We start from the raw sequence: 72,089 nt of genomic DNA on the forward strand, positions 1-72,089 counted from the left end.
TTTTTCCTAAATATTATCACTAAATAATTCTAAATACTATCACTAAATAATTCAAAATTTAAAAATCAAATTTAAACTAGAATTTAAATTAATTATATAGTTGTAACAATATTAAAAATCCTTCAATCTTTATCCAACCACTTTTAAAAAAAAATCTTCAACTCTTCAATCTTTATCCAATCATCTTTAAATCTTCAATCTTTCAATCAAGCCCTCATCTTTGCTTTTTGTTCCAATTTAGCCCATTTTTATAAGAGTTTGAATTCAACACACCAACTTCATTCCTGAGAAGAAAAATCCAAATTTAATAGCATTTTATTCGATAATTAGCCAAAAATAAATATATTAAAAATACAAATTTATCTTGCTATCAAATTCTCCCCTACTTAGCCGATTCTTGTCCTCAAGCATGATATCTACTAAAAATAATTCGTCAATCCTTTTCAAGATCAAAACCCCCTTTCCTAGTCAAGCATACTGCAAACAATTAGGTGAATAAAAAATAAACAACTACTAAACTCAATCAATAAGCATTTTATAGAATCTCAAACAGTATGCCAAATTCAATTATTTCACTAAATTTAGGCTTAATCAAACATGCGAAACAATTATACCCAATATATATTTTTATTTATATCTATATTTTTTTATGTTTTTTTGTTTTATTTTTTTTCAAACGTAGTCAACTCTTTTGACGCGAAGTGAGATGACAACCAAGCACCTCACCCCGATTACTCAACCGAACATGTTCTCTTTATTTATTTTTAACGAATTCGAGACATAATCATACCTTTTGACACGAAATGAGATGACAACCCAAGCACCTCATCCCGGTTACTCAATTTCACATGTCCCTAATCGATTTATTTATCCTTTCTTAAGGCAGCTCGGTTAGAGAAGTGTTACAAGCTTCGGCTCGTCATCAAACCTTTTGACGCGAAATGAGATGACAACCCAAGCACTTCATCTCGGTTACTCAACTTGGTCACATTTCCGAATCTTCACTCTTAATCAAGCTAAATTTATTTATTTATTTAAACGAGTACTTTCATTAAGCAAGTCCAACAAAACCAACAATTTCATGAAATATTGACTAAGGCATAACATTTTCAATTCTACAAAATATTCATTGATCAAGCAAGCAATAGTTATTCATGATTCACCCACTTATTTAAGTAAACTAAACATAAGAATTAGAGGTTTATTTCCAAAACGAATTAAGAATTTATTCTTAGCAAAACACATACAAAGAAGAAAGTATAGCATGATCACGATCCTTCCTACTTAGCCCACATTGCCCCCAATGTGCAAAAAAGAATAACAAGAGTGGAGAAAAGTGTACTCCCCGTTTATATTTAATGGGCCAGAGGACGGTGGAAGTGACCACTTTGCAAAATCACGAGGATCCTTGAGATGTTGGCTTCCATTGTATCGAGACAAGCTTCAATGTGATGAAGTCGTTCATCTATAACTGAAGGTGGTTGCTCTTGGAAAACAACATGATCAAACGGATTAAAATAATATTTTATTTAATTCTCAAACTAAACTAGAATTCAAAATTAAATTAATTAATTAAAAATAAATATGGGTTGCCTCCCATAAAGCGCTTTTGTTTAACGTTGTTAGCTTAACGACCTAAAAATTTTAATCGTCCGGCTCCTCGAAAAATAACTCCTCCACCACATATACTTAAAAATTCTCGTAAAAGAGTTTTAACCTTTGACTATTGACTTTAAAACATTTCCCGAATTTCTCACTTTTAATTTTAACTGCACCATGAGTAAATATTTTAGTAAGAACAAAAGAACCAAGCCATTTGGTTCGAAACTTACCCAAAAAAATTCTCAGTGTAGGATTGTAAAGTAACACTTTCTGGTCAATTGAAAATTGTTTGCGAGATATTTTCTGATCATGAAATGCCTTGGTTTTATCTTTATAAATTTGGGTGTTTTTATATGCATCTCGCCGGATCTCTTCGAGCTCTTGAATGTCAAATTTTCAATAATTACCTGTGGTGTCCAATTCCATGTTGCATCTTTTCACCGCCCAAAATGCCTCATGTTCTAACTCTACTTGAAGGTGACATGATTTACTAAATATGAGTCAGTAAAGGGGCATTCCTATGGGTCCATTGTAAGCAGTACGGTGCGCCCATAATGCATCGTTTAAACGTAAGCTCCAATCTTTACTATTTGGTTTCACGGTCTTTTCCAGAATCAATTTTATTTCACAGTTTGAAACTTCCGCTAGACCATTTGTTTGTGGGTGATAAGTCGTGGCCACACGTTGTGTCACCCCATACTTTTTCAATAAAGTACCAATTACCTTGTTGTAGAAATGAGTTCCTCGATCGCTGATTAATGCTCTCGGTATGCCAAACCTGGAAAAAATAGAGTTCGTTAGAAAATCCACTACAATTTTAGCATTGGCATGTCGGGTAACTTTAGCTTCTACCCATTTAGATACGTAATCTACAGTGATAATAATGTAAATATTATTAAATAATGAAACAAACGGTCCCATAAAATTAATGGCCCACACATAAAAAATTTCACATACATGTATAGGTGTTAGGGGCATCTCATTCTTTCGGCTTAAATTCCCCACTTTTTGACAACTCTCGCAAGTTTTGCAAAATAAATAAACGTCACGAAATATGTGTGGCCAAAACAATCCACACTCAAGTACCTTATGTGCGGTGCGTTTAGGACCAGAATGCCCTCCACAACCATAAGAATGACAAAAAAAAAAGATAGATTGTACCTCTGTTTCTGCGACACATCGTCGAATTACCTGATCGGAACAGTGTTTCCATAGGTATGGATCGTCCCAAATATAATATCGCGAGTCTCTTTTGAGCTTGTCCTTTTCAAAACATAATAAGTTAGAAGAAACAATACCTGTAGCGAGGTAATTTACCATATCTGCAAATCATGGGTAAACTGTCTGAGCTGACAGAAGACTTTCATTCGGGAAGTCATCTTTAAGAGGTGTGTTATCTTTTGAAAAGGGAATTCAACTCAAATGATCAACTACTAAGTTCTCACTTCCTTTCTTGTCCTTGATCTCGAGATTAAATTCTTGTAAGAGAAGAATCCATCGAATCAACCTAGGTTTTGCCTTTTTTTTCTTGATCTCGAGATTAAATTCTTGTAAGAGAAGGATCCATTGAATCAACCTAATAAGTACGATCTAAATTTTTCCAAAGCAAAAACAATAGCTAATAATTCTTTTTTAGTAGTTGAGTAATTGCTCTAGGCAGCATCTAGTGTTTTAGAGGCATAGGATATGGCGTGAGGTTCCTTCCTAATTCTTTGCCCAATGACAGCTCCTATCTTTGGTCTCTTGCATCGCACATGAGCTTGAAAGGGTAGTCTCAATTTGTTGGTTGTATAATAAGAGCTGAAACAAGCTTTTGTTTGAGAGTTTTGAACGCGTCTTTGCACGTTTGATCAAATTTGAACTATTTATCATTTTACAAGAGATTGCGGAGTGGTCGCGAAATCTTAAAAAAATCCCTAATAAAGCGCTTATAAAAACTTGCATGACCAAGAAAGGAATAAATTTCCCTCGCAGTTATGGGGTATGAAAGTGAGTTGATAATATCAGTTTTGGCCTTATCGACCGTGATCCCTTCAGCGCAAACAATATTCCCTAAAGTGATCTCTTTAGTGCAAACAATATTCCCTAAAATCAATCCATTATCTACCATAAAATGACATTTTTCATAATTAATAATTAGATTAAATTCTAAGCATCTCTCTAAAATTTTAACGAGGTTTGACAAACATTCATTGAAAAAATTACCATAAACTGTAAAATCATCCATAAATACCTCAATTATTTTCTCAACATAGTCAGAAAATATACTCACCATACGCCTCTAGAATGTGGCTGGTGCATTGCAAAGTCTAAACGGTGTCCATCTGTAGGCTAACGTGTCAAAAGGGCATGTAAACGTTGTTTTCTCTTGGTCCTCCGGTGCCATTGGAATTTAGAAAAAAAATCTGAATAACCATGGGGCAACGAAATGGTTTAAATAAGAAAGAGCACACAATCTATTATCTGACCAAGTATTCCCATCTGGAAAAGATGTGTTGTGCTTTAGCATGGACTGCAAGTCAACTAAGGCAATACATGTTGTATCACGCCACCTTTCTTAGTGCAAAGTTGGACCCTTTAAAGTACATTTTCGAGAAGACATCATTTTCAGGGAGAGTTGCTCATTGGCAAGTGGTTTTGTCTGAGTATGACATCGTCTACATGGCCCAAAAGGTTATAAAATGAAGCATTATCACGAAATTTCTAGTGGATTGTGTGAAAAAAGAATACGAGCCCATGAGTTTTGATTTCCCAGATGAAGAGATCATGTCAATTTCGAAGTGCAAAGAAGAAATTTGGAGGGTGTATCTCGATGGATCATCCAACATAATCAGGCATGGGATTAGGGTAATACTAATCTCCCCAACTGGCTAATACTTTCCTGCTACAGCTAAACTGATGTTCACTTGTACGAACAATGTAGTTGAATACGAGGCATGCATTTTGGCACTTCAGATCTCTATTGAGAAAAATATTAGGGTTTTATAAGTTTTTGGTGACTCAACATTAATTGTTTACCAATTAATAAGAGAATAGGAAATAAGGGATTCCAAGTTGATTCACTATCAAACATATGTGCATGGATTGATCAAAGAGTTTGATGAAGTTCAATTTTGTCATTTTTCAAGAGAAGAAAACCAGTTAGCAGATGCATTAGATACTCTAGCCACCATGTTCAAAGTAAGATTCAAAACAGAAGTGCAACATTTACAACTAAGGGTCAATGACTCGTTGGCCCACTGCACAGGAGTAAAATCAGGAACAGATGGGAAATCATGGTATGTTGACATTAAGCAATATTTGTAATACCAGCAATACCTGAATTGCGCCTCAGAAAATGATAAACAAATAATTAGAAGGCTAGCTATGGGTTTCTTCTTGGGCGGTGAGTTTTTGTACAAAAAAACGTGACCAACCCTTGTTGAGATGTGTCTACACAAAAGACGTGAATCAGATAATGAAGGAAATCTATGATGGAGTATGTGGAGCACATAGTAACAGACATATGCTGGCAAGGAAAATTATGAGGGTCAGATATTTTTGGTTGATGTTGGGACGAGATTGTTCAAATTATGCTTGGAAATGTCATAAATGTCAGATTTATGCAGACAGTATTAATGCAGCTTCTACTAATCTTTATGTCTTGGCCCCTCCTTGACCGTTCTCAATGTAAGGTATGGATGTCATTGGCCCCATCTCACCGAAAGCATCAAACGGGCATCACTTCATCTTTGTGGTGATTGATTATTTCACCAAGTGGGTCGAAGTCACTTCATATGTCAATGTAACTCGATCAATGATCTATAAATTTTTGAAAAAATATGTCATTTTTCGATACAGTTTACCAAAAAGAATCATCTCAGATAATGCCCAGAACTTGAACAATGCATTGATAGAAGAGGTTTTACACAATTTAAGATCAGTTATCACAGTTTTGTGCCATATCGTCCAAAAATGAATGGGGCAGTTGAGGCTGCAAATAAGAATATTAAGAAGATCATTTCCAAGACAACAGAATCGTATAGGGATTGGCATGAGAAACTCTTTTTTGCTCTTCACGCATACCACACATTAGTGAGGACTTCGACTAAAGCTACTTCATTTTCATTAGTGTATGGCATAGAGGTCATTTTACTATCGAGGTTCAAATCCCATCTCCACTAGTGTTGAGGGAGGTGCGACTAGAGGAGGTTGAATGGATGCAAGAGAGATATGAGCAGTTGAATTTAATTAAAGAAAAGGGATTAATAGCTTTATGTCATGGCCAGTTGTATCAACAAAGAATGATGAAGGCATATAACAAGAATGTGGGACCAAGGCAGTTTAGAGAAGGGGATCTAGTATTGAAGAAGATTCTGCCATATGTTCATGATCATCAGGTGTATGTTCATGATCATCGGGGAAAATGGACACCAAAATGGAAGGGACCGTATATGGTGAAGAAAGCTTTCTCTGGTGGAGCATTGATTCTCGCTAAAATGGACGGAGACGAGATGTCGAACCCTGTAAATTCTGATGTAGTAAAAAAATACTTTGCTTAAAAACTAAGTTTGATTGTTCTTAAAGAGTTATTTGCATTGAGTAATATTGGCTTTTTTCTATTTTGCTTTTCTTTGTTTGTCACGTTTGAGGCTACCTTTTACCTTGTAATCATGCATTCTCCTTAAGGTTAATTACTTAATAAGTTAGCCATGTTCAAAGTGACGAATGACATTTTTTAAATATCCTTCACTTGAAGAAAATTTCATCCTATGTTAACCACTTTGGACCATATTGTTTGTTCAAAATTGACCATTGCCAAAGGATCGCCCTCCACGTTGGAGGACATTTTGTGAAGTTTTGGGTATGGATCGATGATTTTACAACATTGTGAGACAAACATAAGATTATATGCAATTCAAATTGAAAAGATGGACAAGTTCCCAAGAATGACCTTGTGATGAGATTAACCATATTTTGAAATGATAAATGGCATTCTTTTGTTCTCTCTGTCCTTAGAGAAAATTATATCCCTTGCTACCCCATTTTGAGCCTGATGCATCTTCTTTCTAAACTCTAATTAAAGTCATCCATTGAACATCATAGATTGTCAAGAAAGATCATGAAAAATGAAAGTAAAATTCTAAATTCTTGATCTCATTTCGAAAAAAAAAGAAAAAAAGGAAAGTGAATAAGAAACAAAAAAAGAAAGGAAATAGGAAGGAGTAAGAGCGAAGAAAAGTGATTGACTGATGGAAGGAGCAATCAAAAATTCAAAACAACTCATCATGGTTTTTATACTCTTTCACATAATATATATTTTAGCCTGAAAAACCTTTCTCTGATTGACCCTTAATCCTCAGACCACGTTATAACGCTTAAAAAACCATTTTGATCAAATATGTTTGTTCAAATCAAGAAGTTAATCCTTGGGAAATTATGAACGTCTTCAAGAACATAAAAGAAGAAGATGAACTCTAGGGTGAAAACTCAGAAATGAGCAGTCTAGAGGGATTTCTAAAAAGGGGAAAAAGACAAAAAAGAAAGAGATATGACGCCTTAGAGGATAATAAAGATTTCCAGAAGAAATCTTGGCACCCTAAAGTCATCTATTTTAGCCTATTTTAGCCCTTTCTTTGGCACCCAAACTCGAGCCAACACTATAACCTTGGAACAAGTCCATCTCTGATTGTTTATGGTCGGTTTAAATTAGGGAATTAATCTACTTGGAGAATGTAAGAGTCTATAGAAAGAAGATTTTGCTTAAATCAAGAAAAAAACAAAAAAAGACAAAAAGATAGAAAAAAAAACAAAAAAGGAAAAAAAGAAACCAAAAAATAAAGAAAGAGTAAAAGAAAGGAACTATATTAAAGAATATGTACTTTAAGAAGCAATTTTGCAAAAGAGCATGGTAGAGGGTTCATAGTTAGAATAGTCTAAAGTCATGAAAAGGAAATTTGGCTTCATAAGTTAACTCTCGATGTAAGAAATTTATGTTTCAAGGGTGGATTTATGAAATCCACATTACGAAGTTTGTTAAGTGAATTATCATTTTAGAATTTAATTTACGAGTCATAAAATTATTTTGAAATTTGTTTAGGTGATATCCCATGAAATTTGATTTTCATGATCTGTTGTGTGTGGATAGGGATTTGATCTTTTTCAACCTAAAAACATAATTCTCAAAATGATTATCTTTTATTAAAATTCAAGAAAGAAAGAAAGGAAAACATTCATTACAATTAGAGACCCAGGTGTGGAGGTCCATTTACTTTTCATTGCATTCAAAGACCCAGGTGTGGAGGTCCATTCACTTTTCGTTGCATTTAGAAACCCAGTTCTGGAAGTCCATTCACTTTTCATTGCATCTAGAGACCCAGGTGTAGAGGTCTATTCACTTTTCATTACGTTTAGAGACCCAGGTGTGGAGGTCCATTCACTTTTCATTGCATCTAGAAACCCAGGTGTGGAGGTCATTCACTTTTCATTGCATTTAGAGACCCAGGTGCGGAGGTTCTTTGACTTTTCATTGCATTTAGAAACCCAAGTGTAGAGGTCCGTTTACTTTTCTAGTTTACTTTTCATTGCACTGACTTTTCATTGCATTTAGAGGCCTAGGTTTGGTATCTACATTTCTAGTTTTGGATAACATAATCTGTTTTGATCTGTTTCAACTTTGGTAATTGCAAAAACTTGTTATTCTTTTTATTGCAATGTTGAGTGGGATTTGATAGTGGTTAGATATCTACGTCTTTGTACATTCCTTACTATGCAATCCACCAAAAAAGAAAAGCAGCTGTAGACACCAGTTTTTGTCCGAGCCTGATTCGGGGCCCATTTAAATTTTTACTCTCTCTTGGGCCGTTTGAAGCCCACCCGGTTTTGGATTTGAGACTCTTATTTTTCTTTTCTTTTTTCTTCTTCTTTCCTTTTTGGGCTTGTCAAAGGCCCAAATTATTATTATTATCATCACCACTACTACTACTACTATTAGTAGCAGTAAATATTATTATTATTATCATTTTTCACAAATAAGTAAGATTAAAAAAAACAATATATAAACATGAAATGAAATGAAATGAAAAAAGGAGAAGATGTTTTTCATTATTTTTGTTCTTAAAAAAAAGTAAAAAAAAAAAACACAACAACTACAAGCATTCTATTTCTATTTTTTTTCTTTTCTTCTTTCTTTTTTAATTTGGCCATAGGCATGTCATGAAGGATCGGATTTTGGGTTCCGATGAAGGAGATGTCACCGGACCGTTGGTCCTCTACCCCTAGGAGCCTCCAAAAATCTCGTTTTTCCCTCCCCTTCCTAAAATAAAAGTTTTTTTTTTAAAAAAATGGTTTTACTTTGGGAAAAGTTTTAATTTTTTTTTTAAAAGAGAGTTTAGATTTTGAAAAAAAATCTATTTTTTAGTCATTTTAAAGGATAGTTTAAAATTTTAAAATAAAGTTTTGAATTTTTCAACTATTTCAAAATAAAATGTTTAATCTTTAAGGAAAATAGTGTTTTTTTTAAAAGGGAGAAAGTTTAGATTTTGAAAAATAAAATTTTTTTTAGTCATTTAAAAGAAATTCTAAATTTTTAAAATAAAATTTTGATTTTTTTAACTATTTCGAAATAAGGTTTTAATTTTTAAGAAAATTAATGATTTTTAAAAAAAACTTTGATTTTTCAAAAAAGAAAAAACTTTTCGGCCACATACGCGGCGGCTCTAACACCGGAGGCCGCAGAGCCGTTGGGTTCTCCGGTGGTGGAGTCATGGCCAACATAGAAGTTCGAAGAGAAAGAGGAAGAGGTTTTTTTTTTTTGGTTGTAAAACAATGAGGTTAAAATGAAAGAATAAATAGTTTTTTTTTTTCATTTATAGGTGCCACAAATGGGTAATTTATTCCCACCCCCTTACTTTTTAAATTTATAAAAAATACCTCATTTTTTGCAGCACCGCCCTCGTTCTCTGACCTATTTACACCCGTAACCCTTTTATTTATTTAAACATTTGATTTAATCCGAAATTTAAAAATTAAAAGCAAATTAATTGCTACATCAGTCATCTATCTTCTACATTTTTTATCTTTTAGTCCTAAAATCAAGCTATGTCATTTTGTTTCCATCTTTAATAAATAATTTACGATTACATCTTCTATTTCACTTGCATTTATACATTATATATTTAACGTTAATTATGCACTTTATTTTAATGTTTTATATTTATTCACACTTGTATAATTTTTATGTATTCTTATTTCGTTTTTATTTATTTTCATGTCTATTTATATTTATTTATTTTACACATTCCCCTTACATACGTTTCAATATTATTTATTAATGTTACTTTGATTCATTTATTGTATTATAAATAAGGTGTATTGTTATTATTATTATCATGTTAAGGTCTTATTTATTTCATTTTTCTTTTTATTATTGCCATTTTGAAAGAGTTTTAATTTTTATTAACTTTAGTCGATTTAATTAATTTTCCTATTTTATTACTATTCGTTTTAAAAAGGAACTTTAGGTCATTTTTCCATCCTATAATTGTTGACATGAAGTTAGTTAAGTTGGTGTTATATTTTAATGAAACCATAAGGTTTTTACATTTGGATTTAGGTTAGTCCTTAAGATCTTACCTACCATTTACCTTAGAAAAATTATAAATAATATGTAAGATATTTTTTAGGGTTTTAAATTAGTTTTAAATATCGTATAGCATTAGAATCTTAAGTTAATATGTAAATATTTTTAGGACTTTATTCAAGATTAAAACTAAATATTTTTGTAGGTGAATTGTAAATTATGAGTAGGTCTTTCTAAGTATTTTATTTTAATTTTTTTAAGAAATCTAATAAACGTTATTTAAGATTTATTATTTTAGGATTTTATGAATTTAAATCTTAGATCAAGAATTTTAAAGTAAGATAAATCATAAACCCGACATAGGATACTTTCGTAAGATCTTGATAGGTTCAACGTTATTAATTAAATCTTTTAAAATAATAATAATAATAATAATAATAATAATAATAATAATAATAATAATAATAAAATCGAATAAGTTGTAGATGTATTTTAATATTTCTCTTAATTCATTGGTAATTTCTAGGTTTTTTTTAGAATTCTAAAATAGAATTAGTTTTAGGAATTGAAGGTATTTTACTAGAATTATTTAGGTATCTTTTAGGGTTCCGTTAAAAGTAAAAATCTCTAATTTAAGTTTCAAATTAGATAAGTTTGGTAAACACATCTTAATTGAGTTACAAGTAAACCGGATGTATTTTCTTTAGATTTTTTTATTTAAGATTTCCATAAGATTTTAACCTAGATTAAGAAATTAATATGCTTAAATAAAAAAAAATCTAGCTCTTAAGACCCCGTAAAACTATCCCCGAATAGGCGTTGTGGGGGTGTTATAACCTTCCCCACACGTAACCGTACTCCCGAACCCAAAATTTGGTGATGAGATCGAGTCTAGACTTTTAAGATTTTTCCCTAGTATTAATTCTAGATTTTTAGACGATAGGTGGCTAACCAACCTAACTCTAATTGGTTAGTGGTGACTTTATGTTAATTTAGACCCTCCGTGTCTAGCTTTGCTTACTAGGCCCTCGTACTCTTATGTAGGCAATGACAAATACTTATTGTTTTGATGTTCCTAAGTCAATTAAAATTGATCTAACGTATTTATGTTATATTGATTAAAATTGTTTTTAGAAATTGTGCATTCGGAATTTTATTTTCTTAGTTAATCACTGAGTTAATTTTTAGTTTTTATATCACCTCTTCCAAATCAACATATTTTTCTTCACCAAATTGTTTAACTTTACATTTAAAAAATATTCGCTTGTACATCCCCTGTGGGTATGATAACTTGACATATTTGTCACTTTATTACTTGTTGTGATTGTGTACACTTGCACGTTTCCATCATTCCATAAGGTTGTTGATTGGATTCCTTTATGCGATGTCAATCCTAGCCGCAACAAAATGTCTCGGCCTTTACATAGTCCACCGAGTTAAGCATGAACAACAAAACTCTTTGAACTTTTTCAGAGAGAATACAAACTTTTTGGCTTCTAGACCTAGTTTGATTTTCTAAACCCTTCTGTACATAATCCGAGATTGTATTCCTTTTATTAATATCATGTATATTAAAAAACATAATAGTTCCCCTTTTACTTTTCAGAGAAAATCATGGAAGATAGTGAAATTATATTGTTTCCAAAAGAATATTAATTTCCATAAATATTAACTCTAGAAAGATGTTGCAAATTGTATTCGTCAGGTAATTCTATCCTCCAGGCTATTTTGTTCGCCAGGTAATACTGTCTGCCAAGCGATTCTAATCAACAAGGATAAGAACCCGCCATAATCGTATGTAGGAGGGTATAAGTCTATTCTATTGGCGTGAAGTCTATTCGCTTTAACCATAGGGTGTGACCTTGTAGGTTCTTGTAACGTTGGTAGTAATACTAAACCATTTCTAATGTTACAAGTAATAAGTGACGTCAGCAATGTATCATTCCTACCCAAGTTATAAGAAGTCGTGATTCGACATAACCTTTCTGTGATAAACTTTTCATATATCATATCCTTTTATTCTTTATAACTAGATTGGACACAAGTTATGGTATAGTCACACTTGTATAGTCCAATATCATATTTCTTGATAATCAGAGTAGACTATATTAAACAAAAAAGTGTAATATCTCATATCAACTTATTTGAGCAGGATCATGCATTTCTAGTCTTACTTCATCAAGTGACCCAAGATATTACTCCCATTATGTAAGAGGGATAAATCCTATATTGATCAATCATATCCCACTATATGGATTATGGTATATCCAACATTAGTCTTTATAGTTCAACCTGTTACGGTAGACGTTTGACTATATCAAAATATACAACTCACGATGTTGGGACAATGATGATCTCAAGTCTGAGGATCATATACATAGTTATCACTATGACTAATGTTTATGACTATTACATAATAATCCAAGAAACATACTCATAGTGGGTTAGTCCAGTATGTTGTTCTCTAACACATACTCATGTATTGATTTTGACATCCCCATGTCAATGACAACACTTTGTCATTAATCAACTACACATTAGTCTCAATGCATCATTATTATCCAAACCTACAATAATACTTGACTAAGGACATTTTAAGAGTACTAATATTATTCTTAGGACTTTATTATTAATCAATTTATTTATATACACATAAAAAGAAATTGAAATAATAATGGCAAAGCCTTATATTAATAACGAGGTAAAATAAGTATATAATTTACAACCATCTCATGATTGGTCTTTGGACATACGCTAACAGGCGACACTGTGAAAATGGTATACAAGTCCTTCAAGGTGACACAGTGTAAATGCTTTATACGTCCTTCGGGATGGCACCACAGAAGAGGTTTATTTAATTCCTCAAAATTGGAAGTCAATGGGTAAACATGGAACCAAATTGTATAAGACCATAGCTAGGCTATGGCAACATATGAAGTTCACCAGGATGGTGAACCAGGAAGCCGTCAGGGCAAAAAAAAGGAAATCACTGTATAACTTGAGTGTGAGTAGCAGAACTAGATGGTCGCAGAACGTCTGGGAACGCAGGCAAGCGAGATAATAAGAGAATTTGCCAAATTGAGACAGTAAAAGGAATTGGTACATGCGGTTTTAACGCGGGAAATGTAAAGGAAGGCATATTTCCTTCGAGGTATTTTAAGTATCCGTTGGTATGAGTCTACTGATGTTTGACGAGTAAACCAATATTACGGTGATAGTGAGATGATCAAGCAGAATCTAACTCTAAGGGTCTACGGGTATAGAGGTAGCCAAAGACGGGTAAGTCTATCAAGGGTTATTTTAAGGCGATGATCGCCCAAATGGTCTGACCGGTAAAGTTTGCCAGGGATCTACAAAGATAGTCCGTAAGGGCTATCAAACGAGGAAGTCCGTCGAGAAATAACGAAAGAGATAGTTCACTGTGAACTATCTATTAATTGGAGTGTCTTAGAATATATGACTAAGGTGAATAAGTACATTGAGGCTACAGTGTGAGTAAAAGTTCGCTAGGAAAAATAGGGTGATTAATCAGTCAGTCGTGTAGCATATATTAGTCCGCAAATGAGGTTAATATAAAGAGGCTTTATTCAGAAACAGGATCAAGCTTAGGCTAAGTTGATAATAAACTAATTGCTGAGATAGTACGGTAAATATTCATGGGGTTCAGCCTGGATTAAAGGGATCTAGTTAAGGATCCGCAGTTAGGGAGAAATCTTGGTTAAACCACCAACAGTAGTTGCAAAACCATAGTTGAGATTACGAGTATGAATAATGAGTCATGTTATGAAAAGTATAAGAAAAGTCTGGAATGATGATAAACAGGATTTGGACCCATAAGAAATTATTATTTGATAGAATACAATTATGGTTAGATCAGTGGTTATGACCACGATAGTCAGCTCAGAGGAAATAAGGCATTGGCTACGCCAACGAAAATTTCAAAGTTTTCAACGAAATACAGAGAGTTTTAACTCTTTACACAAAATCTCATTTTCCCTAATTTTCAGAAGTCTTCTATGAATACTGATACAGGATTTCACTAAGTTCACCTTGACCTGATCTTGGTCACATCATGTGTTGGGCCCAAAGTTAAAATGAAATCCATCATTCGAGTTTTTTACTTGATATTTACATGTTTGTTATTTTAACGTGTCATGTGTCATGTTTATTATGTTTTAATTCTACAGCTTGCATATATTTTATTTTTGCATTGTGTTTGATTTTATATTATTTGTGAGTTGATTTGCAAGTGAACTCATGGTCTATTTATAGTGGTTGTAGGTACATGGTCGGCCACCAAAGGACATGATGTGATCATGGGCTCGAGCAATGAGTTGAATTTTGAAGGACCTTTGAAAACTGTGATTGGGCCAAACATTGATGATTCATTTGCACAAGGAATGCCTAAGGCTTTACAAGGTCCATTACAAGTGCCTATTGGGCCAATCATAGGGGCTTGAGCTAAATAGTTTAAAGAAGCTCTTAATGGCCTGAATCGTGGGTTTTGGACTAATGGTCAAGTTAGTCATATTTAAGATAGGCCGAATCTTATTCCAAGATGGTTCATATGGTCCAAGTGTTGAATGAACATTCAAGTAGACTTGGGTTGCCCATTCGGCCACCATGAATTATTTAAAATCTTCATTTATCTTTTATTAAGATTTAATTAAGTATTGCAGTTATGTTTTGACTACCACTTAGTCTAGTCTTTATTCGTGTGTCTAAGTATGCTTATTCTTATGCTTATGTCGTATGTCTTGTTTTAATATATAGTTGTCCTTTTATTTTTATTAAGTCTTATTTTGCATGTTTACTTATGCAAGGATATCATGTGCATATCAATTAACTTATGTGTCACTTGTGTTTTGGATAAGAGTTGTTTTGATGTCTTGAAATGAAATAATGGTACTCCTATTTATACCATTTTTAGGTACATTCGATTGTCCCTTCAAGCACCATATGGCCCTTCACATTTCACCTGAATTCATGTACAATGCACATCCATTGGACCTACAAATTCAAGCATTCATCAAGCTTCAAAATACCTTTCATATTCCATGATTGAATTCAATGATACATGCACTTAAGGTCTTGGCCAAACTCAATGTATCATCTACCATGCATGTATGGTTCAAGGGGGAAGAATGAGCCTTTTTGAAGATTCAATGAATTCTCACATGCATGTATGGCAAGGAGGCAAGCATTGCATTAAAGTTGCATTGAATGTGAGCATGCATGTACCTACACAAGGGGGATGAAGATACACATACATGCACTTTCAAAAAGGGGATGAATTGCCTCTTCATGCACCCAAACAGTTCATAAACCACTAAGGAAGATGAATGTGACCATTTGGTCATACATTGCACCTATATGTTCATGTATTTTACTATACATTGTACGAAACACATACATGTATGCACTTAATAGTTGAATGTGTCCATTAGTATGCCTAGGTCTATAAATAGTTTGGTCATCTCATTGTAAAGACTAATTGAATTTTTAATACAAAATATATTGTGAAAGTTTATCTCTTGGTTCTTCATTGAACTTATTCGAACTTATCAAAACTCAGGTTTTGTGGCGTTCACTTGTCTTATCACTCCCCTTATCATCCCTTTTCGGTGTGTGGTGACACCAACTTTTCTTATACCAAGGTTCGGGTAATTGTTCAAGTTTAAGCGGGTCGGGTTCATTTATAACTTTGGTTCTTTAAACTTCCAATCACCTCGGGTTAAGGTATTTTATTCGTTTTGTAACACCCCTTACCCGTGTTCAACACTGGAATAAGGTACGAGGCATTACCAGAACACATGCACTTATAAACATGTTAAACCGAGTTATAAAATTTCATTCAAATTTAAACTCTTCAAATTTTTAATATGCTTTTATAAATATTCACGTTATAACTTTAAAACACTATATTTGTAACAAATAGGGCTTCTGAGACCTAATACATACTCATGCAATTCAATACTTCATTTCCATTTCATTTAATTCACGATTCTCATGTTTACAATTCAATTCAATTTCTCAATCCAATATACATTTCAATACCACAATAATTCATTTAATTCAAATCATATCATTTGCAATTTCCATTTAATTCACGTACAATTCAATTTCATTAAGTTCAATACTAGTTCATATTTATCGTTTAACTTAATGTCCCCTTTTTGCGTCATTTTACACTTCAAGCATGAACTTAGTATTTCATTTCCTTTCCACTCCCGTTTCCTATGCATATCACACAAGATATAAACATTACACTCAACCATAGTCGCAAGCTAGTCCTTTTTTGAAGACTAACCACATGATAAACCATTTTAATAAAGATTACAAACTTTAAACCTTACCACCCTTTTATGATCACAAGCATGTTTCCATCTAGGCATTTACCATCTCAATGCATAATTTTATCAATTTAATGTGGCGTAATCCAGCCACAACTTGGTCAAAGCCTAAGCATACACACCAAATACGCTAGTCAAATAAACAAATAGTATAAGCATTATAAGCATGGATAAGCACAACATTTATTTATGTATCAAACTTACCAACATGAGTTAATTCATAAACCATTTCTGACATTGCTACATACCAAATCATATACCAAATATACCACATACACATACTATGAAACTTTATTTTCTCACATGAACTTTAACCATAACTAATAATGCACAATTATAAACATCATTTCTTTTCAATCGTTTATCGATTATAATCGAGCATATGGCCAATTATACAAAAAATCATTCATATGTTCTTCCAATTTTCCTCCTCCTCCTCTCCATCCCACATCCTTAATGTGCATAACACACTTAAATAACATTAACTACAATTTCACTATTCACTCACATGTATATTCAAAGCTGTCTATTCGAGTCTGAGTCACTAAATTATTTTTCCCTGGAGCTACAGAACTCCAAATTAAGATTTGTGAATTTTCCCTGAAACTAGATTCACATATCTTCTTACCATAAAATTTTCATAATTTTTGGTTTATCAAAATAATACCGTTTATTCTTTAAAGTTTCTCCTATTTCACTGCTCGACAGTTCTGAACTCTCTTCATTAAAAATTAATTATTTCATTTTACAGAATTCAAATATTGTTTCCATTTGTTTCTCTTAAAATAGATTCACTAAGGATTCTAAAAATATAAAATTTATCCCATAATTACTTTTTTACAATTTTTGACAATTTTCCAAAGTTAGAACATGGGATTCCTAACTCATTCTGACTCTGTCTAACTAAACTTCAAATATCTCAAAATATATAACTCTTTTGCTTTCTATGTTTCTTTTATGTGAAAATAGACTCATTCGGCTTCAATTTAATATATTATTCAGCCTCTAATTCAATTTCCACCATTTTTGGTGATTTTTCAAAGTCACACAACTGTTGCTGTCTAAACTGTTTTATTGCTAAATGTACTCTTTCATAATTTCACTTTTTCACTTTCAATCACAATTCAATTCAAAATTCACTTTTCCATTTCTAAGTCGATATTCAATTCAATTCTACACCTATATTCATTATTCAATTACACTTAGTCAATTTCCCAATGAACACTTTGGAATAATAACAGATACTCGGTGGATTCAGCACATAGCAACCACCTTATTAATCAATGATGTCCGGTGGAATCAACACATAACAACCACCTTACTAATCAATGATGTTCGGTTCACATAGTAGCCTGCACATAGTACTACACACGTGATCAAAACTATCCGGTACGAATAGTAGCCATCACTTTCACTTTTACATAGTGGCCTACACACATGTGATCATTTCTGTCACTTCATTTGTATCCCTTTTTATTCCAAAGGTTCATTCGGGAATTTTTCACTTTTTCTCACTTTTCTTTTTATCGATCAATTTCAATTTCTCGTCTTTCTTGATTTATAGCAATACATTTAACTTATACAACATTCACACAATTCATTCCAGTCCAAAAATCATACTTTGGAAAAACTACATTTTTGCCCTTAAAGTTTCACAAAATTACAATTTTTCTCCTAGGCTCGTAAAATAATTTTTATTCAATTTCCTTGCATTTTAGGCCTAGCTGAACCATTTTCATAACTATAGCAGTTCACAGTACTCACTTATTCACACACTTGTGACATATTTTATAACTTTTACAAATTAATCCTTTTAGACATTTTTATCGAAAATCACTTAGTAAAAGACGTTCATCACACCCCAAACATTCATATTCTTCCATAAAACATCAAAATAATGGTAGAAATAGCTAGATCTTGTTACGAGGATTTCAAAAACGTAAAAATCATTAAAAACGGGGCTAGAACGGACTTACAATTGAGCTTGGAAGCTTGAAAACCCTAACCATGGCTTCCCCCTTACTAAGTTCGGCCTTATGGAGAAGATGGACAAAAATTGGCATTTAATTTTGTTTTTAATTCATTTTAATAACTAAATGGCCAAAATGCCCTTAATGAAAAACTTTGGAAACATGCCTAACCATGCCCATTTTTGTCCACTAAATTAACCAATGGTCTAATTACCATATAAGGACCTCCAATTTAAAATTTCATAACAATTGGACACCTCTAACATATAGAACTCAACTTTTGCACTTTTAAAATTTAGTCATTTTGACTACATTGAGTGCCCAAACGTCAAAATTTTCGAACGAAATTTTCACGAAATCATTTTATGAAATCGTAGACCATAAAAATATAATGAAAATAATTTTTTTTCTCGTCAAATTTGTGGTCCCGAAACCACTATTCTGACTAACCCCAATTTCGGGATGTTACACGTTTGTTCCTATTTAAGATGATCCTTCACAAACGTGAATTTCTAACTTCGAGTACGTGTCTTATTAATATATTATCGAGGTTCTATTCGGGTTCAAGAAATCACATCACACCTGAACTTATAAAAAATTAATGCTTGTATGTAGGTAGATGATGACTGAGGGATAAAGTGGAAGGACCAAGTCAGACACCGCTAGCATAGCACGAAGGGCATGGTAGCCGTATATGTGTATAGTGGGGCACCTTTAGAGGCCACGTTTCGGGGGTTGAGTTGGATATACTTGTATTAAAGTTTTAATTTAAAATTGTAAATAACTGTTAGGTTTAATAAGGTCTCAAATTTGTAAGAACTTATTATTCATATGATATAAGTTATAAAAGTAGTTAAATTTTGAAATTTGATATTGTCTAAGTATGTAATAAATCAGCTTAAAAATTTTGTTAAGTAATTCAGGTTGATTGTGACATTCGGTACCTGGACCCGATGATCGGATCAAGTATAAGATGTTACAATTTAGTGGTATTAGAGCCTCGATTTTGCCGATCCTGTAGACATAGAAAGTTAAGGAATAATTCCTATATGCATGCTATAATTAGATCGAGTCGGATATAGGGTGTTACATCATCATTGTTGTAGCTCCCTAGGCATAGTCGTATTCAAGAAGTTTTATGATGACCCTCCAGCTTTAGACAATATGCTATCTATGTTTGTTGCATTATCTGATGATGCACCTATCAGTTATCCCACCTTTTATATAACTTCCTAGTAAAAGTGTCTCAAGACAGACCACTTTGTAACCTACCTTTCGACTAAATGAGGGTCAATCATTATACCTACCACTTGGGCTAGATAGGTGGTGTTCTGGAAGACTTCACATGGATAACATAAAGTGACTCCCTCCCAGCGTTTGTTTGTATTGACTTCAACCGATCCACCTTCCAGTCTACTACAAACCATCTACTAATATGCGATGCGCTTCCCTCTTTTTTTTCAGATACTTGTTCACCATGGCTTAGCAACTCATTTTTTAATGTGAGCACTCCCCAAGCAACGCGTTCTTCAACAACCAATGAGAACCACTCGTGCAAAATAACCTCGTACTGCCTAAATGAATAATAGAATGGGCCCACTGTACATGCCCTTCACATACTCCATGGTGCCAACTTCCTCTATAACAACCTGCCACGTCACACTAGTAAACAAAATGACATTTCCTATAAATACCCTCTCAAATCATGAGAAAAGAATCTTTTAGCTCCTCAAGCAATCCTTAAGCACTTACCCTTTGCAACGTTGTTGCCTCAACCTTCTTCCAGCCATCTTACCTTTTCTTGTTTTGCATTTATTAAGGTGAATCGGTCTTCTTAACCCCACCACAATCTCCTCATTGTTCTTTTCCTTGTTGTACCTTATATAAACAAATATATATATAAGAAATAGAAAATTTCATATAATTGAAATCTATTTTAGTATTAGTACACAAAGTTGAATGGTAGATAATAAAGATGAACCCTAAAATATGCCATTGATTTTTGAAAACTTTTGGATGGGAATTATGGTTGAACCGATTTATACGTGGGTTCAATCAAATAAAAAAATTAAGTGTATTTTCATTTAAATTTGATTTTTAAAAATATGTATAGCTTTTTACAGGTTGTTTGTTAGTTTTTATAATAATTTCTTTTTATAATTTTTCATTTTTGAATTTAGCTATATTTTTAAATATATATTTAATCTGTTATATAGATATATTATAAAAAATTAAATTATGTGGAAATTCATGTTTAGCAATTAATTTGGAAAAAGTTTAAGGATGAAGTTGAATTTTTTAAAATTTTTCGATTAAATCTTCATTTATTTATTATAATTTCTTAATTGAGTTGGTATGTCGTAAGTTAAGTGACGAGTTAATTAAGCACAAATTTAATTAAAAATAAAATACTTCCATTTTATAAAATAAATTATAATATCTATATAATAAGATTTAAACTCATATCTCTTTAAATTTTTTAATTTATACTTAAAACTTAAATTAATTATTTATATCAATTATTTATGAATATATTTGATATACGAAAAAAATAAAAAAAATTTTTTGGGTGTTGGCCAGTACATTTAATTTCTTTTCTTTTTTTTAATCGATATATAATAGATATCTTGATTCGATTACGAAAAAAACAATTTTTTAAATTGTACTAGGTGCCAGCCATTGACAGACCAACACCTAAACATTTTTATTTTTATTTTTTTCATATACTGATATCTGACTCTGACACAAAAAAAAGAATTTTTTAAAATTGTCTTGAGTCTTACCATTGACAATTCAAGACCCAAATTTTTTTTTTTGTTTTTCTTTTTTCCCTTTTTCGTATATCAATATTATACAATTTAAAAAAAATACATGGGTTCCGGCCATTGACAGACCAAAACTTAAAAAATTAATTTTTTTAAGTCTAACACAATTATTAGATAATTATGGGTGTAAAATACGACTCAATTTTACTGTTTTTAGGTTATTTTGGTGATTATTTTTAAATCTATGTTATTTTTGTAAATATAATATTTTTTAAACTAGTTTAGTAAAATAGCCGTAGATATTTAATGTTTTTAAGGGTGATATGGGTAAAAAAACCGAATAAAAGTGGCGGAGAATTAAAAAGAAGAAGAAGAAAAAAAAGATAAAGAAATTTGAACAGTGATGGTTTGATTGAGTTCTCATGTGTTGCTCTCTCCTACCCACACCTTTCATCCCACTCTCTCTTCCTCTGTTTTGGTTTCCAGTTCTTTACTTTCCAGTAAACATGAAGATGGTGAGGATAGCATAATTATCTCTAGTATTAGATTATCCTATCTTTTTCTTAAAGATCGAAGCAATGAGAAGTGGTGGAATTCAGAGCTCAACTTGGTATTCAGCATCATCTTCCTCCACATTTCCTCATCCTCCATATCTCACCTCTGCCTCTCGCCATTGCAGGTTCCCCCTTCTATCCCTCTATTGGGTTTTCTTTGTTTTTCTAGCTTTCCCCCTAATCAATTTTTCATTTCATAGGCTGTCTATCTCTCAGAGGGTGTTTAGAATTTCTCTACTTTCAAGCTGTTCCTCCGGATTGTCTAAGACACAATTGTCAGTTTCTACACAACGGAACGAACAGAATTTGTTGTCCGTGGGCGTCGGTGCGGAAGCTTTGGTGACTTCAAACGCTCCAGGTGTCTCCAATGAGCCTCTTGTTGCCGAGGAAAAGATTGAGTGCTGTTATTGAACCTTGAGGTCCTGAAAATCTCGAAGATGTGCAGCCCTTCTTGTTTAACCTTTTGCCGACCCGGTTGGTAACCTTTTTTTGCTTTATGTATGACCCTTTTGAATATGTCAACACAAGTTCCTTGGTTTCTGATGTGGAATAATCTTTTGTTTAAGGTGCACTTACGTTGTTAGCTGTGCTACTAAGATCGTCATGATCCAACCAATATAAGTTATTTTGTCATTAGAGCTGTGGTTTGGTGAATCAAGCACAACCTCACTTCTTGAAAGGACTTGAAGAGCACTAAATTCTTATTGATAATAAGTAGAAAAGAATCTAATACAGTTATCGAATGAGCTCATTTTGCATGAAGATAAAGCCCTAAGACCCATATAGTATCTAATTATAACACTTAGCCAAGCTTGCACTCATTCTGAATCTGTTCTTTAGCCGATGCCATTAGCTCCCTCATTTCACTAATCTTGGTTGTGTATTGGACATCGAAGGCATCGATTTCAGGATGTAACTCTTCAAAATAAGCAGTATAATACTGGTTTTTGCCAATCGATACTGTGCATCCATTGTGGTTAATGCCTTTCTGCCATTAGCTATCTTGATGTCTAGTAGTATGTGTTTGCATTAATAAAGGAATCTAAAACCCCAAAACAATTAATCTGATAATATTTTGTCCCTGCTTCAAGTTAGTCAGATAACTTTTTAATCTATTCTGTTTTATCGTGAATTGACAGGATATTATACGGCTACCAAGGTTGTTTCAATTTTGCAAAAGCCTTTGGCACAGTTTATATCTGTTCTTAGAGCACCTAAGAGCAAGGAAGGCTATGCTTCAATTGGCGGTGGTTCTCCTCACGACAAATAACTGATGCTCAGGCATGATTGGTTTTGTTATCATTAGAGTTTCTGGTGGAGACATTTATGTGATTTTTTTCCTTTTTCGTATATCAATATTATACAATTTAAAAAAATACATGGGTTCGGCCATTGATGACAAAACTTAAAAATTAATTTTTTAAGTCTAACACAATTATTAGATAATTATGGGTGTAAAATACGACTCAATTTTACTGTTTTAGGTTATTTTGGTGATTATTTTTAAATCTATGTTATTTTGTAAATATAATATTTTTTAAACTAGTTTAGTAAAATAGCCGTAGATATTTAATGTTTTTTAAGGGTGATATGGGTAAAAAAACCGAATAAAAGTGGCGGAGAATTAAAAAGAAGAAGAAGAAAAAAAAGATAAAGAAATTTGAACAGTGATGGTTTGATTGAGTTCTCATGTGTTGCTCTCTCCTACCCACACCTTTCATCCCACTCTCTCTTCCTCTGTTTTGGTTTCCAGTTCTTTACTTTCCAGTAAACATGAAGATGGTGAGGATAGCATAATTATCTCTAGTATTAGATTATCCTATCTTTTTCTTAAAGATCGAAGCAATGAGAAGTGGTGGAATTCAGAGCTCAACTTGGTATTCAGCATCATCTTCCTCCACATTTCCTCATCCTCCATATCTCACCTCTGCCTCTCGCCATTGCAGGTTCCCCCTTCTATCCCTCTATTGGGTTTTCTTTGTTTTTCTAGCTTTCCCCCTAATCAATTTTTCATTTCATAGGCTGTCTATCTCTCAGAGGGTGTTTAGAATTTCTCTACTTTCAAGCTGTTCCTCCGGATTGTCTAAGACACAATTGTCAGTTTCTACACAACGGAACGAACAGAATTTGTTGTCCGTGGGCGTCGGTGCGGAAGCTTTGGTGACTTCAAACGCTCCAGGTGTCTCCAATGAGCCTCTTGTTGCCGAGGAAAAGATTGGAGTGCTGTTATTGAACCTTGGAGGTCCCGAAAATCTCGAAGATGTGCAGCCCTTCTTGTTTAACCTTTTTGCCGACCCGGTTGGTAACCTTTTTTTTTGCTTTATGTATGACCCTTTTTGAATATGTCAACACAAGTTCCTTGGTTTCTGATGTGGAATAATCTTTTGTTTAAGGTGCACTTACGTTGTTAGCTGTGCTACTAAGATCGTCATGATCCAACCAATATAAGTTATTTTGTCATTAGAGCTGTGGTTTGGTGAATCAAGCACAACCTCACTTCTTGAAAGGACTTGAAGAGCACTAAATTCTTATTGATAATAAGTAGAAAAGAATCTAATACAGTTATCGAATGAGCTCATTTTGCATGAAGATAAAGCCCTAAGACCCATATAGTATCTAATTATAACACTTAGCCAAGCTTGCACTCATTCTGAATCTGTTCTTTAGCCGATGCCATTAGCTCCCTCATTTCACTAATCTTGGTTGTGTATTGGACATCGAAGGCATCGATTTCAGGATGTAACTCTTCAAAATAAGCAGTATAATACTGGTTTTTGCCAATCGATACTGTGCATCCATTGTGGTTAATGCCTTTCTGCCATTAGCTATCTTGATGTCTAGTAGTATGTGTTTGCATTAATAAAGGAATCTAAAACCCCAAAACAATTAATCTGATAATATTTTGTCCCTGCTTCAAGTTAGTCAGATAACTTTTTTAATCTATTCTGTTTTATCGTGTAATTGACAGGATATTATACGGCTACCAAGGTTGTTTCAATTTTTGCAAAAGCCTTTGGCACAGTTTATATCTGTTCTTAGAGCACCTAAGAGCAAGGAAGGCTATGCTTCAATTGGCGGTGGTTCTCCTCTACGACAAATAACTGATGCTCAGGCATGATTGGTTTTGTTATCATTAGAGTTTCTGGTGGAGACATTTATGTGATATTAGGCCTACCATTTTCAGTTAACTACTATGCTGATTAAGTAATGTGGAAGAGAAAATTAAAGTTTTTGAATTTTCATGCATCTGAGTGTAGCCATTCACAAGCATGTGCTACAAGCATTCATTTTTTGTCATTCTTTTATGCTGCTATCTGACGTTCCTTTTAATGGCATTGTGCAAGAGAAATATTAAAATCATGCCCAAACTATTTTGAAGTAATTTTCATGCACCATTGCATCTTAGTCAGTGTGTGCCATGCACACATATGTGCCATAACCATTCACTTTTTTATATTTCGTTTATGCTGTTATCTGATTTTACTTTTACCCCTCCCCCCTATTGTTATTGGACATTTACACTTGCTCTTGCAAGTCTAGGCAATTTGTTAGGAACATGAAGATGAAATTACTCAAATGTTGAAACTGGTAATGCCAGTTACAGCCTTGCGGGTAATGCTTCTAGATTCGGTTTTTGCAGCTGTTCATTGTGACAATTAATTTTTTAATATAAATCTTTTTATATTTGCAATTGCAAAAACTGATGAGTCCAAACTGTGGAAATTGACAATTAATGGATGGCATTTAAATTTCTGCCACCAATTTAATTAAAACTCCAAAGAGCAGATATATAAATGACATTGTTTTGGCAAATGGTTTGGATGGCTCATAGGTTATTAAAGCTGAAATATATAGCAATCATGATGTGTTCATGTTTCTTTTGTAAGTTTTTGTAATTGTATTGCGATATCACTACCCATTTTAGGCTGAAGAGCTGAGAAAGTCACTTTGGGCAAAGAATGTTCCTGCAAAAGTTTACGTTGGCATGCGGTACTGGCATCCATTCACTGAAGAAGCTATTGAGCAGGTACTTTGTTAGGTTTAGTCTTATTTTTGGATGACTGGTACCTATTGTGGTAGCTTTTTTCTTATTTTACTAATCCACTTTTATTTTATTTTTCTTAACAAGCTTTATGGTTATTATACACGAACATCTCTATGACATATGAAAGTTTTAATTGGTAGAATTTCAGTTTAGAACATTCTGAAAATAAACCACATTCAAACTTGATTGGATTTGGAATTGCTTTAATACTTTTCATTATACAGAAATAAGTGAAAATACAAAGTATCGTTTAAGTGTTGTAATGTTTTCAATTGTAAGTTATCATGTAAATTTGCACATTTTAGTCTTTATTACTTGCTTTCTGAATTTATGGCTTTCAACTGGATGACTACTTTGTATGATTGGAATCAACTGACTTCATTTGGGTTGCTGCTTGTTTTCTTCTGGTCTTAGAAACGAGTCTAAGTTTTCATAGATAATATCGCTTTTGTTAGACCTTAGTTTTCATTGAGTAATTTCTTGTAATAATCTGCTTATTTCTTTTGGTAATTCTGTTGTCTATCAGGGTTGCCTATGGATGTATCAATCTACTATAAAAACTAATATTTATTTTCTCTCTGCCTTCTCTAATATAAATGTGGATTCTGATGATATACTGTTGTTTTACATTCCTCGTAACAAAATTGTAGATAAAGAAAGATGGAATAACAAAGCTTGTCGTACTTCCACTTTATCCACAATTTTCAATATCAACTAGCGGTTCAAGCCTTCGACTCTTGGAAAGTATATTTCGGTGAGGAATAAGAACACTTATCATGCATTCAGTGATTCAATCTATAAGGTTATTCTTAAATCAACTTTCTTTCTCTGACAATGTAATCAAATGGTTCATCAGTGATGATGAATATCTAGTGAACATGCAGCATACAGTCATACCTTCCTGGTATCAACGTGAGGGATATATAAAAGCTATGGCTAATTTAATTGAAAAGGAGCTGCAGAAGTTTGACCATCCTGAAAATGTATGAGTTTAAGACCTTTCTTGTATTCTTTTTGACTGAATTTTCTCAAATTGTCATTTTGTGGCTGTTCATGGCTGAAATGTAGTTGTGTTCTATTGTTTGATTTACACATCATGAAAAGAGTGTTACATCTGAATTTTGTATTAAACTGATGCAATGCTTGCCCCTAACTTTCTAATTCTCTTGTCATGTTTTGTTTCACTATATTATAAATCTTCAAGATACATGATGCTGATCATGAATGAAGTAGGTTAACTTCCTTCTGAAGTTCAGAAAATTAGCCTTTCAAAGTTGAGAAATACTATTCTGAGTAATCAGATGAACCGAACCAGCTTATATCTTATGTTTATAAAATGGTTTGACCTTTGGCATCCTTTAATCGTTGTATTATTAGACTCATGGGAATTGCCCAGTTGTTTATTGGTTTGTAAATATCTTATTGTGTGAAAGAAAGAATGGTTGGGTTTATATGTACAAAAATGACAACATAAATGTTGCGTTTATTTCTCATGCAATATGAGGAGTTAAGTCTCTGGGTAATTAAATCCGCTTTTGTTCACAGAGGTCGTATCATTCTCTTGCCCCATCACTGACATGCTAAATGGGTTCTTTTGTATTTCTTGGGTATCTGTATGCATTGATTCCTATCCTATTTCTTCTTGGAGATTGCCAGAACTGAATCAAATTATGGGGTGATGGAATAACGGTGCTGGTTCAGCTCTTTGACAGTTGAGAACAGTTCAAAACCTATGTTTTGGGAGAGATGTTCAGCTAATATCTTCATGTGATGTTCAACCGGTCTAAGAAATATTTTATTTTGACAAAATTATCTATTGAAGAAAATTAAACAAATGATTGAAGTTTTTGCTCCTGCAGTTTGATTCAATAGTTTTGTTTTATGATACAGTCAAGTTGCAAAGATATTAGTTGTTAATTGATTGCTAGAAGCACATAAATTAAGTTTTGGCAAGTTTGATTTTCTTGCTTGAAATAAAACTTCCATGCAATACAGTGAGACGGGTATTGCTGCCTAGGTGCTCAGTCTAAGTCTTTGGATGGTGTGGTTAAAGTTACTTGTTTCTGTTTATTTGAAGAGAGCAATTCTAGTTAACAAAGGGGAATGTATTTTTGCCTGTATTCACCCTAAATGAACTGATCAGGCCTTTGAAATTTCCTCTTAGTGTTTATTAAAAAACAGTTATTATAGTATAAATACAAACAATTTTTTTAAACACTTCAATATCTTTTGTTAAATGCTAGCTGTAATCTGTCATAACATAATTCTTAGGGAATATTTTATTTAAACCTTGAATGTGGCTGAAATCCCCATAATTTTAAGTATGCCTATTTGAAATGTCTATTGAATAGCTTGCTTGCATATACAAGGAAGTCTTGATAATTGTTGGAGAGGTCAAGCTTATTAACTTGTAAATAATTATAAATTTAAAAATATAGTTTTTGGTTGTAGAAGGTTTTTTATTATCAGCATGTAGTGGGATCAATTTTATAAGATCTTCTAACCAAGACAGACTATTCTGGTTGTGGGATCTCAAATGGTTTCCATTAGGAATATGGTTCTACATGTTAAATGAAAAGTTTCAGAAATATGCAAGGACTTGAAGAGTGGTAATTTTTGTTTGTGGAGTCATCACTGTTAAGGATGTGTCTTTCTCTTTATAATTAAATGATTGTCCGAGGACTACTCAAATTTTGACGGCTGGGTCGTTTCCTATTAAGTAGATGGCATTAATCATCTTGATGATGGCCTGAAGAAATGTAAACACTGAAGACCCTTTCTTTAGGATATTATGGGTATCCAACTTGCTCTCTCTGGAACTACTCATTAACTTTCTGTCTGAACTGCAGTTTATTAGTTATCAAGACATTTTTCACTAATATCTGGATTAAGATTGCATGCATGATATTGATGCATTAAAAAAGCTAGGAGTTGCATTTGCTTTCCTGGTTTTTGGCTCCTAAAATTTTTAATTTCTAACTTGCCTGATTTTAGAATATTTCATGACCAAACTTTAGATTGCAGTTAGTTTGAAGTGGCACTGTATTTATTGAGGTGTCAAGTAACCTTTTGCTTTTCTATCTTTATCCTATTTATTTACACTTTAAATCCTTTTTAACTGCATAATAAATCAATATGATATGTTGGTATCATTCTCTACAAAGTCTTCGATGTCTCATGGATCACTTGGGAGTCATGTGGTGAAGGGGGCCTTGCCTATTAACTTTTTGCAAGATTCAGATTTTAGATTTAAAAATAAAAAATAAAAAATGTACTTCCTTGTTTTGCTGTTATTGTTGGAGCTTTTTATGTCTTTTAACTTAAAAGTTACCATCCTACAATGTTTATACTAATTGAGATTGCGTATTACAGGTGATAATATTTTTTAGTGCACATGGGGTGCCACTTGCCTACGTAGAAGAGGCAGGTGATCCTTACAAGGCAGAGATGGAAGAATGTGTGGATTTGATAATACAGGAATTAGAGAAGAGAAAGATCACTAATGCTTACACTCTTGCTTATCAGGTACTTATATTTGGAATATTACTCTAGACTAATCTTTGATAATAGAGGAATTAGAGAAGAGAAAGATCACTAATGCATACACTCTTGCTTATCGGATACTTATATTTGGAATATTACTTCAGACTCATCTATTTCACTTCTTAGTTTTGTGGTTAAAACTTTTGATATCTTGTAAGTTTGGATTCTGGAATTACGTGGATGGATAGTAAAATCTTTTATTAATTGTAGGAAAGTTCCAATCTAAATGCTTATGGAGGTTCTGGTACCTCTTCAGAATATTTCTATGCTTGTTGTATAATGCTTTAACAAAAAAATAATTTTCCCACTGTTGCACTATTACTTTAGTTTGATGATGACTAACGAATGTGTAGGTAAAGCTTCTACTGTACTGATATTAAGATTTTATCCATTCAGTTGGCTATCAGTCAATATTCTTTTACTTAGGCATTACAAAAATTAAGACGAAATCTTTAGCATTTGCCATGTAGAAATTAGAGTAATTTTCTTTATTTCTATATTATTCAATAAAACATATTACACCTTTATATATACAAACTATGTCTCTAATCTAGGAAACTCTAAGTTAGGAAAGATACTAATATTAGGAGATATGATCCCTTAAAATAAGGGATTGTAATAAAAAGAATATTTTCAGAATCCCTTAACTGAAGGGATGGCATATATTTCTATAATTCCTACACTCCCCCTCAAGCCGGAGGATATACATTGTATAATCCCAGCTTGAATAGGAATTTATTGAAAACAGGCTTGGGCAAAGCCTTAATAAGAATGTCTGCAATCTGTCCTTCTGAAGGAATGTATGAAAGAGTGGCTGTCTTTTTGTTGACTTGGTCAGCAATAAAATGCCTATCGATCTCAACGTGCTTTGTTCGGTCATGTTGAACTGGGTTCTTGACAATCTGAATGGCAGGTTGATTATCACACAAAACTTCAAAGTGATCCTCCTGATTAGCGCCAAGTTCTTTTAATAATTTAAGTAGCCAAATATCTTCGCATATTCCCAAAGCTAGTGCTCTAAATTCTACTTCAGCACTACTTCTTGAAACGACAGATTGTTTTTTACTTCTCCAAGTTGTAAGGTTACTCCAAACAGAAGTGCAGTAGCCACTAGTGGATCCACTAGTGGATCTTTTTTCAGTGAGATCTCCAGCCCAACTAGAGTCTGTAAAAATCTTAATAGTTCTGTCTTGTGTCTTCTTAGACATTAAGTCGTGTCCTGGAGTTTTCTTCAAGTACTTGAGAATTCTATTTGCTGTTGCCATATGCTCTTCAGTAGGATTAGTCATGTGTTGACTTATCACATTTACGGGAAAGGCTATATCTGGCCTCGTCAAGGATAAGTAAATTAGTTTCCCAACTAATCTTTAAAATTCTCTCTGTCTATTAAAGACCCATCTTCTTTGTTGAATCTCAAGTTTGCCTCCATTGGTGTATCAGCTGGCTTACAACCAAGAAAACCAGTTTCTTTGAGTAAATCAAGTACATACTTTCTTTGATTGATCACAAGTTCTTTTGATCTTGCCACCTCCACTCCTAGGAAATTCCTTAGCTTTCCCAAGTCCTTGGTTTCGAATTCCCTGTTTAACTTCTTCAAATTGCTAATCTCTTCCTCATCATCTCCAGTAAGAATTATGTCATCCACGTACACAATTAGGATAATTTTCTTATTTGTAGAAGTTACCTTGATGAAATGTGTATGATCGGCAAGGGACTGCTTGTAGCCGTTTTTAAGAATGACTTTAGTGAACCTCTCGAACCAAGCTTTGGGTGATTGTTTTAACCCGTATAGAGACTTGTTGGCTTACAAACCTTGTTGCTACTTTCAACAGATTTTAAGCCAGGTGGCAATTTTATATATACTTCTTCCTCTAGCTTGCCATTAAGAAATGCGTTTTTTACATCAAGTTGGTGTAATTGCCAATCGCAATTTGCAACCAAACTTAGGAGTACTCGAACAGTGTTAAGCTTTGCCACAGGTGCAAAAGTTTCTGTGAAATCTATCCCATATGTTTGTGTAAAGCCTCTAGCCACTAGTCTAGCTTTGTATCGTTGGATATTGCCATTGGAGTTATACTTTATAGTAAAGATCCATTTACAATTAACAGCCTTTTTTCCTTGAGGAAGGTCTGTAACGGTCCAAGTAGCATTTTTCTCTAGTGCACAAATTTCCTCTTCAACAACTCTTCTCCATTTCGGATCCTTTAGAGCTTCAGCTATGCTTGTGGGAACCTGTTCTTTATCCAAGGTTGCTGTAAATGCTTGAAAAGAAGGCATCAATAAATTATAACCAGCAAATTTTTCAATAAGATGCTTGGTGCACTGTCTAACCCCTTTTCTAATAGCAATAGGGAAGTCATCTAGAGTAGTAGACTTACTAATTTCTTTTTCCATGCAGCTGGACCCAAATCCAATTCTCGGCAAGAATCAGATTGCAAAACAGTCTCAGGGATATGTTTTCTTTTAATTGTGTAGACACGAAGCTGTTTGGGTGGTGTTGTTTTTGGAAGACTTTCAGTGGGAGTAGGTGTATTTTCAGGAAGGGTGTTTAAAGTAGGTGTGAGTGAATTAGTGATAGGTATTACAGGAGAATCAATGGGAGTAGTCACGGGTGACAAATCTGCAGGTAAAGGCGAAAATAGTGGCAATTCTGAAGGTTGAGAATGAAGAATAGAAGGAGATACCTGATGTGGCTGAAAATCACTCTATGGCCCCCTCTGAATTTCAGCTGGAGTGAAATAAGGATCCTGCTCATAAAATGTTATATCCATAGTGGTAAACAATCGTTTAGGAGGATGATAGCATTTATAACCCTTCTTAAGTGAAGAATACCCAACTAGTACACATTTTAAAGACTTAGGGTCTAACTTGGACTTATTAGGAGCAATATTTTGGATAAAAACAGTGCAACCAAAGATTTTAAGTGGCAGAATGGAGGAGATAGTCTTAAAATGGGGAAAGTGCTGCAAAAATATAGATTGAGGTGTTTGAAATTTTAAAACCTTACTAGGCATTCGGTTGATTAAATACGTGGCAGTTAATAAGGCTTCCCCCCACAAATATTTGGGAACATTAGTTGTAAACAGAAGAGAACGAGTGACTTCAAGGAGGTGCCTATTTTTCTGTTCGGCAATGCTGTTTTGCTGTGGGGTTCCAACACAAGAATTAAGCTGAATTATGCCCTTTTCCCTGAAAAAATCACCCAAAGACCTAGCATCATCAGATTTAAAGAGCTGGATTTTAGACCCTAATTGAGTGAGAACCATGTTATAAAATTTTGCAAAAACACCAGCAGTTTCAGATTTTTCTTTCAGCAAGTGATCATCAATGAAAGTGATAAACCACTTACAATTATCAGCATTCTTCACCGGAGAAGGACCCCAAATATCACTATGGATCAAAGCAAAGGGGTGAGAAGGCGTGTATGGAGAAGGAAAATAAGATGATTTAGTATGTTTGGCAAGAGAGCAAACTTTGCAAGAAAAAAAAATTGGCCTTTTATTAATGAATAGAGCAGGAAACAATTTTGCAAGGTATTAGAAACTAGGATGGTCTAAACGAAAGTGCCATAACATAACAGTATCAACTTTTTTAAAAGCGGTGAAAGATTTGGAGATCTTGGTTTTAGGAGAGGAAGGGAGGATGTAGAGGCCATTCTGTAAGCTGACCTTACCAATCATCTTCTTCGAGTTCAGTGCATGCAAAATACAATCAAGATCATTAAAAATTGTGGAACAGTGCAAGTCTGTGGAAATTTTACTTACGGAAATGAGATTGCAAGCCAGATTTGGTAAAAAAAGAATATTTTTAAGTGCAATTTGTTCATTGAGAACAACAGTGCCATGTCCTATTTTGCACAAGGAACCATCAGCCGTTTTGACAGCTTTACCAAAGGTTTGGGAAAAAGTGCGAAACAAGGCCTTGTTACCAGTCATATGATCCGTAGCACTAGAATCGAGGATCCAATTAGGAGTCAATTGGGAGGAGAAAAATGCTGTAGAAGAAGGGTTACCTTCTGGTTCTTTCATGACCAGATTACCCTCACAAGACCCTTGAAACTTTCCAAACAGTGTTTGAAGTTCAGCAATTTGCTCTTTGGTGAAGCTAGTGACAGATGTGGCAACGGCAAGGCTTGATTTATTATCTCGAGAGTTCTTGGACTTCTAGTCCTGAAGCTTACCATGAAGCTTCCAACACTTCTCCTTGGAATGACCGAGCTTTTTGCAATGATCACACCAAGGTCTCCCCCGTTTGGAAGAGGGAGATGAGTGATATGTCAGTAAGGCAGATCCTTCAGGAGTGGAATATGGTTCATCAAGCAGCATCACACGCCTTCGGCTTTCTTCCTTCTTGACCATAAAGAAGGTTTCTCGAAGGGAGGGAAGAGGAGAAATAGCCAGGACCCTGCCGCGAACATCGTCTAGGTCCTTATTTAAGCCTTGTAGAAATTGAAAAAGTCTTCGCTGAGTGACAATTTGCTGATAAAGGGCAGCATCTCTTGGATCTGCCCAATCATGCTGTGCATACAAATCTAATTGCTGCCAAAGAGCGGTAAGGGTATTGTGGTAGAGAGTAACGGGCATGGTTCCTTGCTTAAGGGTGGCTGCCTGATTTTCAACATGATACAATTCGGCAATGTTATCAGTGCTAGAGTAGGTTTCGCGGACTGCACTCCAGATGTCAGCGGCTGTGGTGTAAAGAAGAAAGTTTCTGCTTATACTCGGGGTCATGGAATTAAGGAGCCAAGTCATAACCTGACCATTGTCACGCATCCACTTAGCAAAACCAGTGTCAAGCACAATAGACTTCTTGATTTCACCAGTAAATAGCCCAATCTTTCTCTGTCCAAGAGAAAAATCTTAACCGATTGGGACCATTCTAGAAAATTGTTGCCATTCAATCGATGACAGGTGATAGTCAAACCAGACGAATCTGATTGAACATTAGAACCAGAAAAATTTTCTGGATTTGAAGTAATCTCTGGAGTAGAAGAAGGAGATGTAGAAGAAGTCTCGGACATGGTCTAGGTTGGAAAGAAACTGTAACCTAATCTGAGACCATATAAAAATTGAAGTAATTCTCTGTATTTCTATATTATTCAATAGAACATATTACACCTTTATATATACAAACTATGTCTTTAATCTAAGAAACTCTAAGTTAGGAAAGATAGTAATATTAGGAGATATGATCCCTTAAAATAAGAGATTGTAATAAAAAAAATATTTTCAGAATTCCTTAATTGAAGGGATGACATATATTTCTATAATTCCTACAAGCCATCCTTTGGCTTGAGCTAGGCTGAAGGTTTTGCTGACTAGGCTATATTATTGTTTTTCAACAAATTTCATTAAAGTTAGATGATGAAGGTAAAAACCATTCAATGAATTATTATCGTGCGATTGATGTATTAAATCTAAATACAACATTTATTAATGTAGAAAATGTTGTAATTTTTGTTTCCTTAGAGTGTTTATACTGTCATATTACAATATATCCATATATCTATTTTTGACTTTTTGATCTTCTTTAACCAACTGCAAAGATGTGGACAGTAGGTAAATCAGGAGCTCAAACACATAGGCAACCGTTAACATAGGTTTAGCTACTTCAAATAAATGACATCTGCCTAGTTTATTTTTCCCAGGCTTACAGATTAGGAATTTGAACTCTTTTTCTGTTTGCAATTGATGCTGTTAGCAAGTATCCAGTTTTTTGCTACTATAGCTTTGAATATGGGAAATGGCTCTGACATATTGGCGTTACTCTACGCCAGTTTAGCTGAGGTTTGATGCAGTATTTTCTTTAGGTCAAGCCTCTTTTCCTAACAACAATTAATTTTGAGTTGAATATTTACATGGATTTTAGTCCCAGCTTCTATATTCAGTTTATCCTATTTGTCATCTTATTTTTCATAGCTCAAATGATAAACCCGTTTGGCCTCAATTGTTTATTAAGTCTACTTGGAGGATTGTTTAAAGATCATGCTTATGAAGAAAAGTTTGCTTATTTTAGATGCTTTTATATTTAAGTTGTCTCTCTATGTTGATTATCAAGAGGTTTTGGGTTAGATATTGAACATCTTCTTCCATCTAATAGACTTGCTTTTTGTAAGGAAGACATTGAACATCTTCTGCCTAAAAATTTGACCTTTTTGTTTAGATTTGTTTGTTTATTGTTCATGAACATATTTTTAATTGTTAAAGAACATGTTTGATTATGTTCATTAATATTTGTTTAATGCTAACAAACAATTTCTTCTGATTTTTACAAACCAAGCTCCAATTTTAAACGAGTAGAACTTGAACCCAATTTTTCAATTCTTTAAATAACGCCATGCAACTCCTTAGAGGGTTAAGGTTCAGAAATGCGTAGATGAACACGAAAGAAGGTTTGTTCATTCATGCCTAAGTCATTTACAGCCCTACTCTTTAGAGGGGTAAGGTTTAGATTCAAACCTTTGTTCCTCCTTCAGACTTCCTTTCTATGTGCCAAAACTATCTAAATTAATTTCTCGAGTCAGGGTTTGGGCTTGAGTACCATTTTTTTACTTTGGATTTATGTTGGGTCTGACTGGATATATAGTGAAGTAGGCCAGGTTTGGGTACTATCTTGACCATTGACTTTTCCCACATGTCTAGCTCTTTTTGTTAATGGTTATTAATGTTCTTGCAGAGCAGAGTTGGGCCAGTGGAATGGTTGAAGCCCTACACTGATGAGACAATAATTGACCTAGGGGGAAAAGGAGTAAAAAGTCTTTTGGCAGTACCAATTAGGTAATTATATAAATGTCACAATGATAATGTGTGCTGGGTGATTAAATCAAATAGCTTCTGGTTAAGTCTTTGTTGGTAGCTGTTTGTTGCATTTTTCTTCAATCATAACATCTTTCTCTGGCTTCCATTCCCCCCCCCCCCCCCCCAAAACTTGATATTTGATTCACCTACTTCTTAGGTGAGCGTACTGGAACTCCTGAAGAAATTAATGTTGAGTATAATAAGTTAACTTTAGACTCTGGTACAGGAAACTAGGATCATGTGATAGTATAATGGCAACAAATAGCTTCTATTTAACTTTCTCTAGCAATTAGTGTTCCATTCTTTATTCAATCATTAACTTCTTTTGGCTACTATAACTTTCATATTTGATTCACAGCTTTGTCAGTGAGCATATTGAAACTCTTGAAGAGATTGATGTTGAGTACAAAGAATTGGCTTTAGAATCTGGTATTGAAAACTGGGGTCGTGTTCCTGCGCTAGGGTGTGAACCAATGTTCATTTCAGACTTGGCAGATGCTGTAATTGAGAGTCTTCCTTATGTTGGTGCCATGGCAGTTTCAAATCTTGAAGCTAGACAGGTACCTTATAGTTTCCGCAAATTATTTTAATTGAACAGAAGTGCCTTACCTAAAATATAGAAATATGGCTTGGATTTATATAATATTTGAATACTCAATTATGTCAGTATGAGGTGTATGTATGTATTTTGGTGAAGAAGGGCTCATTCATTTTAGAATGGGCATGTTTGCAGGTAGTTGCATGTTTGTGCATGGTGCAGATAGTTGTCTTGGGATGGTTAATAGAAAAGTAGGAAGAAAAGCTTCCAAAAACTATAAGTGGACATAAGAATACATTGACGAAATCCTGCAGCTAGTTATTTGTATTTTACAGAACATATGGGGTCTGTAGGTGCTTTCTTTGTCCTCAAGTGAGGCTTTTCTCTAAAAATTTCTAGGCTGAGAATTAATCTACCAGTTAGATTTAAGGGTCAATAGAGTAAACTTAGGATAAAAAAATTGTCTGCAAATGCGACACAACCGAATATATATGTATATATGTTAGTAGTACTAAAAAAAAGAAAAAAGAAAAACCCTAATTTGTTGTTTCAGTTGCATAATGTACCTTATTGTACCAAGCATTCTATGAGTTGAGCAAATAATCTTTTATTTTGTGCAGTCATTAGTTCCCCTTGGCAGTGTGGAAGAGCTATTGGCTACATATGATTCACAACGGAGGGAGCTGCCACCACCTGTGACTGTTTGGGAATGGGGTTGGACAAAAAGTGCTGAAACGTGGAACGGTAGAGCAGCCATGCTGGCAGTGCTCATGCTATTGCTCCTAGAGGTCACAACTGGTGAGGGATTTCTGCATCAGTGGGGCATATTGCCCTTGTTCCGCTAAATTAACTCTACCACTCTCAAGTCTCAATGCAATATAGAGATAATTAATGAAGATAAGTGTAAATTTTCAAAAGCTGCAACTTATATTCATTCTATTAGAGTATTTTTAATAGTTAAAGTACATTGGATGCTAAGATATATTTATGTATGTATATATTGATGCCTTAGTCACACTGGTTATCTTAACAGTTTAGAAACAGGTTCTGCAGGTTTGTTGTGGGTGAAACGGGAATCATTATAGCGGTCTTGTAGTCTCTTTCAAATTCAATATATGCTTGAGGATTTTCTTCCCTTCTCTTTTCATTTTGTTTGGGATAGATTTCTGCCAATAGTAGTATCAGGAAATATTGTTCCTTGCAGAACATCTCTATATTGAGAAGGTTGTGGAGCTAAGCTTAAGAAGGTTGACAAGATTCTTAGGTTTGCTCTATTGCTGGGATGTCTTGGAGAGCATGGTTTGGAGGCTCAGATATGGATATTGTTAAGAATTCTATTTAACCTTTCTCTGGAGTACTAAGTGTTTTTGTCTTTCCCTCTCCTCATTGATCACACTGTGCACTTGCACTTAAGTTTGCAAGTAGCAGTGTCCTTGTTAAAATAAGTTACATGAGTGTAACTTTCACTAAACTACCATTATATCCATTATTTTTACAACTTCTCTCACAGTACCTTGCATGTTACACCTAACATCTGACCCAATTGTCAGATCTAAATGTGTGACGTTACATTACATTGCCAAAACGACTTAGCCTAACTTGACATAAATTTGCAAAATTTAAATTTATATTCTTCTTTCAGAACAATAAACCCATTCATTATGATCTCACACATACATTCATAATACATAAGAATCTATTTCAACCAATTATGAGGACATCATAATGAATTGATATCAGAGTTAAGATTCGAATCTAAACTTAAATGTCTAATTTCAAATTTATGTCTTGAGATAGGGGTCTTCATGTGTCGAGATAGATCATAAATTATTTTGGAATTTTTTACTTCGAAGTTAACATGTTTGGAGACACTACATGTATCCCGAGGCAAAACCTTTTATGTCTTGAGATTAGGTAAGACCTACTTTCCTTAGTTTCCTATTTTTACTTCGATGTTTGAATGTATTAAGACAAAGGGTTCTTGTCTCAGGACTTGGAGCAAGGCAAAATTTATTTAGTTTTGTTGCACTTCTATCTTGAGACAAGCTTACGACAAAAGCCACTTGTCTTAAGACTATATAGATGTCTCGAGATCTCAAGCTCTTGAATGCAAAAATCAAGTGAAATTTGTTCTAATGGTCTCGAGACATGTTTTTGTCTCGAGACTCAATGATCAAATGGTCAAAATTTTTTTACTTATAAGTATCCAAAGCCTTAAACAGATGGACCTAAACACACCTAAAACTTACCATAGAACATATTCATCCAATTAACCTATTTAAACATGTTCAAACATTATCAAATCAAAGCCTTCAATATATCATTACTAAACCAAGTAATTTGCATATTCAATCTTGCATAATCAAATATAACTAACTAGTAATCAAAAGGTAAAGCTCAACCAATATAACATTACATGTCACTTACCAAAAGTGTCAAAACTTACGCAACAAGTCTACCTATCTAGGTACATGCCATGTGACTTTAAAACATATATATACATGCAAAATAAGATTGTAAAGGTTTCCAAGTTGAGTCGGAGAGTTGGATGCTTGACCATGAAACTCTTATAGCTTTTATCTGAAACCTTCATCATGGAAACAAACAAATTACTATGCTTAGTAATGGTTACTCAATGGTGCTAACATAATTCGAATTCAATTATAAACACAACCAAATCAAATAAACATAAGTAACATGATAAGTTAACCAGCTAACCATTTCACATTAACATCAAAGATACGCATATACCAATAGATATTTATCATTTCATCTTTATTCTCACCAATGCTTTATTCAAGTTCTCGATATAATTTCAAATGCAACCTTAAGGTATTTTCACCTAGTTTAACATATCAAATTCATGTCTAATGTTAGCATCAATACCTCATTTTGATTTAATAAATGTTCAACATACCATTTTTACATTATAACCCCTATTAATCAAATCAGATATAAAAACAGATACTTGAATCAATCCACCATCACATCAGATATGCACTGAAGTGATAATCAAGTATAAATGCACCGATTTCATCAACCACACCAGAATACGCTCGTACCCCAAGGTATTTGAGCTAGTTATATGTTCTTGATCTTCAAGGTATTAGAGAACTATTACAATATATACACGCATAGCGATGAATTTCCCACATATCAATATGGACCTTATGACATGTCAACTATACTCGTGACTCTATCCAAAAACGTTAATAGGCAAATTCCATTATTAACCATCACATAATATATAAAGCAAGCATATACATATAAAAAATCACATAATTAGAATACATATACCTTTCAAATAAAACCATTTAAGCATATATGTTTATTTATTTAACTAACTTGAATTATGAATGAGAGCACAAACCGAATTACCTATTCATCGACGACTTTGCCTTTTTCTTTGTTTTTCAATGTCTCAACATTGCCTTTAGTTACGTATGATAAATTCGGATACGAGAAATCCATTAGATATATAATTCGAATATAGAAATATGATAAATAAACATGAATGTGATTTATTCAATTTTAGAGTGCTAAGTTTGATAAATTCGACTTAATAGATATGATATAGGACTTTCTACAACCATTATTCATTATCAATCCTCAAAAGTTTTTATTTTCTACAATTTGGTCTAAAATTAAACGTAATTTATCAAACAATCTAAGCTTAATTCAAGTTTAATTTAAACACCTTTTATTAAAATTTTGAACAATTTCAACCATAACTCTAATTAGCACTAACATGCATGAATCTAGACTTTTGATATATGTCAATCCTTATGTTTTCAACTATATATTCCTTGTTCAAAACTAAACAAATTATCAATCTAACACTTGTGTCTTGAATATTAGTTATCTAAATCTAATAATTTACCAAAATTGAAAAGAAAACTCACCTATTTTCCGTGGAAGCTTTCGATAATGGTTGAGATGAAAGAACTTTTTTTCCTTAGTTTCATCTCTTCCACTAACAACTATCATAAATTATTCTTTTATTAGTTAATCATAATGTTAGATAGTGAAAATGATTAAAAATGGTTTATTTAAGCATTAACATAACTTATAAAAATGGTTTATTTGCTAATAGAACCTTAGTTTAATCACCTTTTATGGCATTTTCCAATTTTTAAAAAAAATTAATTTCCGTCATTCAAGTCAGTAATCATTTTAGTCCCTGTACTATTTTTATTATCTGATTCGATTTAATAACACTAAATAATTTGATCTCCTGATCCATACCTGACATGTAATTACCTTATTTTAATTGTTTACTATTTTGATTCAATAAATTCAGTCCAAAATCAAACTTTCTAACACTATTGAAAATTGGGTCGTCACACTACAGGCATGATTTCATTTATTCTCATTTAAAGGTCTCATTTGGGGACTTTTGGATCATTTATCAAACTTAGCACTCTAAAATCCTTTTTGAAACTTGCTTTCTATAATCAAAACAACCACTATAACTCTTATTCTTCTCAACCGCTTATCGTGTCCATTACAATCGACTGCCATCGCGCTTTTTCTCCAAAGTTTGCTCTGATCTTCCTCTTTGCCATCTCTCCACAACTTCTCATTTTGCCAAATTGTAATGTCTTTTTACCTTAATAAAAGAACCCTTTACATTTTGGCAACTCCATTGGCAAAGAGAGATTAAATTTAGTGAAATATTATTAATATTTTTTTTTATCTTTCCTTTAATTTTTATTGAAAACTATGGAAGGTTCTAAAGTTCAAATAATCCAATTCCCTCATACAGTTTTTGAACGATTGTCAAATTATGTGCAAGTGTACATAATAGTGACAAGTAATAAGTAGTAAGTATATGAGTTATCGTCTCCACAGAGATCAGATATACAAATTATTTGCAAAATTAATTATTAACAACTTGGTATGTTACAAAATAAATTATTAATGTGAGATAAGAATGTAACTAGTTATACTAAGTATGCAAACAAATGAATTTAAACACAATACAAAAGATAATAGTAGTAGAAAACTCTAACACGTGATTTAACAATATTGACATGAATATGCTAGAACAATTACTTCCCTTTGACTAATGATCATTGGCATTTATGTTATAAAATGTTACGATAAATCGTGACAATTTGAAAATTCACTAAACCAACTTTTTAAATCATAGGCTTCTCTTGGAGTCCTTATGTCTCTTAGCTACTTTGCATATATCTATGTCAAACTAACCTTAAGATCACCTTCTCGAGCCTTACATATAGTTTATGCATGCAACAATCATCTCTCGGTATCAACATGACATGCACTATTCAAGTCTTTTGTCTTTTGTCTATTAACTATTACCTCTTCTCAGACTAAATAATAAACTCTCACCTGCCAAATGCTGGCCATGCATTTATAAGTGTTAATATTAATTCTACTTGAACGAATGAATAAACATTTGTACAGGACATTCTTAACATAGAATCAAGAATCACATGTCAAAGTTTCATAATTATTCTAGCAAAAACAAAATTAAATCATAATCATTAAATTAAAAAGACAAAGATAAGTTGCAATCATGTTCATCAACACAATAACAAAATAATGAATAAGAGAAAAGGAAGATGGAATACCGAGAGGGGTTATCCATGGCTAGTGCACAATAAGAAGAGATAACAACCGAATTTAGTGGTTCTTCGCAACTTTTTCTTGCTTGCTTCTCACGATAGTTCTCCTCATCTTCTAGGCATCACTCTCACCTAAATGCTATCAAGCTATTGCTTACTTGTTGCTCTCAATTTTCGGTAAGGGTTTAGCTTCTTGCTTGTGCTATTTCATCTCAAATGCTTGCCTTTATTTATACGAGTGAGTCCCTAACACCCCTTGCTATTTTTGGCATCAATTTCCCCTTGATTTTCTCCATGTTGGTGTCGACCCCTTGATCTCCACAAAGCTGATTTGGTAGTTCCTAAATTCAAGGCATGTGGTTGAGGTAGCTGAAGAAAAAGTCCTTGGTCGGGTTTTGAGCATGTGGTGGATGGTTTGAGCTTCCTTCTCTTCTAGTGATCGATTTGGGCTCTTTTGGGTTGTCCAAGCTTGTTGATCCACTCCGTAGTTGGGTTGAGATGAATTTTGAAGTCCAAAAAAGCTAGATTGGACATCCAAATCTGTACATTCCCAAGCCTAATCTTTTAGTCCTATGTTGCGACTCTTCTTGTGCATTGCTACGGCATTTGCATTAACATGCGAACTTCTGCTTTCTTTTCCCACTGAGTCTAATTACCCCCTCAAAAAGATTAAAAACCATGCGTTTAACATAATAATTAGTTAAAATAACACATTTTTATAGTATTGCTTATTATACATAATTATGAATAGAAATTATAAAAAGTGTTATCAACTACTAAGAATTTGCATAATTTATATGTTAAAAAGTGTTAAAGATAACTTTATATTCTAGAGTTATCAACATTCGAGACTTGATGAAGATAATGGAGTCAAACGAGAAAAAGATGCAAATATTGGAGGAGAATAAAAAAAAAGGATGATGAAAACTATCTCCCAACTCACACCTTTTCCAAACAACATTCCTTCTCACATGTAGCCAGTAGGAAACTCTTCCACTGGAGCCACTCCTATCCAAAATGGAAACGGAGAAAATACATTCGATGTTTCTAATCCTGTGCTTCCTGTGACAACTGGCATAACCAAAACCATAAACACCAACACACCTGCCACCCACACTTTGACTGCTTCCATAGGAAAAAAATATCATCGCAACCTCCCAACTTGGATTATCCTCCTTGGTGGCACAACCCACTGAAAACCCAGGGTTTTGTCACCAAAAAAGAACTTCAAAGGTTGTTAGAATAAAAAAAAAAAACAAAAGCCTTAGTTTCTCCGAATTTGATCTCAAACTGTCATACCCTGCTAGGGTAACTACCAAATTAGACCCCAAGGACTACACCAGTCCTAATTTTAAGCAATTCAATGGCAAGTATGGTGATTTACATGAGCATTTGATAAAATTCGCAGAGACGTTAGGAGTTGTTAGGTTGGATGACGATTTAATGTTAAGAGAATTTTCTAAGTCTTTAACAGAGAAGGCATATACTGTTAGAGTATACCCAAAGACCAATCATGAGATAATTATAATAACATATTTGTTTTACCTCGTTTATTAATATAAGGCATTGACATTATTATTTCAATTTCTTTTCTAGGTATATAAATAAACTGTTTTATAATAATGTCATGAAAATAATATGATTATTCTTAAAAGGTCTTTAGTCGAGTATTATTGTGGGCTTGGACAACAATAATGCATTAAGACTAACATGTAGTTGATTAATGACAAAGTGTTGTTATTGACATAAAGATATTAAAATCAATACATGAATTTATTTAAATAAGCGAGTATCAAATCGAATATATTTTTCACAAAAAATTGAATTTATTTAAATAATGATGAAATTAAAATTACCTAGGCAAACATTACAAATGAAATTCAATTTTGTATGTCAACATTGATGAGAATATATTCGAAATGACATATTATGTTATTTGTATCTTTTAAAATAATTTATTGTCAAATAAATATCAAAATATCATGTTTAAAATGAAAATGTTAAAATAACATTAAATTAGTGAAGAAAATATTATTTTCAAAGATATTTCAATTTCATACCATCTCAAAAGTGAATGATTGTATTAGTAGGTCACACCTCCCACATTGGATCAGCTACGCAGAAGAATATGACAGACACAAAGATGCAGAGGATCCTAGGTGTCCATTTTCCAACGCATCAACGGTTCATTTTCTGCCCAATGGTAGACTCCACCTAAACCAAACCCTCAACTGCGCCCATCCATCATTTCTATCAATGTAACGCTAAATCCCGTTGGGTCGTAAAACAGGTGATAGACAGACGTGGTGGGTCCCCTAAGTTAGACTTAATCCCAACTGGCTCCCTTATATGGATGATTATCACAGCTTGTTTTCCTCCGAACTCCAACCCCACTCCTCTCTTTAAAAACTGTCTCCCCCCGCCCACCCTTTGAACTCTCCAATAAACCCACTTTCCCCATTTGTATTCCCATTGGTATCATTGTTAGCTATGGCTGACCAAACAAAGAACCCTGCCTATGTTGACCAGGTGGTACTTGCCCCTGACGTCCCACAGCAACCACCTGCTGCAGCAGTTGTGAAAGAACCACCTCAAGCTGAAACTGATGAAGAATCCGTAAATCAGAAGCCGGTCGAGAAGGCTTTAGTGGAAGAGCATTTGTCAAAACACAGGTGTGATGATCAGGAAAATGTTCTTCAGTCGGGTTCTTTCAAGGAAGAGAGCACAAGGGTGGTTGATCTTCTTGATATTGAAAAGAAAGCGTTACAACAACTTAAGCAACTTGTTCAAGAAGCGCTTAACAAGCATGAGTTTGGCGGGCAACAACCAGAAGTGCCTAAAGAGGATGATGAGAAAGAATCCTCCAAAGAGGAGGCAAAGGACGAAGCGGTTATTGATGATGACCCACCAAAACCAGAAACAGTAGCCGAAACTAATGATGCACCGGTAAAGGAAGATAGTATCAATCTGGTTGAAACGGAAGTCATTGAAGACAAGGTTGCTACTGCAGCTGCTGGCTCTGACACCGTGGAAGACGATGGTGCCAAGACTGTAGAAGCCATTGAAGAGAGCATTGTCTCAGTCTCTTCTTCTTCAGTTCAACCTGCAGCAGAGGCAGAGGCTTATGTGGAATCGGAAGACGAACGAAAAGGTGGTAAAGTAGAGGACAAGGTGGTGCCGCCCGAGGAGATATCCATATGGGGCGTACCGCTTCTTGCAGATGAAAGGAGCGATGTCATTCTCCTCAAATTTCTAAGAGCCAGAGATTTCAAGGTGAAAGAGGCGTTTGTGATGCTGAAAAACACTATTCTTTGGAGAAAGGAGTTCGGGATTGATGAGCTGGTTGAACAAGATCTGGGTGATGATTTGAGTAAGGTGATATTTATGCATGGTTTTGACAAGGAAGGACATCCGGTGTGCTATAATGTGTACGGGGAGTTCCGAAACAAGGAGCTTTACCAGAAAAAAATTTCGGATGAAGAGAAGAGGCAAAATTTCCTCAGATGGAGAATCCAATTCCTGGAAAAGAGTATTCGGAAACTAGATTTTAGGCCCGGTGGAATTTGTACTATTGTTCAAGTCAATGACTTAAAGAATTCCCCAGGACCAGCCAAGTGGGAGCTTAGACAAGCTACCAAACAGGCTCTTCATTTGCTCCAGGACAACTATCCAGAATTTGTTGCCAGACAGGTATTGATTACTATGTTTAGTGTTTTTCTTTTACCAAACAGGAGGCAACTTGGATCTTGCCTATGTTCTGAATGATTGACGTTTTGGCTGGTTTTTTAGGTGTTCATCAATGTTCCTTGGTGGTACCTTGCGGTCAATAAGATGATAAATCCATTTTTGACCCAAAGAACTAAAAGCAAGTTTGTCTTTGCTGGCCCTTCCAAATCAGCGGACACCCTTTTCAGGTTGTTGTCTAAATCAAGTAGAGTTTCTTCAGTACTCCTTCCATGGTTCTACGTTTCCGTTATATATAAGAAACAAATATGTTTTGTACATTTAGGTACATCACTGCTGAACAAGTACCGGTCAAATATGGAGGACTGAGCAAAGGCAGTGAATTCGCCACCACCGAAACTGTTACCGAGATAACTGTTAAACTAGCGGCAAAACACACAGTAGAGTTTCCAGTTACTGAGGTAGATCGCTTTTCCTTGGTCTCTTCGTTCGGTCAATGGGATCCAATGTACAACGCTTGGGGTTTCGGGTAGTACTAGTTGTATAATTAATTAATTAATTAATTAATAGGGGTATCCTTTGCACCCTTTTTCTTTGGTATTGGCTGGCTAAGACTTGGATGAGATTGTTGGTGCAGGCATGCCTTGTGAGATGGGAGGTGAGAGTTATTGGATGGGGTGTGAGCTATGGTGCAGAATTCGTACCCAGTGGTGAAAACAGCTATGCAGTTATAATCCAAAAGGCTAGGAAGGTTGCTGCCTCTACCGAGGAACCGGTGGTGTGCGACAATTTCAAGGTTGGCGAGGCTGGCAAAGTTGTTCTCACTATCCACAATCCCTCCTCCAAAAAGAAGAAGCTCCTCTATCGCTTCAAGTCCCACCCTACTACATCTCACTAGTTTTATTCAAGGAAATGGATATCACACAAGGCATTCACATATATAACCATCTTTCTAGTTGTCTTGCCATTACTTCCGATTTTCCAAGTTGTTTATTATATGTAATTTTGGGGGTTTGTTCATACAATATGTTCCTTTCTTTTTTTGTCCTAGTAAATTTCAAACGGTGGTTTCGTGGATTCTCACGGATGCACGTGCATGGATATTATTTTTGTGCTCGTTAAATTTCATCGTACATCATTGGGTTTTGCCATCTTTGATTTTCAAGGAAGAAGTTTTTGTATCTTCAATTCATCGGTTCTAGAATTATTCTTAGCTACATTAATGTTTTCTTAATAGTTTGTACTCTAAAAAATTAGTAAAAGGTAAAGGTTTAAATATAATAAATGCCTTTCTACTCTTTAAAATTTTGAATTTTAGTTTTAAGACATTGACTTCTTGGTAGAATTTTAGAAATATGTTAAAAAAATATTTAAAAAATTATGCAGTTTTTTTGAAAATTTATTGATGTGCGTTATTTTTTAAGAGAGAAAGGAAAACATGTTCTACAAGACACGTATTGTAACACTCCATACCCGGTCCAGTTGCCATACCCGAGTTATAAGGTGCTACAAGTAAATACAAAACATTTGATTACATTTCATAGTCCAAATATCAATTCCATATCAATTTATTCATATACAATAAAATACAACACATAATGAATAGCATAATGAATAGCAAACACTACTGCCAACATCTCTTTTTCAATTATGGTATAGTTACACTGCACTAAGTTCAGCGTTTTGCTGGCATAATGAATAGCTCCAAAGAAATTATTCTTCTTTTGTTCCAAAACTGTACCCACTGTATAATCACTAGCATCACACATAATAAAGAAGGGTTTTGTCCAATTTGTAGTGATTATTATAGGAGCAGATATGAGCTTAGCTTTTATTACCTTAAAAGCTTCAATGCAACTTTGGTCGAAGACCAAATGTGTTTCTTTCTGAAGGAGTTGATTTAAAAGTTTAAAAATATGAGCAAAATATTTGACAAATCTTCGGTAGAATCCTGCATGGCCTAAAAAATTTTGAACACTTTTCACGTTAGTTGGCTATGGAAGATATTTAATTATCTCAAATTTTGTTTTATCTACTTCCATACCCTTTCTCGATATTTGGTGCCCTAAGACCAGTCCCTCTTTTACCATAAAATGACATTTTTCCCAATTGAGCAGTAGGTTAGTTTTTTCGCATCGTCTCAACACTTTCTCAAGGTCACCCAAACATTCTTGAAACGAGTTTCCATAAACCAAAAAGTTGTCCATGAAAACGTCCAGACCTTCTTCCAACATATCAGCAAAGATAGCAGTCATACATCTCATAAAAGTTGCTGAATCATTGCATAATCCAAAGGTCATTCTTTTAAAAGCATACATGCCGAAAGGGCACGTGAAAGTAGTTTTCTATTAGTCATCGAGGTGAATTGGAATTTGATGATACCTCGAATACCCATAAAGGAAACAATAATAGTCTTTTCCTGCTAACCGATCCAGCATTTGATCAATGAAAGAGAATGAGAAGTGGTCTTTTTTTGTTGCATCGTTCAGTTTCCTGTAATTAATACATACCCTCCAACCAGCAACTGTTCTTGTTGGAGTCAATTCATTTTTACCGTTCTCAACTACAGTTATGCCTCCCTTCTTTGGAACACACTGGGTCGGGCTAACTTATTCACTATCAGAGATAGCATAAACAATACTTGCGTCTAACCATTTGATCAGTTCCTTTTTTACCACTTCCTTTATGATTGGATTAAGTCTCTATTGAGTATCCACTACAAGTTTTTCCCTTCCTCTAATCTGATCTTGTGTTGATAGAATGCAAGATTGATTCATTTGAATCAGTAATTGTTCATCCTATTTTTTTTATGCATCCTCAGGACACTCAATGGAGCTTCTTCTCGTTTTTCATCTAAATAAGTAGCAATAATTACTGGTAACATATTTTGCTCCCCTAGATATCCATACTTTAAGTGCTCGAGTAATGGCTTTAATTCTAACTTAAGGGGTTGGATGATGGATGGTACCATTTTTACCGAATTTTGTGTAATTTGCTCCGGCTGTTCCTTTGTCTTCACCAATCCAGTTGGGTTACCATATGATATTCTCTTGTTCTGCATTATCCCCTTCTTCCTCCGTGTCGTAGCCTGTTAATTCTTGTGTGCTTGACTCTAATTGATTACATTCTTGCTTTTTACTTCTTACAGCTTCCAATTCTAGGTTTTCTGTTTCTTGACATTCCTTCCAAGCAAATTCATTAATGTTGAATTTTTCCAAAATTTCTATTACCTCCTCTTGAGTTTTCATCCAAATACTTCCCCCAGTCATAATATCATATTTTCATTTATTTTGACTATCCAAGCCGTAATAGAAATGATGAATCTGAACTGCAAAATGTATGCCTACCTAGTATAGATCTAAGGATTATTTTGAATCTATCCCAAGCTTGTCCCAGGGTTTCAATAATACCTTGCATAAAATAAAATATCTTTATATAACTACTCAATACATTAGTCATCAGCATTGCTCAACGAAAAAATAGTTGCACAAAATCGACCTAGGTAGTAATAGTGTCTGAAGGGAGTGTTTCTAACCACATTTTTACCTTGCCCTCTAACGCAAACGGGATCAACAACAATTTGATTGTCTCTGGTGAAATTTTTACATAGCTGACAGTGCTGCATATATGGTCAAATTTCCTCAAGAATGCTGTGGGATCTTTATTAATGTAATAAGCAAATCTGACATTACAAGTAATCCAGGTTAATAAAGTCAGGTTTAGTTCAAAATGTGTACTGTGAATAATAGGTTTAGATATGCTAGGTCGCAACCATGTTGTATCGAAAAATGTTCCTAAAGCCTGCATATTGTTAATGTGATATATTGTTAGAACAAACCGTATTTACAACTTAACAATTTCCTCATTACTCTTTAAAATGCAAGAAATTAAAATCAGTCTAGCAGCGTTGCCTCCCCGGCAACGACGCCAACAACTTGACTGCCTTCAGACGTACTAACGACTTGAGTATGAATATTACAATAAGATAGAGAGTTATGAGGCGATATTCGCAAGGATACGGGTCGAGTTGTAATATAGATTTTACAACGAGGTAGGTGAGTACTACGAGGATCGTACCTAAGGAAGGTGAGTACTAAATCAATCTTAACGTCAACAATTAAAGATCTAACTAATACTTTAGGTAAGTTATAGTGCGAAAGTAAAATAAGAAATATGTTTAGGGTTTGTAAAATAATAAAATAAAATAACATAAAAAGAAATTAAAGTTGCGAGAGATACAAATAAATAAAGTGAATCCAAATTTGAGGATGGGTGATCATCTCGCTTCGGCAATCCCAATTAACTGTCGTCTCAGGTTCTTCGTCAACCAACTAGTCGCTATCCTAGCAGGATCTTCTGGCTTTCCATTAACATAACGAGTCAGCAAGAGCTACTTATCTTTTGACCTCATAGTCCAAACTGGCTTGGGGTAAAGGTGTTCACAAATAGACAATACCAATTTTGGGTTAATTCCCACCTTGATGACTTCCTAGGGTTGTTAGGCTTAAGGTTTGTTTCACATTCTTCCTTTGCCAAACAAATGATCCGTTGAGTAACCCTACAAAAATAGTTAAAAGATCATGTCTCCACTCGCTAAACCCCTATAGAAAGATTAGTTCATCATGGCTTTTAATAAACAACATGGAAAGAATGGAATAATTAATCATGGGGAATGAAGTGGAACATAGAGTTTTAAGAAAGCTTGATTGATATTGAATAACATAAATCCACAAAAGTAGATCTTTCTTTACAATCAGATCTCTCGAAGGAACAAATAAACTAAACTATTAAAACCTAAAAGAAATAAGAAAACAAATCTAAAACCTAAGAAAAGAATCTGAGCTAATGGAATGATGTCCATAATGTGCGCTAAAAGAGTCTATTTATAGCTTCAAGTGGCTATCGTCCTTAAACCTAGGTTAGTTGACGTTCCTAAGCTTTAAGTTCAATTATGTAGACCAAAACGCCATTGTTTCATGTTTGCTTCTCATCATAGAGTCGATGTAGCGACACACCAAGACCTGTGTCGTGACATAGCAACTAGTATGCTCCTCTGCAATCATATTCAAGGGTATGTTGTGACATCTTCAGCTTTTATCATGACGTTGAAGGCAATTTCTCACTTTCTCTATTCTGCTCTCTATGTTACGACATTGGATCTCCATGTTGCGACACGACATAGCATCCAGTATTGACCCAAAATGCCTTCTAATGGTCTCCTGCACATTCACAAAGTACGTTAGCTCTCCCTTAGGCCTTGTTTGGCCCTTAAGGTCAATAAAAGAATCAATGTGCACATTTTATTGAATGCAAGTAAAACTAAAGAAACTTAACTAAAACATAATGAAAATGCTTGTATTCAAGCTCATTAAATGTGAAAACTAGTTTAATATTCTACACCGATTTACGAAAGATCAACGCCTGAAAACTAACAGTATACAGGGACTCAGAGAAGACTCACAGAAAACTCACATAAATTGGATACTCACTGAAGATCTCAAAGAAGCTGGTTGCACCACAAATATTTCGCTACATTCTTTGACATTTACTTGTTATTTGGTGTAAAAGAACTTTCTCTTTATCGGTGTAAAAGAATAAAAAAAAGTAGAAGAAAAAAAAGAACCCCCACTACATCAGCCACACTGTTATTTATAGCCCACACAGCTCTCATAATAACCTTACACATGGCCAGCAATTAGAATTGATTCAGCACCCCTTGGTGCCCGAAACATCAATCTATAAACACTCCTTTCTACCAAACTCTACTAATCAGAGTGGTACACTTTACTTGTACTCATAAGCAACCAACTAAACAAGTTATTCTGTTACTTAAACAAATCAAGCTGTCATGTATAGTACTCTAGTTCAAATCAAACTAGGTTTTAATAAGGAACTAACTAAAACTGAATAGTATACTTACGTCTTACAAGCAAACATGGTAAACTGTTCCATAGCTGCGGCCTTACCCATTACGCTCTCAATGAAAACTATTAGGTCCAACAATCTGCCTCTAGCAGACTTTACATACCAAGTGAAATAGACCACTTGGCGGATACTAACAGAATGTCCTCCAACACAAAGCTCACCAAGAGAATCTACTGATTGGCGGGTTTTCCATATTAACCATGCCAAGTCGTATAGATCAGTAACCTACACTTTTCCAAAATATGAACCTTCCACCACATCTTTATAGACTTATCGGGATAGCCAAACAATACGCCACCATAGCACAACAATAAACACTTATTTAACTTGGAGGATAGAGTGTAAGTCAGCCTTCTTTGGCTTATACTTAGCCAACAATCCACCCACACAAACCACCAACTAGGAGTACGCTAGACGAGGTGTTACAACTTTCCCACCCTAAAAAGGAATTTCACCCACGAAATTCTTACCATCAGGTACAACATATTCTTGGGCATTCATATCGCAAGCATTAGATGTTGCTCTCGAGCTGGTCTTAGTAGAACTTCTACTTGGAACTCTCATGATAGATTTTGATATTACAATAGCCCTTACCCTCGCATCACGTTGATTTGTGCTAAATGCTTGGGTTGATCGTTCAGGCTGGCCTCTAGTCATTGCTGGGCAATCTTGAACCAAATGGTCAGGTGACCCGTATTCGTAACAGACTTTTGTTGTATTTCAGCAAATTCCCACATGTTTTCTCCCACAGGTGTTATAGACAGGAGCCTTTATATTTTTTAATACACTAGAACTTGCCATAGATGTAGCCTGACGCTCATTATTATCACACACTTCCCATCATATGAGAATCTCTTGCTAGCTAATAGGAGAAATTCTTCACATCTTTAGGCTTATTAAAATTTGTGACAGGGAGTAGTTCAACATTTTCATTCTTACTTCTTTCTCTATCTTGCCCCATAATTTTATCTTGAACAATCGTTTCCAACTTTTGAGCCTTGGCTATTATTGATGCTAGACTCCAAACTTCTGATGTTGTTACTAGGGCGCAAATTTCATCCCTTAAGCCCCACTCAAGTTTATTACACAAAGCTTATTCAATTTGGAACATATCCCTCACATATCGACTAAGTCTGATGAACTTTCGCTTATATTCCATTATGAACATTTGTTATTGTCTTAGATATAAAATTCTTTCTCCATCTGTTCCACATACATTGGATTAACATATTTCTCTCTGAACTTTGTTAAGAAGAACTCCTAATCCATTTGTTCCTCAGGGGTCACGCTTGCCAACATTTCTCACCATTGATATGCCTCCCCTTCTAACAAGGAAACTTCACATAACAGGCTATCCGTCGATGCGTATTTCAACTATACAATTACTCTACATACACGAGATAACCATTGCTTGGCTGCTATAGGATCATAACTTTTATGTCCTAGAAATTCCTTAGCACTCCATTTTCTAATCTCTCTCATAGGATTTCCTTGAAACTGGTTCACAACTAGCATAGCAGGAATAGGTGCCCTTTGTGGTGCAGCTTCAAGCTGAGACTGAGGTTGGGGTAGAAGCACATGAGCAATTCCCATAATTTGGTCAAACCATTATTCCATCATCTTGAAAAAACAATCTTTTATGACATTTCCAGTTGGTTTTAGATCACTGAAGATTTCGAACCATCAGCATCATGTGAATTCGAAGACATTCTAAACTACATACACAAACACAATTTAGCAAAACTACAATGGACTAGCCGAAAACATGTAACATGCATACCAGGGCATGACTTAGCCTTTGATTTTTCGAGAATCGGCTCAACCTGACTCTGATACCAAACTTGTAACACCTCAACCCCAATTGTCGAAATGAGGCATTACACAGGAAATAGGCTTAAACTTAATTTATAATTTTTATTGAGGTTTGAATGTATACTCTTAGAATTGGGGCATTAACCCAAAATTTTGAATGAAAAAACAATCAAATTAGTGATACACCATGTAATATGAAGCATAATTGAAAACGAATTTTCAATGAAAGCTTTATAAATGTTGACATATTTACTCAAAACACAAAACTAGCTTTTTCATATATAAAAGTTTCTATTTCATCACTAGCACTCAAACATCATTCAAAATAGTTTGGCATATACTTCTAAAGATGGTCTCATAAAATTTTACTCATTTAAACTTAGCATATATCTTTGGAATAAGTGACAATTCTCATAAAATAGAGATAGAGTGAAAGATGTAAATTGTTACAAAAGTTGGTTACTAAATAGAGCTACACGCCACCCGTCCAAAATGAAAGCATATGTATGTTACAAAACAAACATATGCGAGGCTCACAACAAAGGCCGCTATCTTCTGGCTAAGTCCCTTCCACGAGCTCTTAATGCCGTGGTAATACTTTAGAAAAAAGAAAGAAAAGGGGTAAGTTTGAAAGAAATTAGTGAGCTCTAGAACTAAACATGCTCAACCTTCTAATCATATTCCAACAAACAGGATAACATGACATAAATAATTAAAAAATAATAAGTTAGCAGGCTTTTCGAATAAACATTTGGGCGTAGACACTCTTACATACAACAATGGCAGATAGTATCCTTGGCGGACTCTAATTTGTTAAATACAATTCACAACTACTCTCTTAAAGAACAATTTCATGAACACCAAAAGCTACCATCTCATACTTTATCATCCCAGACATACCAATTGACTAGTATTTATAAGTCTATTTAGTATAACTCCCCTTTGGCGGATAGAATACGTCAAGCACTACAACTAATAGATACGTTTGTCCAAAATACATTAAATAAGATTAAGACTTAATACTCCTCATGAAATGCAACTACAAAATCAACATTTCCGTTTGACAGTATCACCTCACTCCAAATGTACATAACATGCATTATATACAACAAATGCAGCGTTTACATTTTCTTACTGTTTCCCACACCCTTCCTCATGCTAACCTCAGATCCCATATTTACACATCATAATAGATGTATTAGTCTATATTATTTCATACATATGCATGTTTTCCCAGAAGATCAAGGCTCTTTTCCATGGTTAACAACTTACATGCCATACTGATGGCATCATCCATAACACCGGGTGGTTAGCAACTAACATGCCTTACCAGTGACCCGTTATCTCTGTCAACCTAGTTAGCAACTAACATGCCCTACCAGTAACCTATCATATCTGGATATCGAGTTTTCACATTAAGGAAGTCATATTTATTTCTTATCGCTTATATGCACATGCATATAGTTACATGCAACAACTTACCACGTTCAAAGGAGATAGTTTTACTTGAATTCATAACCCTTTACTGTTACAAACCATAAACTAACAATATACAGGGACTGGGAGAAAACTTACAGAAAACTCACACAAATTGGATACTTACTGAAGCTTTTAAAGAAGTTGGTTACACCAAAAGTCTTTCTCTACACTCTCCAACCTGTACTTGTATTCGAACACTCATCGATTATTCTCCTCAAAGAACTTTCTGTTTATCGGGGTATAAGAATAAAAATAGAGCAGAAGAAAGAATGAAGAACCTCCACTACATCAACCATACTGTTATTTATAACCCACATGGCTCTCATAATAACCTTACACGTGGCCAACAATTAGAGTTGATTCATTACCTCTTGGTGCCCGACAGATCAATCTATGAACACTCATTTCTACCAAACTCCACTAATGAGAGTGGTACACTTTTCTTGTACTCATAAGCAACCAACTAAACAAGTCATTCTATTACCTAAACAAATCAAGCTATCATTTATAGTACTCTAGTTCAAATCCAACTAGGTTTTAACAAGGAACTAACTAAAACTGAACAGTATAATCATGTCTTTCAAGGAAGCATGGTAAACTATTCAATAGTTGCGGCCTTACCTGCCACGCTTTCATGGAAAACTATCAGGTCCAACAATTTTCCTCTAGTGGACTCTACAAACCAAGTGAAACAGACCACTTGGTGAATACTAATAGAAGGGTCTGCCAACACAAAGCTCACCAAGTGAATCCGCTGATTGGCGGGTTCTCCACATCGACCACGCCAAGATGTATAGATCAATATCCTACACTTCGCCAAAAGACGAAACTTCCACCATATCTTCATAGACTTTTAGGATAGCCAAGCAATGTGCCAATCTTAGCACAACAACCAAAACTTACTTAACTTGGCAGATAGGGCATAAATCAACATTGTTTGGCTTATACTTAACCAACAATCTACCCACACAAATCACCAACTAGTACTACACTTAGTGAGGTGTTACATTTAGCTTATAAATAGGCCATTTTCTATCCTAGAAAGATTAACCGATAATATATTTAAGTATTAGCTTTTACAAGCTTTCTAGAAATTGTGTGTAAGTTTTAAGGGTTCTTATTTTTGAGTTTCAGGGTTTAGTTTTTATTCCCATATTTGTATTATTTATTTTTTCGGATTTAGTGAAATTATCTTTGTCCGTAGTTTTTGATCCTCTTCGAAATGGTTTTTCCACGTAAAATTTGTGTGTTTGATTTTTTAATTTCTTCGTTATTTTTCTTATTCATGGCTTACACGGGTTTACCCCAACAAACTAGTATCAGAGTTTGGTTCAATTTTCTCATTTAACCCATTAAAAGATGACAACTAGAAGGTTCAACATTGAAAAATTCGATGGTATCACAAATTTTAACTTGTGACAAGTTCGAATGATGACAATTCTAGTTTAGAACAATCTAAAAAAGGTCGTTATTGGGAAAAAAGCCCGATAATCTAAATCAGTCAGAATGGGAAGAGCTTGATAAGATTAACCTGTCTACAGTTCAATTGTGCCTCATGAATAGTGTATTGCTGGAGGTGTTGATTGAGAAAATGATATCTTCCTTGTGGAAATGGTTAGTAACCCTTTACGCAACAAAGTCTCTAGCTAACCAATTAGTGTTGAAAGAACAACTATACACATTTCGTATGTAAGAAGGTGAGCACCTTAGAGGTCACATCAGTCAATTTATTACTGTTTTGAATGATTTAAAGAAAGTTGAGGTTCAGATTGATGATGAAGTTCAGACTATGCTATTATTATGTTTTTTACCCCATTCATATAAGTCTTTTAGGGAGACCCTAATTTATGGCAGAGATTAACTATCATTTGAGGAAGTGAAGGGTCATTTGTTGAGCAAAGATAAACTCAGCAATGAGTTTGGTTCAAATAGCAAGTCATGTAACATCCCAAATAATATAAGGTTAGATTTTTAGAAATTATCAAGAACCAAATCCTAGCCTAGTGGTTAAAAACTTGGTAGAAAGTGTAGAGAACCAAGGATCAAGCCTCATAGATTGCATTTTAATTTAATTTCCCCCCACATTTCCAAAAGACCTAACCCACGTTAGTCATCTTACATTAATGCTTTTATCTACAAATGGGCTATTTGCCCATTAGACTTCAAAATTTTACTCAACCCAATTCACTAAAAGTCATTTCCTAATTTAATTAAAATTTTTATTTATTATTCTAGCAAATAAAAACCCTACCTTTTCTCTCATGTTCACATAATCTCAAGAAAACTGTTTGTTACAATCCTATTATCAAATTTTGCTGTTGGAAATTTCTTTGAATTCTTGAATCCTTGCAATCAAACCCTAATCCATCATCTTCATCAAAATCATGAGATCTTGTGTCTCTTACTCATCAAATTCCTGTAAAAAGTCAGTAAGTATTTCGTTCCCTGCCAATTAGGACTTTTCAATTTTAGGTGACTATGAGCTTTAACAGATTAATCAACCCGTTATTAAAGCTTTAATGTTTTTATCGAAACCCCCTTAAATCTTGAAAACCCATCAATAATTGTCGTGTTTGGTCAATTGAAAGACCCTTGTAGGTGTTTGGATTGAGGTTAAACGTGGGGTAGTCACTTGAGATCTTGGGAAGGTAAGGTGGGTGACTTTTTCTGAAAAATCGGATTAAAATTTGAAACTGTCCAGGTACACACGACCTACCAAACGAGTGTGTGGCCTACCCGTGTGGGTTATACGATCCCTCACACAACCATGTCTCATGTTTTCCTCTTGTATCCGTACTTCGCACACGGCTTGGTCATACGTCCGTGTGGCTCCTACACCCTTCCTCTTTCGCGTGCACATAGGTTAGAGCCCCGCACACAGTTGAACACACAACTGTATGAATCCATCGCACACGGTCGTGTGGCTCCTACACCTACAATCTTCGTATCGCAAACAGCTTGAGCCACACACATGGGTCAGACACATGGCCGTGTGGTCTCTAAAGCTTAAATTTTTTAGTTTTGCCTTATCTTTACTTATTTTATGCAATTCAATTCTTGATTAGGATTTTAATGGAATCTAGAGAAATAGATCATACAATTAAGTCTCAGATTAGGAATAGAACGGCTAAACACATGGATGAATAATTTTATGATTTACATAATTATGTTTGCTAATATAAATCCTTGAGTGATATCATGTTTATCAATAGAATATGATTGCTTAGGAATGATTGTTTAAATCTGTGAATGATTACATATACATATTAAATGATATACATGCCAAGTAAATGTTTCGCTCATTGATATGTTTCTGCTACAAGATGGAATGTTGAACGATCACTGAATGATCAAATTATAAGATCTGATTATTTTGCATATGCATGGGGGAAGTTGTGAAAAGTGGAAGAAATGATAGTTTATACTGCGTATATGTATGTTTGCTGTGTACTCATAGATTAGTAGATTCCAATTGTGAACTTGTGTATGGAGTATCCACGTTTTTCTCTGACAAATTTTATCTATGAGGGGTTGTGGATCCTAAACCAAACGATAGCTTGTTTGCACCCATTTGTATAAACGGAGTAAAAAAATAGAGGGGGACCTGGGGAACTCCCTATTTGGAGAGCTAGTGGTCAAGGGTAGGATTTATGATTGCTAAATGATACGTTAACTGAATGTTGCATAACATGCTATGCATTCTCATTGGAAAGTACATGTTGAATCGTTTGAACTAATAAGTGTGCATATGTCTGTTGTGAATGATACTATGACTCTATAATTGTGTGGCTTAGTTAAATTATACCAAAATGTTGATCATCCTACTTATCTAGAGTGATAGAAACTAAATTGTCGTCTTATTAGGTTTATTATGTAATTATGATTAACATGCTTGTTCGAATATTGATTGGATTTATTGTAAAGGGTTTTCCACTAAGCCTACCAAGCTCGCTCCCCTATTTTCAATCGTTTCATATAATCCAATGGACTAGGACACGAACTTAACATACGAAAGGTTTTAGCTTGTCGTGGACTTTATCTAAAACACATTATTATTATTTCCGTCCTTATAGTTATTGATATTGACATTACTATTATGGACTCCAAGGTTTGAGAGATAAGGTTATATGAATTGTCCAGTTAGGATGCATGATATGGATTGTTAGGAAATCTTATAATTAGTTGGATTGTTATTTATGAATATTATTATTAGGGTTATATTAGTGCAATTGTGTATAGTTCATAATTATATATGTGTCTAGTTAATAACCGATTTATTTATTAATAGTATGTTAATAGATTGTCTGCTATATTCTTGATATTTTTTGTCAGAAGATCTACTTGTATAAAATAGATTTAGAAAGTGAAAAATTTATTTGAAAAAGGTCGAACAACTTTGGTGGTTAATGTGATCTCTTCGGCTCGTGTCTATTGTTTGGGCCAGGTTAGAGAGGTTACAAGTCAGATGGGTAAGCCTTAGTTTTGGTAGGATTAAGAAATTGGGACAAGAGATGTCTTTACTACAAGAAGTTAGGTCAAGTTAAGGTAAATTTTTACAAACTACGAAATAAAAGGGTTGCTGAGAGCAATGAGGAAGAATTAGCTAATGATAATTTTGCTGATGACAAGGTCTAAGTTTTCCTCCGAATGGATCCTGAGTTTGCAGTATTCTTTCCACATGTGTTCCAACAGGGACTGGTTCTCCAAATACAGTTTTGTTGAAGGTGGAGTTGTCATATTGGGAAAGGTTCAACTAGTAAGACAATCGATGTAGGTAACGTTCAGATCAGGATGCACGACGGGACAATCAGGACACTGTCAAGTGTCAGGCACGTACCTAATTTAAGGAAGAATATTATCTTTTTTAGTATGTTAGTCTCGAAAGGTTGTAGAATTAATATCGAGTCAAGCGACATTAAAGTGTCTCGTGCGAATCTCGTTCTAATGAAAGGTTGAAAGGTTGGCAGTCTTTATGTTCTAGAAGGTTCAACGGTGACTGGTAAAACAAGTCCTCGTCTGTTAAGGAGTCAGAGTCAACTTGTTTGAAGCAGAGGCAATTTGGTCATAGGAGGGAAAAATGTATGACCGTTTTGAATAAAAGAAGTTCTCTTTTGGGTGTAGGATTTGGAAAGACAGAGCATTGTGTTTGTGGAAAGTAGACTCAAGTCAATTTTTATTTGGCAGTGCACAAGTTGAAACTAAAAGTCCTCAGGTTTTAAAGTTCAAGCACGACTTGGACTCAGTTAATATCCTACAAAGTTCAAAATAGGCACGTGGAGGGCTTGACAAAGAAGGCATTGTGGAAATACGAGTCAAGGTGGAGATTTTTAGAGTATGCCTCGCATTTTGATCAAATTAAGACACAAATAGGGAGTGACATCGTGGCGACGAGCCATGCGATGTCACGATGAGGAAACAAGAGAGAAGCAAAAACGACGTCATGACGACACAATAGGAGATGTCACAACGCTGCAACGTGTCGTGCAATTTTCTCGATTTTCTTCTTCCAGTCAAATTCTGATTATTTGTCCTAGTTGAGCTCTGATTAGTGTAGATTATTTTACGATTATTTGACCTACGGATTTAGCCTATAAATTTTCTACCCTAGAAAGATTCTCCCCTAACATATTTAAGTATTATATTTTACAAGCTTTCAGGGAATTTTGTGTTTAAGTTTTGAGGGTTCTTATTATCGGGTTATTGGTTTAGTTTTTATCTTCATCTTTGTACTCTTTGTTTTTTCCGATTTAGTGAAATTATCTTTGCCCGTGATTCTTTTATACTCTTCGGAGGGGCTTTTTCACGTAAAATTTGTGTTCGAATTTTTCAATTTCTTAGTTATTTTTTCTATTTGTTGCTTACAAAAGTTTATCCCAACAAAAATTTTTAAATAAAAAATATAAGGACTCAATATCTTAAAATTAAAGTATAGGGACTAAATTTTAGATTTTGAAAAATACAAAAAACCTTTAACATATTTATATCAAAGATAAAGTTTACAAAATGATTGGAATCATAGATGATATATGTTCGTGTAAATTATAATCATAATTAAGTAGTATAAAGTATAATCAAATTAATAAGGAAAAAATTGGAATCTAAACTAATAATTGAAAATATATTGGAAGTTAAATCAAAATAATTTTAGAAAAGTTCCACGTATAATAATATAAAGTAAATAAATTTGTAAACTATCCACATATTTAATATAAAGACTTCGTTATTCATTGCGTTTTAGGGTTAGATCTTTATTATTGTTGTGGTTGAAAATTACTTGTATCATTTTTGAAAAGTGTAGTAGAAAAGTATGTTGGACAAAACACGTTAGTAAACAAAATAATTAATTAGAAATAAACACATATAAAATAAAATATGAACATAATTATTTATAGTTAATTTATCAAATATGAAAATTAAATAAAACCAAAATAAATAATTGAAATAAAGGAAAATTGAGATTTTACGAAACGTTGAGACCTGTGAAATATAGTTTCCTTAAGACAGATTCGACCGCTCCTACGGTTCTTAGAGTAACGTTGGTCGAAAGTCTCCAAGGATACAACAATAGCAGTGATCGAAATAGTAGCACCTTTACAACGATCAATCGAACGAACAATGTCTTTTTCTATCACCAGAATATTTAGAAAACACGAAAGATGAAAAATGAGATTTTTTAGAACAACAGAATTTCGACAAGAGAAATTCTTAGAGAATATTAGAGTGTGCAAAAACCCTTTAGAATCATGGCCTTTTATAGGCATGGAAAGTGTTGGAATTTTGGAAAAAATATCCCTAAAATCTGCCATTTAAATAAAAAATTTAAACAGATTTATTGGAATCAAATCAATAAGATAAGTTTCCATATATAAGCAGATTTTGTCTAGGGAAAATAAATTTGAGTTGGGCTAAAATATCTACAGGCCCATTTGGGTCCAATCGGTTCGGACATTTTGCGTTGCCCACGTCATGCGGGTGCGCCCCAACCTCGTCGGGTTTGGACTTGCACCCCCTACGCGTGAGGCAGAGTTACAAGCTTAGTCATTCAATTACTCTTCAAGAGAATTCACATATATAAACACATCCCAGAGTTGGTATTTAAGTAATGTGGGATCTAAGCCTTTTATTTTTTTTCCTCAACAATATTTCCAAGTAGCTTACTTTGAGCATCAATTTCTCATTCATCACTCAACCATTTTGAGCATATGATATACCATTGTAAAGGTCTCATGGAGTAGAATATGAAACCATAAAAAATATGATTCAACTCTCCACCTTTACCTATTGAGAATAAGCCTCAAAGTTACCATAAAATGCAATTTTTTCAACAATCGCCCACATGAATGAAAATTGATAGTTTTATCGAAAAATATTGACTCAATGTGGTGATAGAATCTACGATTGATAGTTACATAGGATAGGTAGGTATCCACCCTTGAACCTTCCCTTGCGAAAGTATATTTACTTTACTAGCTAACCAGAAGACTAGCTAACCAGTAGACGTGATGTCATTGAACTGTTCTGTCTTTTGTGTAAACGATGATATACCTCACACAACTAGCTCTCTGGCAAGGTTTTAGTTCTCATGGGTATGTTCATATAGCTGTGAACATCTCCTAGTTCTGCAAGAGTTTGAGAGAACTATGCCCCAATAGTCTCTTTGAAGAGGCCCTACTTCACTCTCACATAGGTGACTTATGTTGTTCGGCTCATCGAGACACACAATAGTCATTAAAAGAATTGCTTAAGCTATCCTGTTTTTAGTCACTATTTACATCATAGGAACAAAATTGGGATAAGTACCCCCACAGGGACCTCACAAGGTCTATGCAATTAGGTTGTCCTTTTGAACCTAGATCTTGGGATCTCTAGTCAACTAGGTAGGGTTTTCCTTCACATAGAGCCTTTTATTTTCACGGGCTTTATTCACATTCCTTTTGATGTTTTAACAACATGATCTCGTTTTAAACTTTTAGTTATCGGATCCACAATGTTATTTTTTTAATTTTTCAAACTCAATATAGATAACTCCATTGGAGATCATTTGTTTAACGATATTATGTCAACGTCGCATATATCTCGAGTTACCATTATAAGTTACGCTAGTAAGACACCCCTGGCACTTTCAAGTGGTTGTAGGATGATTTTCTGCCTTTCCATAACTTATGTGGTATCTTGACCCTTTTCTTATGGGGTACCTTATTTAAAAGGTAATTTACTCATAGAAACGCTCCCCCACATTTCATGTGATAACCCAGAGCTTTTTAGCCATGCCTTCATCTTTTCCTTTAGAATATGATTTTCTTCTCAGTCATTCTATTTTAGGAAAGTATGGTAGTGTTATTGAAATGATTCAATATATCCACCACCACAATTAATTAATCTTTTTTATTAAGCTGGTTTTCAACTTCTTGCTTATAGAGAATAAATTATCTTCGTCTTAGCTCTTAGTAATGAAGGTAATAAAATTTTTTATTCCTTCCTCTCGTTTAAAAAAACTTTACAAGCTTACAAGCATTGCTATGTATTAGATTAAGTGGTTTTTTACCTTTATTAATTTGCCTCAACACATGCTTCATATTTATAATTATAATTATTGTGAAACGAAGGAATATGCTCTAAGTTAATTTATGTACGTAAAGTACCATAATTAACATATCTGAGCCTAGTATGCCATTAATTAAATGACTTAAGCATATGAACAAGAAAGAAAAACATTCTTATTCATAGTTTTGCTTTTACAGAGATATCATTTAGTTTAATACATATCCCCTCCCCACAAACATTCCCCTTTACTAAGAACATTCTTATTCATAGTTAGGCACATAATTCCATATCGGACAGTTCCTTTGAAATTTCTTTTACAACATTAGCCTCGTTAGCTCTAACTTTATTTGGGATCCTACAATCAGATGACTTTTGCCCCATATTGTTGCAATTGAGGTATTTTCCTTGAAATTTTTGCTTGTTGGAAACACCACCTTTTGGTCCCAGTTTAGGCCCATTTTGCGATTGTTTTTCCTTCTTGAAGTCTTTCTTGACTTCTACGACATTTGCCCTAGCAACATTTTCATTTGTTGCTTTGTTGAGCCTCTTTTCCTTACCTCTGTTGTCTTCTTCAATCCGAAGTCTGACAATTAGGTCTTCCACTGACATTTCATTTCTTTTGTGCTTTAGGTAATTCTTGAAGTCATTCCAAGTAGGAGGCAAGTTCTCAATAATGGTTGCCACTTGGAAGGATTCACTTATTATCATCCATTCAGTAAGAATTTCGTGAATGATCAGTTGGAATTAACCATTACAAAATTCAAGAATTTAGCAACTAAGAACTTTTTAGCTTCAACATCCTCGGCTTGTATTTATGGTCCAACGATGTCCATAATTCCTTACCTATTTTCTTAACACTATACACTTCGTACAGTGCATCCGACAATCCATTTAGCATGCAGTTTCAGCATAGGAAATCTGAATGTTTCCAAGCTTCAACGGCAACGAAAGCGATAAGTTCATCTACTTCGCCCTCTTTAATAGTAGGAGGGTCATCTTTCAAAAATTTGGCCAAGTTCAATATGGTCACATAAAACAACACTTTCTGTTGCCAAATCTTGAAATTCTATCTCGAGAATTTTGCAGGTTTCTCGTTGTGGTTTACTGCAGCCGCCACTAGCAATACTGAGTTTCAGATTGAAGATTGTGTTTGAACCAAAGCTTCAGATTGTGAATTGGTTAAATTGATGGGAGTCTCCATTTTTCTCTTAAAAAATAAAACCAAAATTAGAAAACTTATCAACTTTTGTTAGACGACAAGAATCTAATAAAACCTGAAACAAAAGTTTATACAATCTAATTAAAAATACAATAAAACAATGCACTAGGTAGGTAACGCTAAAAGAGAGGTGGTGCACTTGGCACGCTTAAATACCATCTCTTTCAAGGAACCAACCCTAGACATGCATTCTCATATTATCTTTTAATTCACCATCGATAAATATCTTTTAATTCAATTTAAAGTCACAATTAAGACTACCATAAATAGAAAAATTTGCCTTTGATTTGTTAAACGGTAGGATAAAATTCTGAAACAAAATCAAAATTAATTTTGTTAAATGGCGAGATTAAATCCAAACAAAGTTATATCATTAAATCAAAATAAAATCTATTAAACAGTAGGAATAAATCTCGAAATAGAATTATTTGATTATTTCTTTGTTTGGAAACAAAACAATATCAAATAAAATCTTGTTAAATCATGGAATAAATCACGAATCGATTTTATTTAATTTAATTTCAATTTGGAAACAAAATAAAATCAAATAAAATCTTGTTAAATGTAGAGAATAAATTTCGAAACAGATTTTATTTAATTTAATTTCTCGTTTTTGGCAACAAAATCAGAATGTAATAAATCTATTGAATGGCGGGAATCAATCTCGAAATGGATTTTATGTTACTCGTTTTTGGAAATAAAACAAATTTGAAATAAAATAGTTGAACGGCGGAAATCAATCTCGAAAGGATTTTTTTTTTATTTTTCTCATTTTTGGAAATAAAACAAATTTGGAATAAAATCGTTGAACGGCAGGAATCAATCCCGAATTTTTTTTATTTTACTTGTTTTTAGAAATAAAACAAATTTGGAATAAAATCGTTGAACGGCGGGAATTTATCCCGAAACGATTTTATTTTACTTGTTTTTGGAAATAAAACAATTTTAGAATAAAATCGTTGAACGACAGGAATCGATCCCGAAACGATTTTATTTTACTCGTTTTAGGAAATAAAAAAATTTTTGGAATAAAATCATTGAACGACAGGAATCAATCCCAAAATGATTTTTATTTTACTTTAAATTTCCCCGTTTGGAAATAAAATAAAATTAATGGTATAAAATCCGTTGAACGGCTAGAATCAATCCCGAAACGGATTTTACCTATTTTAATTTGGAAACAAAAGCTAATAAAATCTCTTAAATGGAGGAAAAATTCTCGAAACAGATTTTATTAGTTTTTAATATTTATTTGAAAATAAAAAGTAATAGAAGAAAAAGGAAATCATTGAATGGTGGAAAAATACCGAAACAAATTTATTTTTAAAAAATGATTTTCTGAAACATATATAATTTTTTTTCTTTTTCGCCTTGGTGTTGTGTCGAATTAGAAAATAACAAATACGCATCTTTGTCTTAAGATTGTTGGACAAAACAAGTTAGCAAACAAACACAATTAATTATAAATAAACACATATAAAATAAAAATATGAACATAATTATTTATAGTTAGTTTATCAAATATGAAAATCAAATAAACCACAATAAACAATTGAAATAAAGGAGAATTGAGATTTTACGAAACGTTAAGGCTCATGAAAAATAGTTTACTTAAGACAGATTCGGCCGCTCCTACAGTACTTGGAGTAATGTTGGTCGAAAGTCTCTCAGGATACAACAACAGCAGTGATCGAAGTAGTAGCATCTCTACCATGATCAATCGAACGAACAATACCTTTTTCTATCATCGGAATATTTAAAAAAACACGAAAAATAAAAAAAAGGAGATTTTTGAGAACAACAGAATTTCAGCAAGAGAAATTCTTAGAGAATATAAGAGTGTGCAAAAACCCTTCAGAATTATTGGCCTTTTATATGCATGGAGAGTGTTGGAATTTTGGAAAAAATATCCCTAAAATTTACCATTTAAATAAAAAATTTAAACAAATTTATTGGAATTAAATCAATAAGATAAGTTTCCATATATAAGCAGATTTTGTCTCCTAGGGAAAATAAATTTGAGTTGGGCTAAAATATTTACAGGCCCATTTGGGCCCGACCAATTCGGACATTTCGCATCGCCCACGTCGTACGGGTGCGTCCTAACCCTGTCGGGTTTAGACTTGCACCCCCCTACGCGCGAGACAAGGTTACAAGCTTAGTCATTCAATTACTTTTCTAGAGAAGTCACATATATAAACACATCCCACAGTTGGTATTTAACTAAGGTGGAATCTAAGCCTTTTATTTTTTTTCTTCAACAATATTTCCAAGTAGCTTATTTTGAGTATTAATTTCTCATTCATCACTCAACCATTTTGAGCAAATGATATACCGTTGTAAAGGTCTCATGGAGTAGAATTCGAAACCATAAAAAATATGATTCAACTCGCCACCTTTACCTATTGAGAATATGCCTCAAAGTTACCCTAAAATGCAATTTTTTTAACAGAGTATTGTTAAGAAGTACGATTTGCTAATTTTTAGTGTTTCCTATTGTTACTCAAACTACAATTGTGGGTTAAAATGCAATTTTTAGATATGATAGTAGAAGATAATTAAGTTATAGGATATCTAAAATAATTTAATATGATGAAAATAATATTTAATTAATTTAATTTAATAATACATGAAATATTCAAATAATTTAATATAATGATATATAAAATATAAAGTAGTTTATTTTTATTATCTTTTAAATAGCTAATATAAATAATGTATTTTAATAATTTTTACTTCCAACATAAAAGTCAAAAGCACTTAAATAATATATATATATATATATATATATATATATATATATTTTATGCTTGAATGGAAACACACTATTTTACCCACTTTAGACTTTAAAAAAATGTTAAAAAAATATTTTTAAGCCAAAAATGCTTTCTAGAACGCACAAAGTACTTTTGGAGCCAAAATCACTTTTGGCACATAAGTAATAAAAAATAACGTGCTTTTAAAGTTAAAAGTATTTTTGAGAAGTGATTTTCAACTCAAAACGCTATTGCATTTGGAAAAAAAATACTTATGAAGTTTAATGATATTTTTAACCCTTTTTAAAATCCAATGTATCTTATGTAATATTTATATTGGATAAAAATTATTTTTCTATTGAAATTTATTTCAAATATATAACATTATATATTTGAATTTGTAATATTTGTAATATTTAAAATATAGTATATATATTGAAATTAATTTTAAAATATTTTTTATTATTTAAATTAAATTTTGACTGAGCCAGCCTGAGGCATAAAATATATCGTCAAGCTCGGCCCAAGTAGGACAAATTTCGAGTTTGTATCATTATTTAAAAATTATTGTATACTAATATTTTATTATTAAATTTACATAGAAGTAATTTTGGGATATAATTAATCTGATTGAAATCTAAAAAAAAAAATTGTTCAAATTTGATTCAATAATAACTGAACAAATAGCTTAAAGTTTGGAGAGAAATTACTATTCATGGAGTAAAAATAGACTTGTTAATGGGTCGAGTAGCCCGCTGGGCCTGACCCAACATGGGCGGGCTTGGACAAGGTATTTTATGTCCCAACTCAGGCCGAAAATAGGCTTGGGCTAAGAATTTTTTGGACTCGGGCCACGGCCCATATTCGGCCCGACCAGTGGAAAAGTCTAAGTAAATAACACTTTTTTTATTCTTATATTTTTCATATATTTTAAAATTATTTAAATTATTTTTATTTTTTAAAATTTTGGAGAGTTTTTAATTTTTCACAAATTTTTAAGTTTTTATTGAAAAAAAAAAACTTTTAGAATAGTGATTGTTTATATAAAGAGTATGGACTAAATTGTTGATTGAGTTTTAACTCGATTGGTATGGGTATTGTTGCCAATGCAGGAGAATGTGGGTTCGAGTGCGTTAAAGCGCATTATCCTTTTGTTTTTGGGTTGGGAAGGGGTTATGGGTAGTTTTAGGTATTGTTTCTGTTAAAATTAGGTGACTTGAATCCTTATTTAAATAAAATACATTGGTAAAATAAAATAAAATAAAAGTAAAACCCATATAGAACTACACTTCTTTTATTTTATTTTAGAATAAGGTTTTTTAAACCTTATTAAGCCCCATCTATTTGATATTGATTAAAATAAGATGTTTCAATCTTACTACACTCCTATTAGAATATGGTTTTACAAGCCTATAAATAGACATAGTCTACTCCTCTTGTAATTATTCAAATTCGACATAGTGAATTATATTCCTCTCTACCCGTGGTTTTTTTCCCGAAAGGGTTTCCACGTAAAATCTGTGTGTTCTTTATTTTTCTCTCTCTTTTTCTTTGCGATATATTGTCATTACCAATATTCTATTTTTACAAATTGGTACCCGAGCTTCTGGGTTGTTCATCTCAATCTCAGTAATGGCATATTTGAAGTATGAAATACCACTGTTGGATCGCAACACCATATTTGCATTGTGACAGATAAAGATGTAGGCAGTTCTTGGACAGATGGACTTAGAGGAAGCCTTGTTAGGGGTAGATAAGATGCCTCAACATTGACGGAGGAAGAGAAGAAGTGCTAGGATCGAAAGACGTTAACACAGTTACATCTACATTTGTCTAATGAAATTTTGCAGGATGTGGTGAAGGAGAAGATCGCCGCTGGATTATATAAGATGTTGGAACAAATATGTATGTCGAAAAATCTAACTAGCAAGCTGCATATGAAGCAGCGTCTTTATGCTCTTCGTTTGGAGGAAGGTGCATCTGTGCACGAACACTTAACAGTGTTTAAAGAAATTCTCTCAAACTTGGAGGCCTTGGAGGTCTAGTATGATAAGGAAGGTCTTGGGTTGATTCTACTTTGTTCATTACCCCCGTCTTATTCAACCTTTAGAGATACGATTTTATATAGCTGCGAGTCTCTCACAGTTGATGAGGTGTATGATTCTTTAACCTCGTATGATAAGATGAAGCATCTTGTGGTTAAAACCGACTCTTAGGGAGAGGATCTCATTGTTCGTTGAAGGACATAGGAACGAAATCCTCGCGGTAAATCTAAGGGTAGATCGAAGTCTTCAAATAGAGGTAAAACTTGTAACTTCTGCAAAAAGAAAGGGCACATTAAATCAGAGTGCTATAAGCTAAAGAACAAAATCAAAAGGGAGACTACGAATCAAAATGGAAAACAACTAGAAAATTTCGGTAAATCTGATGTTGTAGAAGGCTACAATGATGGTGAACTTCTAGTCGCTTCTTTTAACAATTCTAAAGTGAGCGATGAGTGGATCCTTGATTCGGGTTGCACCTTCCATATGAGTCCCAATCGAGATTGGTTTACAACGTACAAAACTGTGCTGAAGATATTGTTTTGATGGGAAATAATGCTTCATGTAAAATTGCAAGTGTTGGAACAATTAAAGTTAAGATGTTTGATGGAGTTGTCAGAACACTTAGTGATGTATGACATGTTCTAGAATTGAAAGAAATTTAATTTCGTTGAGTACTCTTGATTCAAAAGGGTACAAATACATAGCTGAAAGTGGGGTTTTGAGGATTTTTGAAGGTGTTATATGTTCTGTAGGGTTTTACTGTTACTGGTGATGCAGCTGTCATTTCCTTTTCCTTGTCAGATGATGATATTACTAAACTTTGGCATATGCACCTAGGGCATATGAGTGAGAATGGCATCGCATAATTGATCAAAAGAGGACTTCTTAATGGGCAAGGAATTTGCAAACTGAAGTTCTATGAGCACTGCATTTTTGGGAAGCAAAAAAGAGTTCGATTCACCAGATGAATCCATAACACGAAGGGAATGTTGGAGTATATTCATTTTGATCTGTGGGGGCCATCTATAATGCCTTTGAGAGGTGGAGCTAATTATATGCTAACTTTTATTGATGATTAAGTTTGGGCATTCCTCCGAAGTAGAAAAATGATGTGTTTTTCGCATTTAAGTATTAGAAAACTATGATTGAAAAACAGATGGGAAAACAAATAAAATAGCTCCGCACAGGTAATGGCTTAGAGTTCTATTCTGATGAGTTTAATAAACTATGCAAGTCAGAAAGGATCGTAAGGCACTTGACAGTTCGTCATACTCCATAGCAAAACGGCGTTGCAGAACGAATGAACAAAACTATCATGGAAAATGTTCGATGTATGTTGTTAAATGCCAACTTACCAAAATCGTTTTGGGCTGAAGCAGCCTCTACTGCATGTTTTTTGATCAATCAATCTCCATCCGTTGCCATTGAGAAAAAGACTCGATAAGAGGTATGGTCTGGTAATCCTGCTGACTATTCTGATTTAAAGATCTTTGGGTGTCCTACGTATACGCATGTTGATAATGAAAAATTGGAACTGAGATCCATTAAATGTGTTTTTCTTGGTTATAAAGCTGGTGTAAAATGATATTAGTTATGGTGTCCTGAAAATAGAATAGTTGTGATTAGCAGAGATGTCGTTTTTGATGAAACTGCTATGCTACCTAACTTATCACTTAAATATTCTTCTAATAAAGAAAATCAAAAGCAGGTGGAGCTTCAGATTAATCCAGAATCTACAACAGAGTCGACTACTGAAGCTAGTACAAAAATTCAAAATAGAGTTGCTTTTTCACCACAATACTCTATTGCCAAAAACAGAACTAGAAGAGAAATTAAACCTCCCAAGAAGTATGCTGAGGCTGATCTAGTTGCTTATGCTTTAAATGTGGTTGAAGATATAGATGCAAACCAAGAGCCATCTAATTGTTCTGATGCGGTGAGCTGTGAAGACTCAGAAAAGTGGATGTTTGCTATGCAAGAAAAAATGGAATCACTCCACAAAAATAAAATATGGGATCTTTTGAAACTTCCTAAAGGTAAAAAGGTTGTTCATTGTAAAGGGGTGTTTAAAAAAAAGGGACTTCAGGAGTTGAAGAACCCAAATATAAAGCAAGGCTTGTTGCAAAGGGTTACAGCCAAATTCCAGGAGTGGACTTCACAGATGTGTTATCTCCAGTTGTGAAGTATAGTTTGATTCGAGCTTTGCTTGGTATTGTGGCCATGCATGATTTGGAGGTTGAGCAGTTAGATGTAAAAACTATATTTTTGCATTGAGAACTTGAGGAGGATGTTTACATGTAACAGCCA

General features: G+C 33.9%; 2 protein-coding genes across 4 annotated transcripts; both read left to right on the plus strand.

Moving 5' to 3' along the window:
- Positions 1–21,603: 21,603 nt before the first annotated feature.
- Positions 21,604–37,862, plus strand: LOC105788075 (ferrochelatase-2, chloroplastic). Of its 3 annotated transcripts, none has more exons than XM_052623765.1 (10): positions 21,604–21,929; positions 23,826–24,102; positions 24,773–24,916; positions 25,730–25,831; positions 26,500–26,603; positions 26,706–26,832; positions 29,222–29,374; positions 36,068–36,168; positions 36,548–36,749; positions 37,348–37,862. In XM_052623765.1, the coding sequence occupies exons 1-10, from the start codon at positions 21,829–21,831 to the stop codon at positions 37,570–37,572; spliced, it is 1,536 nt and encodes a 511-aa protein (XP_052479725.1). In that variant the 5' UTR covers positions 21,604–21,828; the 3' UTR covers positions 37,573–37,862. The 3 variants fall into 3 exon arrangements, with proteins under 3 accessions (XP_052479725.1, XP_052479723.1, XP_052479724.1); XM_052623764.1 differs by lacking the exon at positions 21,604–21,929 and adding an exon at positions 23,435–23,750; XM_052623763.1 differs by lacking the exon at positions 21,604–21,929 and having other exon boundaries at positions 23,433–24,102.
- Positions 37,863–44,687: 6,825 nt separating this feature from the next.
- LOC105788074 (patellin-3) lies at positions 44,688–47,190 on the plus strand. The gene is made up of 4 exons (XM_012614779.2): positions 44,688–46,008; positions 46,108–46,232; positions 46,328–46,463; positions 46,640–47,190. Exons 1-4 carry the CDS (start codon positions 44,809–44,811, stop codon positions 46,898–46,900), a joined length of 1,722 nt encoding a protein of 573 aa, XP_012470233.1. The 5' UTR covers positions 44,688–44,808; the 3' UTR covers positions 46,901–47,190.
- The last annotated feature ends 24,899 nt before the right edge of the window (positions 47,191–72,089 follow it).

The sequence above is a fragment of the Gossypium raimondii genome, chromosome 11 (assembly GCF_025698545.1).
Source record: "Gossypium raimondii isolate GPD5lz chromosome 11, ASM2569854v1, whole genome shotgun sequence".
Taxonomy (NCBI): Eukaryota; Viridiplantae; Streptophyta; class Magnoliopsida; order Malvales; family Malvaceae; genus Gossypium; species Gossypium raimondii.

Coding starts and splice junctions, on each gene's coding strand:
- LOC105788075 (XM_052623763.1), top strand. CDS start 23,650: ATGAGAAGTGGTGGAATTCAGAGCTCAACTTGGTATTCAGCATCATCT. Junction 36,169..36,547: donor CTTTTGGCAGTACCAATTAG/GTAATTATATAA, acceptor TTTGATTCACAG/CTTTGTCAGTGAGCATATTG. Junction 36,750..37,347: donor CAAATCTTGAAGCTAGACAG/GTACCTTATAGT, acceptor TATTTTGTGCAG/TCATTAGTTCCCCTTGGCAG.
- LOC105788074 (XM_012614779.2), top strand. CDS start 44,809: ATGGCTGACCAAACAAAGAACCCTGCCTATGTTGACCAGGTGGTACTT. Junction 46,009..46,107: donor CAGAATTTGTTGCCAGACAG/GTATTGATTACT, acceptor CTGGTTTTTTAG/GTGTTCATCAATGTTCCTTG. Junction 46,464..46,639: donor TAGAGTTTCCAGTTACTGAG/GTAGATCGCTTT, acceptor TTGTTGGTGCAG/GCATGCCTTGTGAGATGGGA.